Source organism: Populus euphratica, unplaced genomic scaffold (genome assembly GCF_000495115.2).
Source record: "Populus euphratica unplaced genomic scaffold, PopEup_1.0 scaffold7.1, whole genome shotgun sequence".
NCBI lineage: Eukaryota > Viridiplantae > Streptophyta > Magnoliopsida > Malpighiales > Salicaceae > Populus > Populus euphratica.
In genome coordinates this window covers 1279217-1332117 of record NW_011499871.1, presented here as the reverse complement: position 1 = coordinate 1332117, position 52901 = coordinate 1279217, and the positions used below count along the sequence as shown (strand labels likewise).

General features: G+C 31.5%; 5 protein-coding genes across 7 annotated transcripts in view; 2 read left to right on the top strand and 3 right to left on the bottom strand.

Annotated features, from left to right (window-relative positions):
- Positions 1–13031: 13031 nt before the first annotated feature.
- On the top strand, positions 13032–17481 carry LOC105127340 (endoglucanase 6-like). The gene is made up of 9 exons (XM_011028600.1): positions 13032–13480; positions 13625–13837; positions 14352–14552; positions 15228–15317; positions 15403–15567; positions 15673–15957; positions 16053–16401; positions 16490–16552; positions 16728–17481. The coding sequence occupies exons 1-9, from the start codon at positions 13277–13279 to the stop codon at positions 17024–17026; spliced, it is 1869 nt and encodes a 622-aa protein (XP_011026902.1). The 5' UTR covers positions 13032–13276; the 3' UTR covers positions 17027–17481.
- A 462-nt stretch (positions 17482–17943) lies between these two features.
- LOC105127339 (probable protein phosphatase 2C 51) lies at positions 17944–20338 on the bottom strand. Its single transcript, XM_011028599.1, has 3 exons — positions 19421–20338; positions 18614–18719; positions 17944–18399 (listed from the first exon to the last, which is right to left on the bottom strand). The coding sequence occupies exons 1-3, from the start codon at positions 20291–20293 to the stop codon at positions 18104–18106; spliced, it is 1275 nt and encodes a 424-aa protein (XP_011026901.1). The 5' UTR covers positions 20294–20338; the 3' UTR covers positions 17944–18103.
- A 7022-nt stretch (positions 20339–27360) lies between these two features.
- LOC105127338 (Leucine-rich repeat (LRR) family protein) lies at positions 27361–30696 on the top strand. Of its 2 annotated transcripts, XM_011028598.1 has the most exons (7): positions 27361–27650; positions 27907–28061; positions 28163–28380; positions 28727–29336; positions 29526–30029; positions 30131–30247; positions 30426–30696. In XM_011028598.1, exons 1-6 carry the CDS (start codon positions 27424–27426, stop codon positions 30241–30243), a joined length of 1827 nt encoding a protein of 608 aa, XP_011026900.1. In that variant the 5' UTR covers positions 27361–27423; the 3' UTR covers positions 30244–30247; positions 30426–30696. The 2 variants fall into 2 exon arrangements, with proteins under 2 accessions (XP_011026900.1, XP_011026899.1); XM_011028597.1 differs by having other exon boundaries at positions 30131–30493.
- Positions 30697–31178: 482 nt separating this feature from the next.
- Positions 31179–37736, bottom strand: LOC105127336 (long chain acyl-CoA synthetase 4-like). Of its 2 annotated transcripts, XM_011028595.1 has the most exons (19): positions 37357–37736; positions 37008–37071; positions 36840–36929; positions 36685–36741; positions 35896–35944; positions 35695–35771; positions 35476–35515; positions 35297–35391; positions 34627–34794; positions 34375–34485; positions 34113–34200; positions 33665–33731; positions 33389–33464; positions 33167–33284; positions 32787–33032; positions 32554–32693; positions 31972–32154; positions 31742–31861; positions 31179–31409 (listed from the first exon to the last, which is right to left on the bottom strand). In XM_011028595.1, the coding sequence occupies exons 1-19, from the start codon at positions 37515–37517 to the stop codon at positions 31362–31364; spliced, it is 1998 nt and encodes a 665-aa protein (XP_011026897.1). In that variant the 5' UTR covers positions 37518–37736; the 3' UTR covers positions 31179–31361. The 2 variants fall into 2 exon arrangements, with proteins under 2 accessions (XP_011026897.1, XP_011026898.1); XM_011028596.1 differs by lacking the exons at positions 31179–31409; positions 31742–31861; positions 31972–32154 and adding an exon at positions 32361–32405.
- Positions 37737–49927: 12191 nt separating this feature from the next.
- The window catches only part of OXA1 (inner membrane OXA1-like protein), a 5753-nt gene continuing 2779 nt past the window's right edge, over positions 49928–52901 (bottom strand). Inside the window, exons 5-10 of the mRNA XM_011028594.1 lie at positions 52422–52480; positions 52122–52197; positions 51889–52020; positions 51633–51740; positions 50693–50747; positions 49928–50535 (exon numbers count right to left, since the gene is read on the bottom strand). Of these exons, the coding sequence (XP_011026896.1) occupies positions 50270–50535; positions 50693–50747; positions 51633–51740; positions 51889–52020; positions 52122–52197; positions 52422–52480 (696 nt within the window). The 3' untranslated portion in view covers positions 49928–50269. The remainder of the gene's footprint in view (positions 50536–50692; positions 50748–51632; positions 51741–51888; positions 52021–52121; positions 52198–52421; positions 52481–52901) is intronic.

Genomic DNA, 52901 nt, shown 5'->3' with positions numbered 1-52901 from the left:
AATCACAAAAGCCCATCATCTCGACCGAAGGCATTCCATTCTATGATCATTGCGACAAAACTCAGCAGTAAGTACAATTTTAAATTTCATGGACAATCAGATCAGATGATCTTGAAGCAAACCTCCAAGCTGCCATTTTAAATTGAAGATGTTCTTTCATAGACAGTTGGAAAAGACCAAAATTGCATGCAATCCGACCAACCTGCACATGATCAGATAAATATTCGGACCCAAAAATTGATTACGATTAGTGGGGGACCGATGGAAGCTCGGATTTTAGTGTAGGATACAGAAGTGTATGCAATTGTAATATTGGTGGTTATTTAAAGTTTTTTTTAATGTATTAATATATATTTTTTATTTTTTAATAAAATTGGCATTAACAATTTAAAATAATTCAAAAAAATCAAATTTTATTGAAACTCTATACAAATACGGTCAATCCAAATTTCATTTTCAATGTACAACTCACCTTTTATTTTATTTCTAAAATTTTAAAATAGTGAAGATAACAAGTACAATATATCATATCATATTTTTGAGTGAAAATCTTTCGCAATCTACCTTCAGTTCCCAGTCTCCAACAAAGATTCCCAAAAACAAGAAATTGGGGACACTGCGCTCATTGTTGTGGGGCTCCATGACCTCAGCCCCCGAAATGCTGAAATAGTATGTGATAAAAAAAAATTACGTGAAATAGGATAGTTTAAAAATATAAATATCACGGTTCAATAACATCACAGTTTAAAAACATAATTTTTAATACATGATATATTTTAGAATTATAACAATTGATAGCATCTTCATAACGTAACATTAATAAAATATTATGTTTTTAAATTATATTTTATTTTAAAAAATAATTAAATATTTAATAAAATAGTAAAATTATAGGCAAAACTACCAGATTATTTTAGCTACTATAAAGTTTTGGGTTGTTTATATTTTAAGCTTAAATTTTTTTTATAAAATTATAATTTGTATTAATATAAAGTTTTATTTTCTTTATGATTTTAAAGACTTAAAATATTTATAAATTTATTCTGAATATAAATTTTTTATATAAAAACTATACCTAAAATTTTAACACTTTAAAAAAACCTTGTAAAAAAATTCAATAACACAATCAATAAATTTTAATTTTAATGAACTCAACAATTCTCACATTTGACAATCACAAATTATCATAGGAATACAAAAAAAAGAGCATATATATATATATATATACATGCAAAATAAATATAAAATAATACAATATTCAAATAATTTCAAAATATATAAATATAATTCATCTATTTATCTATATCTTAAATTATTTATTGAATAGTTCAAGTTTATCAATAACATGATTGAATCCATTTAGTTAATATTGTGCTTTAAAAAGACAATAATATCAAATTATATCTATGTTAATTTACCAAAGTATATATATATATAGACATACCATGCTCATTTGGAAGGGAAAAAAACCCTCTTTTAAGTGAAAGTAACAAGATACATGTGCCCTTTTACTTCTTGTTAGTTTTATTTATTTATTTATTGTAGACAGCATTTATTGAAGTTATAAAAAAAATCAAATGCTTTCGAAAAACCCTTTGATAGTTTTTTTTTTTTACAATTGTAATAAATACTACATATAATAAAGACCGGGAATAAAAAAATAAATAACGAGACCGATGAGGTCAAATAACACGTGTCACTTAGTTATATAATTCAATTAACATAGTTAGCAAAATCGTTAACCAAGATCTCGCCATAAATAAATTGATTCAAGGCAAGTACTCAATTATTGTTTAAGTTGGTAGGTATAAAAAACTAATTAATCAATTGCTTACAGCACATTAATACGGATTCGGCAACATATCAACATAAAACAGTGTATTGAGTTAGTTCTCTGCCATTAATATATTTTTTTTCAATCAAGATTTGTGGCATATTTAGAGATTTTTCCCAGTAATCTTCGATTCAAACTTTAAAATGGAAACCTAGAAATTAATTTTTTTTAAAAAAAAATAATTAGCAAAAAAAACCAATATAGAGAGGTGGCACCTAGTCTCTTTCGATGGTTCTCTTCTCCCATATAACATCTTTTTACTTATAAACTACAAGAAGTTGGGATCTTTGAACTTGATTAAAGACTGCATGCGTGTAAAATGAAAGCACCAAATCAAACTCATACGAGGTCATGAGGAATCTTCGTGCATGTGTTGGGTGGGTCCATCAATGGCGCATACAATATTTTGAATATCCACGCAATAAGGAGACCACAAAGTGCCATGAAAACGACGCAAATAAGTTTTCAGCCAGGCTAGTTTGGGGTATATTTCCTAATCATTATGTTTTTTTTTTTGTTGTTAAAACAACTTTTTTTTTATTGGGGTACTAGGATTTTTATTTTATAATCTTCCAAAAGAAAATGTGCACACGGAAACAATAATGAATGCTATGATTGTGCCTGCTGCTATGCAATGTTTACAAGGGGTAAAAGGATTTCAAATGTCACAAGGAAGAAAGAAATACCCAGAGATTAAAGCAAGTTGTCGGGTGTCATCAAGAGCTTAACTTTCAGTAATTTACTCTAAGTTGTTTAAGTAATTGGAACATGGTTTTCTTAATATGTTTCTTAATGAGAGGACAGCCTTGCAGCTGCACGATTAACGACCTTTTGCTGTTATTAATGTAGTTTCGAGGAAGGAGGGGGGGCTTCTTCCGGTAGTTATTGGTAATAAATAATGCTAATTATTCCGCATCCGAAATTATTTTTACAAAAACATCTTTTTGATAGATTTTTGTGGTAAAAGGATCTAATTGCCCTGCCATTTCTGTTTTGTTCTCAAATCTAATCAGTTTTGAAGTTTTTTCTCAGTGAATGTTTCAGTTCTTTCTTCTTCTTTTTTACTAAATGCTAATTGTTATAAGCTTTTATTTTAAAATATTTGTTTAGTTAATAAGTGGATTTTTTTCTTTGTGTTATTGAATCATACTTTCAGATATAGAAAAAACCATAAAAAATAATTTTTTTATTAATACACCTCTGGATAGAGATGACTTATTTAAGTTAAGATTAGAGACAAACTTAGTTTCTATACATAAAAATTGACTCAAGAGCAGTCTAACTGTTAAAATAAATAAATAAAATTAATTATATCAATCTAATATTCCTAAAGTTAAATAACGATTGGTGTTTTTTTTTTTACTTTATCAAATTAATTTCTGCTCTCTAAGAATAGGTTAATAGAATTTTTAAAAATATTTATAATTAGGCAGCATATAACAAAGCTTAGAAATTTAAGGTCAAAGAGTGTTTTCATTTTTTCATAATAGTTTTTTTTTAATTAGAAATTTAAATCAAGGTTATTTTTTATAGTTAACTAAAAAAAATAAAAATGCACATATAAAAAATTTAGAAGCACATAAGAGGTGTTTGAGCTCTTCAAGTGACACATGCAATACTTTTTAACCTTAAAAAATAATCTTTTATTGTTTCTTTGAAATCATTGTTGTATATTCTCAATGTTGGTGTGATGTGTATATTCAATGCATATCTAATTTGTTGTCATTAGAACTTTTTTTTTTATTATTTTAAAAATTACAGCTTGATCCTCTTGATTTTTTGTATTTCAACTTTAGTTTTTATATAGAAATTTTATTTTTTTTCAATTTCATCATTGAATTTCAATTTACAATATATTATATTCTTAAATTTGATTCTTATTCCTTAGATTTTTAATTTTTTTCTACCTTGACTCATTTATAAAGTTTTGATTGGTTTTTAATTTTATCATTTAATTTGAATAGATTGTATTATTTTTTTCAATTTAGTTCTCATAGTTCTAATTTCTAATTTTTTTTTGATCCTTTTCTAAAAGTTATTATTTGTTTATTTTCACCCTTTAATTATAATATTGTTTTTATTTTTCATGTTAATTTTGAGTCTCATTTCTTTTAATTTTTTGTCCCTTTACTATATTGATTTTTTTTTAGCTTCACCCTTTAATTAAATACAAAATTGATTTTGTATTTTAATTTTGATCATTATGCTTGTAATTTCTATTTTGTAAAATCCATTTGTATAATTGAATTTTTTTTCAATTTTATCCTTCAATATACGATTGATTAAGAATTGTCTTCATGATTTTTTTTAAATTAGGTATTTCAAGTCTAATGACTTGGGTTTAGAAAAAAAAAACTTATAACTCTTTCTTTTATTATGTTATTCCAATTACATATGATCTAGATTGCAGATTTAACAAGATATTTCTAATTGATATAGTCTTAATTAGCATGGTTATAAATTTGTTATACTTAGTTTTTTATGTCCTTTTTAACTCATAACAAAAACTAAAATATTATTTTTTACTCAAAAAAATAATATGACGTAACAACAAAGCGCTCATAATAAATAATTAAATCGAGAAAATCAGGAAAAAATAAATATAGCAAAAGGATTAAAAAACTGAAAAACCGATTAACCGAGAAAACCAGAAAAAATAATTAAAAAAAACAAATCATGAAAAAGTCAATTAAACTGATTAAAATTTTGAAAAAACCGATCAATTCGGTTCGGTTTTGATTTTATAAACCTAAAACTGAAAAAACCAAACTAAACTAAACCTAAACTAAAAAAAAAACTAGAAAAAATCGAGTCAAATTGGATTCGGAGTCAAACCAAAAAAATTGTGTCAAACTAAAAAAACCTAACTAAAATCGAGTCAAACTGAAAAAACAGAGCTAAATCAGTTTAAATTGGTTTTTGTTATTAAAAATCAAACTAAAATCGATCAGTTCAAACCAAGTTTAGTTTTTTTAAAAAAAATAATTTAATTTTTTTTAATTAAAACCAAATAAAACCTAAAATAATGGCTCCAAGCTCACACCTCTACCAGTATGAAGTAATTAATTCTCGAAGTTTTCATTACAGTCTCCTAAAAACTTGAATTTTCAATTTTTGTTAAAAGGGGGGGGGGGGGGATGATTCATAACTGTAACTATAAAAAATCTTATATATATAAAAACAAATCAAATATATCTTTGTAATTGTGCTCCCGTAATGTCCCTGGAAGGGAATCCTGCTTTAGGAGGGGACCCTTTGCTCTTCCACCATAAAAGCGTTCGCCTTCTGTCATTCTCAACAGAAGACGTGCGCGTATCATACGAGATCAACTTAGGCCCATGTGTCGCTGCGAAGGGTTCGTATGCATGTGTAAATGGGGATCCAAAGGTTCTACCAGCGTCAAGCGTGCGACTGCCTTTTGCTCTTGATGCTGTTAACTGCAGTGTTAAAGGTAACGGAGCCCCCCCCTCCGGTTGCATGCGGATTAGACGAGCAGGGATCCTATGGTTGTTCATGGCGAAGTCGCAATTATTATCGCCACGAGGATGAGGCCTTCATGCCTCAAAAGCAGGAAATATCTTTTCGTAGCATGCTCTTGGTTTTTCTAGCCGGTAACGGCGATGAAAAACAGTTTGGGCACTCCGAAAGGAACCAGGGTTGAATTGAATTGTGATGTCACCAGAGGTTTTGATTTTTACCCTCCAAATGTCTCCTCGTTTTCACGCTTCATGGGAAAGAAAAGTAATTAAACCTCTATATCTTATCTACTATCGACATCAGATTCGCCACGTTTTTTTAGGTAAGAAATCCCTGTTATTTGTAATTTAAAATATAATTAAATAAAATATTATATATATATATATACAACCTGGAATTAAAAAAGATTGAGATCCATGGTTGATTGGATTCATTATTCACCATAATATTGTAATTATGATTTTACCTTTTTAATAAAAAATCAATAAACTTATTATTGAGGTAAAATGATCTCTCTTTTTTATGGTTTAGTAGAAAAGATAATTCAGCCTTTCTACCTTTTAAATATACAGTGTAATGACTATATTTTTTAAAAAGCTAAAATCTTTAAAACGTTGTACGGGACTATTGGTCTTTTTATGTTTTAAAAAATCTAGTATAAAGATTATATTATAAATAAAAATTGTTAAACATGCATACATGGACTTTTTCATCTTTTTTTTTAATAAATAAGCTAATAAGAGGCAATTTGATCTTTTAGTTAATATAAATATTATTTAAAAAATAGTTAATACATGTTGTTGGAAGCATTATTTTTGTAAAAAATAGTTGACCCGCGAAATAGAATTCTAAGAACCTATCTAGTACCATCTAAAAATCTTTCTCCATGCGCGTCTCTATTGATGTAAACGCACGAGTCTTCAATGGAGCAACCTCAAACGAAGCACTTGATGCTCCCAGGAACCTTTCTTCTTTGGAATAACCCATTGGATGTAAAGGGATTTTCTCAAAGAACCACATGCCTTTGGTTTCTATCCTTCAGAGATCCTGTGAACAAGAAGTTGAAAGAAAAATGGTAAAAGGTTCAATGGAAACATTAACTTTACCTTTTGAAACAATGAATATTGGGGAATGGGAAGGGTCCTTCCAGCTAGTGACGTGAGGATTTATGATCCTCCGGGAAGAGCAGATCTACACAGGATGCAAAGTGATTTTATTTTTATTTTTTACAATTTGGATGGTTGGATCAACTCACATAAAATCTTTGAAAAGCTGTCCTTATTTCATCCATGAACATATCAAATCGATGAATATGTATATCCTTTCTATTTTAGTTCATGTTTTCTTCCATTCAAAAATTCTCATACACGGATCTTTCCCTTGTAGCCAAACAAAATGCAATACTAAAAGCATTAATCAATTATAATATTATTTCATATAAACTAGGTCTCCATTAAAAAAATAAATTCTTAATGAATTTTTTTATTATTATTATAATCAAGTTAATTGGTTTTTTAAGTTTTTTGGATACGTGCTAATTAAATTGGATTTTGACATCTTGACGGGGACGTTCTACAAATTGCCGAATGAGATCCTAGTAGTTCAAAACTTCTAGCCAAATCAACATGTATATGTGATTCCTGATTAGATCACAATCCCCGGCTGCTAGTTCGCTGGCCTGTCATGTTGGTATTAGATTTTTCTTTCAAAAAAATAATAGGCTATTTCATTGTATTCATTTCGCATTTCAAAAATATTTTATAGTGTAGTAGGGTTGTTTTTTCAAATATTTTTTTAAAAAATATATTAAAATAATTTTTTTTATTTTTTAAAAATTATTTTTAATATCAGTATATCAAATTAAAATGATCTGAAAATATCAAGAAATTATTAATTTAAAATAAAATAAAATAATTTTTTTAAAAAATACTTTTAAAACATCAAAATATACACACCATGCTTATCTTAGCGCCAAGGAGTAGCATCTTCTTTCAAGATTTTTTTCAGTCAGATTGTCGGGCCTTGTTGAGGTGCAAGAAAGTGACCGTAGCCAAAAGATATGAAACACAAATTAATATCCCCATGTTGCCAATAATCCTCAATCCATACCATATGCTTCTGTTACCCCTCACTGCATGAGCTGTACTCTTATTGCCTCTCTCTATTGTCGGTGCTCCATGGTGTAATGTCCCTGGCAGTCAGTTCTGATTAACAAGTCCTGGTAACTTGACATGCAAACAATACTTGGCGTGATAACTAATAAATCTTCAGATTAGAAGAAAAACCACAAGTAGCAACACAACTGGACCTGTAGGAAAATAAACTATGCCGAAGCTGATTCAAGCATGCACTTGTTTTTTTTAACAATTAAAAAAAATTGTATAATACGTACAGAGATGTGGCTTTGTTCATTTGAGCTTTGATTCGTTGACTGAATTAAAAAAATAACCACTAACTAATTAACTCTCAAACTATGAAATTGAAGCTAAGTGGGAAAGCGTCAGGATTTCAAAATCCCACAAAAAGCCAGAACATTGCGCATTATTTTGGGGCGAATGGTCTCAATAAACAGTTGATTTCCACTCACGAAAGCAAGGAAGACTTTCGATTCCTAGCTAATTTTTTCTAATAATCAGCACAATCTTTAACAAAAACGTTACCTTTGGCCATGGTAGCATTCACATTTCACTTTTATAGCCGTGCTGCATTATGGTACCATTTTTGCCCTAAAAACTACTATGACCATCTTTGATTTGCAAGATCTGTCCCCTTCCACGTCTAGATGGGACCCATTTCCTAGGAATTAGTGCTTTTTGCAGGCGGGTACGATCTAAGATTTTTGGCGAGTCACCGGCTACGCAGTTTTTAGAGTAAGATTGGTTTTTTATTTTAAAAGTGTTTTTAAAATTTTTGATTTTTTAATTTTAAATTAATATTATTTTAATGTTTTAGATTATTTTAATATATTTTTAAATAAAAATATTTTAAAAAATAATTATTACCGTACAACCAGACACCCTATTACCCTGAGAAGTCCTATTTCGGGACCACCGACAGCCGGTTACCACAAGCGTGTGGGAACTGGACAGTGCTGCCGTGGCCGTGACAGAGCCGGAGCCGACCGGTGATTGCGGAGGCCTGTTTCTTTGACTTTATGGTAAGTTAAGTTTTTAACTGTTCCCTTTGTTTTTTCTCTCGGGATTAAAGATTTCACTTTCATTAAAAAAGGAAAAAAGAGTAAAGAGCAATAATAAATTAAGATTTTTTCTCTTTTTCGGCGGAGACCGTTGATTGCGGTTGGAATACCACATTCTGACAATGGGATGCTCTTTTTGACCGCATCTCCTATCGTTGTTTTTTTATTTTATGGCAGCAAGAAAGGGTGCCTTGGTCAATTTCTTATATTTATATAAAATGTACTAAAAATTATTGGTAGTCATTAATTTTTTAGTCAATTACTAATAAATAATGATATAAGTCATTAATCACCTCAAGTATCTATGCCACCTTCCTAATTTATTTTCCAACAAGTAAAACAACAAAGAAATAAAAATGAAATCAAGTGAAAGTCACCACAAAATTTATTTTTTAAAAAATAATTATTAATAATTGCCTGCATTATCAGAGAGGGGTGGTTGCGGTGGGGGGGAGGAAGGAAGCAATTAGGGCTTATGAGAAAAAGGCTGTTTTTATAGTGGGGTTAGGTTTCCAGCTTTCTAAAATTAACTGCCTTAGAAATTCATTTGGGATCCTACATGCGATATAGTGCTATTAATTTTATATTAAAAATTTATTTTGATATATTAATTTTAAAAAATAAAAAATATTATTTTAATGTTAAAAAAAATTAAAAATAATTACTGATAAATTCTCAATCACCAGGGGAAAAAAAAAAAAGATGAGGGGCAAGTGTTGTGTCACGTTGTCGGGTTTTCAAATCTTAGACTGTGGTTATAGGACAATCTTCTGCGAAACTGTGTCAGGCTAGATACACGTGTAAGTGCAGGAGCATTCCCACGTTTTCATGTCCTTTATGCCTCAACAAATATACTCAGAGGATAATAATTACAGTTTAAGGGTTATTTGGAATAATATTAACTGTTATTTTTTGAAATATAATTTTTTAAAAATATATTAAATAATATATATTTTCTAATTTTTGAAAATTAATATTTAATATCATTAAGTTAAAATTTAAAAATTAAATAAAAAATTTAAAGATTTTATATAGCATTGTTGGCTGAACAAGCTCTAAATTAATTGTTGTTTCTTATAATAAATCATGTTTTTAGTGGTTGGTTAATGTTTGATAATATGATGCAAACCTGTAGTTTTTTAAAATAAAAAATATTTTTATAGTTTTTGAGCGTTTTGATATATAAATATTAAATATAATTTTTTTTAAAATTTTTTTTAATATATTTTTAAATAAAAAAACTTTAAAACGACGTAGCTAAATTGTCTTATTATTGGTCACGTTATAGTTCTACTCTCCAAGGTGCATTCTAACGTATTATTTTTAGATAATAGGCTGTTTCGTTTGGGCAATAAAATCACGTAAATACAGTCTTGATTGATGGTTATATAAAGTCTCAACTAATTCTTCTTTCGCTACAGCACTTAGGGTTTCTACCCAATTTTTGGTGTCCGAAACTAGAAGCTGGAGTGCATTGAGACATGCTTGTGTGTTGTGTCTATCAAGGTACGTATAACAAACATTAAATATGTATATATTGTGTTTTTTCGTTAAGATTTTCTAGTTTTTAAAGATTTGGAGAAGAGTTCAAAATGCATTATGAGTTTGTATCAAGCTGAAGATTTAATGGAAGATTTTCAAAGTAATGTTTTCTATAAGATTAAAATTTTATAATAATTAAAGATTGAAAATATCTGTAAATAAAGGCTGGAAGTTACATGATTGTCTTTGTATTTTGTTTCTTTTTTAAAAAAATTGATATACCCTTTCCTCTCACTCTAGGCATGATGAAATTAATTACTTCACCCGAAAATTCACGGACTTCATGATGATTAGATGGTGAGAAGGTGTGAAACATGAATGTTATTCTAGGCAGGCACGAGTATCAAACTGTAATAAAGCGGTGCTGCTGTGACCTGCGAGAGAACTTAATGGGATGTTTCCTTTTCTCAATTGAAACAGTTTCTTCCTTAAAGTATAACGGTCTCCGTGGCCCATTTTGCTGACGATGCACATCTCCTCATTCTATGATGCTCAATTTAACAGGTCCAAATTCTCTTAAACTTAATTAGCATATTAATTTTCTGTGTAAACAGAACAAATTATAGAAATCTTGCCTTGATTTTTGCATGATGATGTATACGCTGCTGGATATTTTGCTGGCCAGACAGCTTCTCTACCTCCCCCTCAAGCTCCACCACCTTCTTCTTATGATTTACGTTCGCCATCTGAACAGAAATGTGAAGGAAATAAAAGAAACCAAGACAAAAAATAGAGGGGGGAAGCAGCTCAACTGACCTACTGAAAAGGAAAAGTGCAAGGCATTTCTTTCTCCATTTTCAGTAACTGATGAAGCTTTTCCAATGCTACTTGTGCAGCAACCAGCTCAGCATGTTTACGATCAATATCCTCTGGCCAGCTAGAAAACAAAATGTGAAAGAAAACATAGCTAAAGATTTAAGTGGACAGAGTGCCGACCAATATTGGCAGATTTTTGCTTTCAAACGAAGGATGCCCGCCCTCGCTTTTTAAGCTTGATAATTTCCTGGTCCTGTATGGAAAGAGGAAATGATTAAGAGAAAACATGTGGGTTTCCAAGTTCAAATACCAAAGCAAAGAATATCTTTACATGAGGCACGAAGGTACCAAATTGATCTTTTTCTGCAATACTCTAGTAAATCTTTAATTCTCTGAATCATGGTTTATTGATTTATATTAAAACCACGATTGAGCATAAAGTTCAAATTGTGTTGTTTTTCTATTTTTTTATACTGTCATTAAAAAAATAAAAACACTTTCAATATCTTATTTCAAAGGAAAGCACGGCAATGTTTATGACTGACCTCTTCAATTAACCCAATTATTTTTCTACAACATCTAATCTTATCAGTCCACATTCTTTTTTATCCTAGATTTCACCTTGAAATAAAAATTTTAATCAATTTCATCCCTGCCATATAAGACATTTCTCTATTGGACCCTTCCATTTAAGATCGTGATAGATTTTAATGGACAACATCAGGTTTCTCTTCAAAACATTTACTTATAATAACAAAAACTATTTATTTAGAGCCCTAAAAAATAACTTAACTGATTAGATTTTGGATTTGTTTCCCAATAATTAGGAGCTTAAATTCTCTCAAGACCATTGTAAGTTTACATAGTTATTAATTTGAGAACCCGTGAAATTAGTTAAAATGCACTCAGGTTGATCGAAACACCTATATTAATAATAATAATAATAATAAAAATATTCACTTACATGGACACAATTTAGGAATGCCTTGTACTGCATGGATCAAATTGAAGATCGATGACTTATCTGAAGTTTTCCCTAAACATTCCTAGGTCCGTACGTGTGTGGCCTTTCATTCTTTTGCTCCCTGCACTGCTTTTATTGTTATTATTATTATTATTATTAGCACTTCTTGGGAAAAAATGGATTAGCCGGAAGGAAAAGGAGGAAGAAACAGAGCTTTTATGGGTCAAATTAGGAAGTCGTGATTTTCGTCGTGCTTCAAGTGATAAAACAAAGGCCATTACGGATGAATATTTGTTAAATAGATTTAGTCTCATATCTCATTTACATGGAATATATAGATGTAAAATGTAAATGGTTAACCAGGCAAAGGAAACACAGTATTTTAAACTAAATGGTTAAGGGCATTCTAGAGAATCCATATCGGGGGACATGCCAGGGACAATTTCCTGATTTCTTTTTGACTCCTCTGCACTGCAAGTCACTTTCCTGATTCTTAACCTGTTAGGTATCTCAAGATTCTCTTTTATTTCTATGTTTTAATTTTTTTATTGAAATAATTTTTTATTTTAAATTATTTCTTTTTATTTTAAATCATTTTAATATATTGATATTAAAAATAAATTTTAAAAAATATTATTTTAATTTATTTTTAAATAAAATAACTGTTAAAACAATACCATACAGGCTTCAAGTATTTGCTTAATATTATGATATATTTCATAGTTATAGTTTTTTTTTAAATATGTTTTTGATTTTTAAATATAAAATAAATAAAAATCAGTCCTTTAATAAATTATTTTTACAATATGAAGTTTGAAAAACAATTAATTGTATATGAGATCAGATAAAAAATAAAAAAACATCAAATATTTTTTTTCATGTAGTTGGGGAAAAAAAACAGTAGTCATCAGACACGCCCTAAACTTGCCATGTTTTTTTTTTTTTTAATAACCTTAATACATATAATTAAATAATCAACACCAAGAGAAAACCTCACCTTTTCTGTCTCTGTTTTCTTGAAGTCTTTCAGAGGCAATGGTAAATTTTAATTCCAAAAACTACATTTAATCCGCACCGACTCTTCCAGTGAAGGCCCAAAGTACACCCACATGACTTTGTTCTTTTCTCAACTGTTTTTGTGTCCTTCCCAAAGAGAAATAATTTTTAAAATAAACCAAACAAATAATAAAATAAATTTCATTAATTGAGCCCTGCCAATTCTTAGGCTCTTGGTGCCTTCCTTTCCCTCCTCAATATATACATGGTTTAGCACCTCCATATCCTCCCACTCCCTCCTCTATCTTTTCCCCTTCTCTACTCTTTCCTCTTTCTTAAGAGTATTTGGTGGTTTATCAGAAGTTGTAACTGATAAATCACTCCCAACATTTGGCATTGCCATTTCCATTTTTTCTACTCGTGGCAAGAAAAGATCCCCGTTTTGTCATTACTGCAGAAAGAGATCCGTCCCTCTTTGTGTTTTTGTTTATACATCGACACAGCTGTTAACATGGAGAAGTTTGTGAGGCTCATTTCAATGGCTCCTTTCTTTCTGCTCCTTTGCTTGCCCTTTGCACTTGCTGGTCATGACTATGGTCAAGCTTTAAGTAAGAGTATTCTCTTCTTTGAAGCCCAAAGATCTGGTTACCTTCCCCGTAACCAGAGAGTCACTTGGAGATCTAACTCTGGTTTGAACGACGGCAAGGCTAGTGGGGTAAGCTTGAAACCCCACTGGGTTTCTTTCTTCTTCTTTTTTTCTTTCAATCTTTGTCTACATTTTCTAATTGGGATTTATTTGTTACCTTACAAATCTACAAGTAAGTCTTGATGGTTAAAAACTGTGTTTTTGTAAGGGCAGGTGGATCTGGTAGGAGGGTACTACGATGCAGGGGACAATGTGAAATTTGGCTTGCCAATGGCGTTCACAATCACAATGATGTCATGGAGCATAATTGAATATGGGAAGCAATTGGGTTCAAGTGGTGAACTTGGCCATGCCATGAATGCTGTTAAGTGGGGAACTGACTACCTTATTAAAGCTCACCCTCAGCCCAATGTTCTATATGGAGAGGTAGCTTTTACTCATTTTCCAACTTCCTCATTTTTTTTTTATTATTCTATCGGCACCTCGCTTTTTCAAGCCCACTTGGATGGCCAAAAAAAAGTGCTCTAGAATTTGATTAAATTGACTTCATTTGCAATTTCAACTAGAACCCATTTTTTATAGTGTATGATAGCATAGTTTCGTAAAAGAGCTCCATGTTTAATCTTTTTATTCATTTTTAAATTCTTCATTGGCGTTACCTTTTTCATTTTGTCCTTTTCAAGAAGATTGTATCTTGCTTTGACGGAGGTTTATACCCTATTAGAGCATAATAAGTTAACAAAAACACAAATTAAATAACTGACACCACCAATAATTAATTTAACACAATTTCTGTTAACGATTTTTGTTGTTGTTTTTTTTTTTTGATTTTTATGAGCAACCAAGGACTCGAACCTGAGACCACAGAGGGAGCAAACCCCTTGATCCCAAGTCCTTACCACTTGACCACCACCTAGATTTTTGTTGTTTTCTTGATTAGGTTGGCGATGGCAACACTGACCACTACTGTTGGCAAAGACCAGAGGATATGACCACTGACCGTAGGGCATACAAGATTGACCCAAGTAATCCCGGGTCGGATCTCGCTGGTGAAACAGCAGCCGCAATGGCCGCCGCTTCCATCGTTTTCCGCCGCTCTAACCCTTCCTATGCCACTGAGCTCCTCACCCATGCACGCCAGGTAAAGTTTTTATGGCAAGCGTATTTCAGTGAAGCGGTTTTGGATGCGTATTATTATTGGCATTAATTATGCGTGGTAAAAATAGGCGATTACTTTTCCTAGCTTTTTGTCAGGCTGGTCGTTCAAACTTTGCAGCGAAAGTGTGGGCACGCATTTATTATCATAATAATTAAGGAGTTATTTGATAGCATAGCCGTATTAACAATTATTAGTCCCATTTATTCTTTTTCATTCAAAAGAAAATCTTGGTAATAGCCCATTTAGCTTAGCAGAGTCAAGATATAAATGTAAGTCTGACGAGAAGGTTTAAATTTTCTATTGTTTTTTTAAAATATTTTTTTATCTAGAAATATATTAAAATAATATTTTTTAAAATTTATTTCTAAACACATTAAAAATTAATTTTATAGGCAAAAAATGAAATTTTTAACCAGCAGTGTTTGGAACCCGTTTACCATAATTTGAGAACTCATAGCGCCTCACAGCTTACTACTCGTAATGACTCTACTATTACTCGTAACCCTTAACCATTGATCCAAACAAGGACGTATAAAAAATGACTAGAAAAAACGTGGGTCATTGTTAATCATTGCAAGAACACAAACTTATTCAGAGATAACACAATTAATTTTTTTTTTTCATTTCGTGTTTTTCTTTTTCTTTTTTGGTTTTCAGCTATTTGATTTTGCAGACAAGTACAGAGGTAAATACGACAGCAGCATTACAGTGGCCCAAAAATATTACCGCTCTGTCAGTGGCTATAATGTAAGTACAAAATTAATTAATTTCTCTACCCTTTTCTTAGAATTATTTTGATTTTTTATTTAATTTTTAATTTTGGCACGTGCAGGATGAGTTGCTATGGGCAGCTGCATGGTTATACCAAGCAACAAACAATCAGTATTACCTGAACTACCTTGGAAACAATGGTGACTCTATGGGAGGAACTGGGTGGGGTATGACTGAATTTGGTTGGGATGTTAAGTATGCTGGGGTCCAAACTCTTGTTGCCAAGGTAAAATTGTCTCCAAGGCGGAATTCAATGTCGATTACCCATTAACAAAAGCTTAATGATAAAATTCTTGTTACCGAACTTCTTAGTATATTTTATGTGCTGCAGTTCTTGATGCAAGGCAAAGCTGGCCGCCATGCACCAGTCTTTAAGAAGTACCAACAGAAGGCTGAGTACTTCATGTGCTCATGCCTTGGAAAGGGTAGTCGCAACGTTCAGAAAACTCCTGGTGGTCTAATTTTCCGCCAGAGATGGAACAATATGCAGTTTGTGACCAGTGCTTCATTCTTGACCACTGTCTACTCCGACTATCTTGCTTCTGCTGGAAGGAACTTGAATTGTGCTGCTGGCAATGTGGCACCATCCCAGCTTCTAGCTTTCGCAAAATCTCAGGTATAATGTAATCACAGGAAATTCAGAGGTTAATGATGTTTAAAGTATGCATATACATGAAGCAGCGCTTACGAAACGATGTTCAAATCTGGCAGGTGGATTACATTCTTGGAGACAACCCAAGAGCTACAAGTTACATGGTTGGTTATGGAAACAACTATCCACGACAGGTTCACCACAGGGGTTCTTCAATTGTTTCCTATAAGGTTGACCCTACATTTGTTACCTGCCGTGGAGGCTATGCTACGTGGTTTAGCAGGAAAGGAAGTGATCCCAATCTCCTCACTGGTGCCATTGTTGGTGGTCCTGATGCCTACGACAACTTTGCTGATGAAAGAGACAATTATGAGCAAACAGAACCCGCTACCTACAACAATGCCCCTCTTCTTGGTTTATTGGCTAGGCTAAGTGCTGGTCATGGAGGGTATAACCAGCTCCTTCCAGGTATATATATGATATTTGCCGATTGATTTCATTTTCTTGTGAATGTAGAGTAACTCAATGTAATAATTATTGCTCGCCTATCTTACAGTGGTGGTTCCAGCTCCTATTGAAAAGAAACCAGCACCACAATCCAAAATAACTCCAGCACCAGGTATATTTTGCTCTCTCACAGTCACGCTTGTATGGACCATAAATATCCCATTTGGGACAAACTGTTAATGCATATATCTGTATGGAAAACGATTACCTGATTGATTTATGGATAATTGGATGTTTCCTTTTGTAATAGTGTTGCAAAGTTCTAACTACGGGAGTTTGTTTTTCAGCTTCAACTTCTGCTCCTATAGCCATTGTACAAAAGACAACAGCAACATGGATTGCCAAGGGAAAAACTTACTACAGGTATTCTACTATTGTGACCAACAAATCTGCTAAAGAACTAAAGGATATCAAGCTTTCAATATCAAAGCTCTATGGTCCTCTGTGGGGTCTGACAAAATCCGGAAATTTTTATGCTTTTCCATCATGGATCACCTCTTTATCCGCGGGAAAAAGTCTTGAGTTTGTCTACGTTCATTCTGCCTCTGCTGCCGATGTCTCTGTTTCAAGCTACTCTTTGGCCTGAAAAAATAAGGAATTCAATTACAGAAAGAGAGGTTTCATAGTTTCTGGGTTTGTAATGTAAGAATTGTGCAGTTATACAAAATATGCAGTCCAGAAAAGGTCTTTTTTTTCCTTTTGGGGATTTTCAACTTGGCGATTCAGTATCTGTTTAGGGTTTCAGTCATATCAGGTCAAATAAGGTCGAAGGTTGGAGGATGAAAGGAGTGAAGAGACAAATTATAAAGGAGTGCTCATCCTCTCTCTCCTCCATCCACATCAATAGTTATATAGATTGAGAGACAATTAGAGTGAGAGTTGGGAAGTCAAAAAGGTGACTTCTCAATAGAATGCAAGGAGCGCTTTCTTTCTCTGCACTTCAAGCAGCTTTGAATGTCATTTTTTTTTTTTTAATGGTGATGTAAACTTTGCAGCACTTAAATTTCTCGTATGAAAATATTTTCTTGGTTTGACATTAAATTCTTTTTTCTGCCTTCTAATTGAAAAATTGTGCACTATATAGAGATCACTAAACTTTACGCTTTATTTTGTCTCTGGGCTTGCAAAACTATCTACTTGTACATTTGATTTTGGACCTGATCACATACCAAACATAACAAGCATTACCGTAACATAACACCTGCCATTTAGATCACTCGACAAATTTAGGCTCAGCATGTGATACGATGGCCCTTCAAGCAGAGGCGAAAGCGTTTAACTTGAGATCTTAAAAGGAGAGTTTGACCCTATTCTTGGCATTGAACAAACGCCATACATAACAAACCAACACACACAGATTCAGACACCTAATTCAACAAGAATGAGGAACTACAATTGAGGCAACAAGAAAACAAAACTGCCCGACAAAACCATTGAGGTAGACCAGTGCTTGTTCGGAAAACGTTAAGGCAATAGTTCAAGAAGTATTAGTCAATCATAACAAAATTTAAAGATAGACTGTTACAGAAACTCTTAGATGGGGACAGGCGATGAAATCAAACATTTCCACATGACATTTCATTCATTCAAAAACTCCATACAGCAAACCTCTGAAAAACATAAAGAAAATGGCAAGACTACAAACGTTTAGTAAAACCTGCTATCAGCCTTTTTTCAGCTGAACTACTATGACACTGATATTGTCTCTGCTCCCTCGAGCCATTGCCAATTTGGCTAGCTTTGCTGCTGCCTCTGCAGAACAATTTCCACTAAATTCATCTGGAAGCCTCCTCTTTAGTTGGCCATCAAAGAGCCTTTTGACAACCTTGCAGGCAGTCTCATTTGTAACCACATCCCATAAGCCATCAGTTGCTATGACAACGAATTCGTCCGACTCAGTTCGTTCGCTAACAGTAACCTCGGGTTCGGAGATCACAAATGGCTTCAAATAGTGATCTCCTGAAAAAGAAACACTTCCTTAATGTTCTTTTTCCGTAGAATTACAAGATCATCCAACAATCAGTTGCTGAAAATAATGAAATAAGCCATGGAATTGCTAGGCCAGGGCCAAGAGTTTTGCAGAGTGGACCAAAATGCTACATATTATAATCTAAACAGTAGCAAGCTCCTATCCTACAATAATGCGTGCTGTAAAATAGTGAATCCAACATACCTATTGATCTTGAAGTGGCGAGGACTCCTTGGACGCGGCTACCGTTCCAGTTTATGATTCGTCCACCTGCTGCTTCCACTCTCTCTCTTTCATCAGGCCTGTCAGGCTGTGCAAGGGAACCAAGGCCTCATGTAAAACCCATGCAATCAGGATCACATCTCCACGTGTAAGAGGAGCAGCCATAAACCCAACTTCTAAACTTATGTTATTAAAGAAAAAATCCCAGATAACAAAATCAAGCTTGGACCCAATTTGATTCAGAAGCTTCAAGAATTCATTTGCAAAACAGTCAAGAGGTGACGCCAACATGACCTAAAAGATGTTATATTATTTTACAAACCTTATAAGGGAGACAAAAATAATTTACCAAACAGTTTTCTGGAATATTTTGCTTTCTAGCCCTCCCTACTTCCATTACTAAAAAATCATTAATCACAGAACATGCGCTTGCAATTAGAGTGTTTAAGGTGTTGATTGATGAATTAATAACAATAATAATTTCTCTTAGGGTTTCTTATCTTAAGGTATTTGATCAAAATGTTACCCTTACCATGCATCATAATAATCTGAAGCTACATGCAACAAAGTTCTTAGCCGACATCAATTTAGAGTTTAAATTTATTAATTTAATGAAACATTTATATTAGAAGTGGAATTTATTAAGTATTCAAGTTCAACATTTTAAATTATGTGCTGCAGCCATAATTCAAAGTTTGGAATTAGTGACTGTGGTTTAACCTAAATGGAAAGCTCGTTACATAAAGTTAGTCTGCTTAATAGTTTCTACAGGATGGCAATAACAGTCACCTTATGATCACGAGACAAAGGCACAACCAAGCCACCGCGACACATAACCGCCCTTGAATCCCCACAATTCGCCGCCACCACCTCCTCCTTCCCTACCATCACCACCACCGCTGTCGAACCCATATTATTTATTGACAACGCTTCCTTCCCTATCTCCACCTCTCCTCCACCACCCTCATTATGGATCACCAGCTCTTCATCCATCTTCTCAAAACACACCCCCATCAACTTCTTCCAGTACTCCAATCCCTTGCCGCCGCCAACCCTTTCCCCTTTCTCCACTTCCTTCGCCACCAGCTGGTGCATCCTATATCTACACGCGTTCGCCACCCTGGCGCCTCCGTGCCCATCATAAACTGCAAAAAAGTCATAACTACCAGATTCACCAACAGCAACTCCCAGGACCATTGTAACAGCATCCTCCATCACACTTCGCTGTCCGATCACCGACACCATCCCGTGCGATGTGCACGTTAGAGTCTTATTGTCATCTTCCTCTCCATCGATGCCAGCCTCTATGATTCCAAGTGGTGTCACCACCTGTTTTCCGTTATCTGAACAAGAAGATATTGATGATGGTAATAATGAAGAGTCCTCTGAATTTTGGTGCTTGAAATCTTGATCATAAATCTTGGATTCTTTCACCGGTGTTACAGGTTTTGTTGTTTCACACGGTGTTACTTCTTTGATGTTTCTGTTCTTGTTTTTTCCCTCATCAAGAAAACAGGTATTGGTTGAATACGTAGCAGCAGAAGCCATCATTTTAATGTCCAAGCTTCTCCTGCGACAGTTTCTTAATGTCCTGACGTGTATTTTGCTGCTAACTTCGCTTGAAGCAGTAGAGTGCCATCGTTTTAACAGAATCCCACTCATAATTATTAGTAGAGTCTTTCTTAATTTATTTTTACTTTTTCATGATCTTTTTTTTTTATGAGACAGACACAAGGGAAAGGGTTAAACATTTCTTTTCCTTAGAGGTGCAGGAGTTTCCGTCTGCAAGTGACGTCTGTCCTGTCTATAAGCGTAGGGTAGGGCAGGCGAGTCGGATCTTCCAAAAAAAAAAAGAACGACGTGGGCGGCTGAGATTGAGAAGAGATCACCTGGCATCCATCCATTAAAGGTAGCTGTTGGGTTTTTGGCTGGAGTGTTATGTTTGGAAAGAGGAAACGAAGAACGTGGGGCTCACTAGTTAAGTAGCTAAAAGATCATGGATTGGGGGCTCAACTCTATTTATTACGTGTTCTTTCTCGAGAATTTCGAATTGTTTGCCTTCTTGGCCCCTCCTCGCTATTCTTATACACCTGACTACTAAACTTAAATTTAATGCTAAAAAAAAAAACATTTCAAGTTTTAAAAACTCCTTTCTTAAGCAATTTGTTGAAGAGAAAAATTCTTCTGGGTTCAGTCTTTTTTTAAAAAAAAAAACTCAGTTTTGAAAGAGAATCTAATATCATTAGCTTAGTTTAAGATAAAAGTTTAGTTTTTATAACTCAGTCCTCGTATGCTTAACCTTGAGTAAAAATCTAATGCTATGAGCTTAATTTTTATAGATTCTGTTACATTTTAAATTATATTCTTTTTATGTTTTTAAATGTCTAAATTTTTTTAAAAAGATCTACTATATTTTTATCTACATTAAGAGATAATATATAAAAATTCTCTAAAAATATATTATATTTCCACTAATATTAATGTTATATAAAAGATGATATATAAAAATCTCTTAAGAACCTATCATATTTTTATCTCATTAATATTTGTGTAAGAGATATTTTTCTTCATTAAAACTATCAGGGTAAAATTACATTTTAACCTTTTATTTTCCTAAAAAAATAAGATTCATAAGATATAAATACACAATGAATCTTTCAAACTCCAGGTTCATAATCATTTCATTATCAAATTTTTTAACATATAAATCTTAAAAGTCCATCTCTCTAAAATATCATTGAATTTTTTAAAAAAAAATACTTAATTATTTGAGAGTTCTTTTTAAAATATCATTGTATTTTTTTTAAAAAAATACTTAATTATTTGAGAGTTCTTAAATATATAAAATAAAATCTTTTACAGGTACCAATAACCAGCCATCTTGAGTTAGTAGGTATTAGATACAGGCTGCTAGTTATCTTAACTAGAGAGAATGAATTAGATTATTAGAACCAAAAAATTAATTAATCACCCAACATATAAGCCTTACTACTAAACTACTTAGGTGTTTTAGAAACTCATCATTGACGTTGTCTGTGAAAACTAATTAAAAAGCCATTGATTGTTCTTTTAGAACTACTTTATTAACATTTCTAATCACAATCAAAGATAAATAATTAAGACATTCATGAAATGAGATGTGTCATGAACCTCTTCATAGTTGTTGGTGCATCTGCTTCATTAAAATTTCAACAACTCTTTAAATAAAGAGTTGAAAATGTTATATAATAATCTTATCACTCCAAGTCAGAGAATAAATTTCTTCCACTTGTCCATAAACTTAATGAGATGATTAAATTTAGGTTATGTATTTGCTAATTTCACAAACGTAGTTGGAGTCTCAATACTATAAAAAGCCTTCAATGAGTACAAGTAGAATGTTGGTTTAAATTATAAAGCATAAGAAGTATTTTTTGCAACAATCCAAGAGAAAAGAAAGAATCTCCTACACGCCTGACACTTTCATCAAATAAAGATTTATCATAATCACTGAAAATAAAAATGTAAGTTTAGTGTATATAAATGATTTATTCAAAATAAATTTTTATTTTCTCCAAGTAATGCTTAAGAGTCTTTCATTAACTCTTTAAAGATAGACAATAACCTCAAAAACTTCTAGAGATGGGATGGACTCAATCTCCCTAATACGATTACATAATTTACCCTAAAATGGATCAAGTCTCCCAATGTGATTGAAAATCTACCTTGAAAGAGATTGATGTGATCTTCCTAATGCGATTGCATATTTCTTCAAATATGAGATAGACATTGCCTCAGCAACAAGGATGAACATGTTCTCCCCAAGATAATAGTCTCACGACATTTCAAGGATGGGATTGACTTAATCTTTTTAGTGTAATTTCACAATTTATATTGAAATGAATCTCCATGATCACTCTAGTGTTATTGCAAAATCTATCTTGGAAGGGATCAACACTATTTTCCAGTGCAATTTTACAACTTTTTAATGATGGGATAAATATGCCAACTCTCCTTGAAAGAGAAGGATTTAAAATCTCTCTAGTGGAATAGCACAACTCTTATTTGAAGGGATAAATCTAAAGCCTCCCTAGTATAATAACATAACTTCTTCTTTTTTAAGGGATGGATTTGAAGTTTTCCTGGTGTGATATCACACTCTCTTTATATTTATTCCTTCCACTTTTTATAAATTTTTTAAGTATAACTGTCAACATAAGTTCATCCCCTCTACCACTTAGAAATTGTTTAAGGTATGGATGTCAACATGGATATATCTCTTATAACTCTTAAAACTTTTTCTAAGTATGAGCTTCTTTTTTATGGATTTCTCTATCTATTAGAAAACTTTTCTTAAAATGGATTCCTTCATGATTCCTCTTTGCATGTGTAATAACCCTAACTTTATATGGATTCCAAAATAATAAGAAGAAACAAAACAAGAATTTTTTATATATATATATCAAAAATCTGACAACTTTTTGGTTTCATGAGTGGATATATAATACTATCAATAACATTTAGTTTTTCATTAATAGTTTAATAAATTAACAGTTCAACATCTTAGACTTAAGCAATCATCATTTAACCAATGATTTTTCATACTTTCATTTAATCAAATCTAAGAAAAATACATGCAATGCAATTAATTATTCATAACAATTGAAATTCACATATCATATAATTTAGATAACAAACATAAATTTGTTGCATAAAAATTTAATAAAATAAATTATTATATTAACTTAAACATATAGGTAAATTGATGTTAATTACAATCTAAAAAGGAATTTCTCCATTAACTTATTCAACTAAGTAGATGTACAAATGAGACATCAACACTTCAACTAGGAGATATAATACTGAGATGAATATGCATATTAATTTATAAAAGTACTATAAAATTAATTAAAAAATTTAAGAATTTATACAACACTTTATCAATTTCTTTGAAATAACTCGCTTTTAAGGCTCTAATTCTAATTAATCTGATAATAAAATTTTATAATTTCTAATTTAACAGAGCATCAATTCCAAACCAAGAACTTAGTTCTATTAATCACCCGTTTCCAAAACTTTAATCCTATCATTAAAAAATTAGTTCAACCAATAACTCATTTACAAGGCACTAACTAAATTATTGGGAAAACAATCCAATCAATAGTCTATTCACAAGACACTAATAAACTAGTTTAATCAATAGCCTAACAAATGACTCAAGTGTCCTTATATATATATATATCAAATTCATTTTTATATCTTTAATTTAACCCGTTTTGTCTTTAAATATACTTAATTGATAATCCAGTGATTTAAGTTATCTTTGTATATCTAATTCAACCCATTTTATTTTTAAATATACTAAGTTTCTAATTTATGATCTTGACAAGATTTTAACAAAAAATCTACACGTTTTTTAATTAAAAATCTACACGTGACTATTTTTTATTATATAATACTATAGTGAGCCCATTAACATGACTGTTATGCATAAATTTAAATGGTGTGGGAAATCATTGTCTCTTTACATCCAAATTCATTGTCATTCCTCTGTTCTTCTTTTTTCATGTCACATTCATTGTGGATTACATCATTCCTCTGTTCTTCTTTTTTCATGTCTTTTTTCACTTTGTTTTTCCAATTTTTTTTCATTTATTTCTTTTTTCCAGAATTACTTTCATTTTTTTCCAACTTCCCTCTTTTTTTTTCATTTATTTTTTTATTTTTTTCCATAATTATCTTTATTGATTTTAGTTTTTAAATATTGAGCTTGTTAAAAATTTCACTTTATAATTTTTTTCTTTTAAAATATTGTGGATTGTTACAATGTTTTCTTACATAGTTTTTCTATTTTATTTTTTTGTTTTTCAAAATTATATTTATTGATTTTTTAACATAAAATTAAAGGATATAGGGAAATCACTGTTCCCCCACAAACCAATGCATTGTGGATCCTACAGTGCATTCCTCTCCTTTTTTTTGTGTTTTTTAATTTTTTTCCCAGCTTTTTCATTTTTTTTCTTTTTTTCTTTATTTTTTTCCCAAAATTAGTTTCCTTTTTTTTTAATTTCCTCCTTTTTCTCTTTTTTTTTTATTTTTTTTTTTTCAAAATTATCTTTATTAATTTTACTTTTTAAATATTGAGCTAGTTAAAAAAATTTCTTTGTAATTTTTTCTTTATAATATTATGGATTGCTACGGTGTTTTCCCACGTATTTTTTCTATTTTATTTTTTTATTTTTTAATGTAATGTTTTCTTTATGATATTATGGATTGCTAAGGTGTTTTCCCACGTAGTTTTTCTATTTTATTTTTTTATTTTTTAAAATTATATTTGTCACTTTTATTTTTTTATATTGAGCTACTTGAGATTTAGGTTTGTAATTTTTTCTTTAAAACATTGTTGATTGCTATAGGATTTCTCCGCATGATTTTATTTTTTATAATTTTCTTTATAATTTTCTTTTTTTATTTTATTTTTTAATATTGAGCTGATTAAAAATTACAGTTATAATATGTGAGAAAAATATTGTAACTTTGCTCACAAATTACTATGGATTGCTATAGTGTTTTTTCCCACACTGTTTTTTATGTTTTTCTCTAAAATTATTTTTGTTAATTTTATTTTTTAAATATTAAGCTAGTTAAGAATTGCAATTACAAGTAGATACAAGTTTTTCCTCACAAAACACTATGGATTGATACAGTTTTTCTTCACATAGTTTTTTTGCAGTTTTTTTATGTTTTTTTTATATTTTTTTCTAAAATTATCTTCATCGATTTTTTTTTATATTGAGTTTGTGGAAATTTAATTTTGTAATAAAGTTTAATTATATGAGGAAAATACTGTAGCTTTCCTCACAAAACATTGTTGAGAATTATAATTACAAGTCATTACAAATAAGACTAAATCATGCAGGGAAACACTGTAGCTTTTATCACAAAACATTTTGAATTGCTACATTGTTTTTAATATGATTTCTTTTCCTTTTTTTTGTTATTTTTTTCTACAATTGTCACTTTGAATTGCTACATTGTTTCTAATATGATTTCTTTTCCCTTTTTTTGGTGTTTTTTTGTTATTTTTTTCTACAATTGTCTTTGTCAATTTGGTTTTTTTAATATTAAGTTGATTAAAAATTTAACTTTGTAATTTTTTCTTTAAAACACTGTGAATTGTTGCATTGTTTTCTCATATGGTTTTTTTTCAAAATTATCTTTTTTGATTTTTTTTAATATTAAGTTGGTTAAGAATTATAATTACAATAAAACTAAATCATATGGAGAAAATATTATAGTTTTTCTCATACAACATTATGGATTGCTACAATATTTTTCTAAATGGTTTTTTATTTTATTTTACTGAGAAAAACACTACAGTTTTCCTCATAAAACATTGTCAATTACTACAATGTTTTTTATCATAGGTTTTTTTCCTACTAAAATTATCTTTGTTAGTTTTTTTTAATATCAAGTTAGTAGAGAATTTAACTTTGTAATTTTTTTTACTTTTTATTAATAGAAAAACTAAATCAGTATTATATTTTTTTTTCAAAACACTATGAATTACTACAAATCATTTTATTTAGTTTCTAAATTTCTTATCACTAACACAATTTTTTTTTCTTATTATAAAATATTAGTTTTATTATATATTTAGTTTCTATTATTTATCTAATAGTAATTTATAATTATAATATTATTAAATATATTTGTTTTATAAATCCATGTAACTCAGGCACATGCATCTCGTTTTTTATTATATAAAGATAGATTGAGCCCATTAACAATTTTTTTAATGCACAAATCAAGACGTGGTGATGAATTAAGAATTGATCAGAGAAGAAATTATTAAATATATTATGAGTCGTCATTTTTCCTAAAAATATGAGACCCATCATAAGAATGATCGGTGGATGTATAATTTCTTGAACAATTCCTTGATGCAAAGGCTCTCTTTAACTAGTGAAAGTTGGGGTATGTTTTCAATACAACACAAATTAAAAATAGTACAATTTGATTAAAGAAAGTGTTTACAAATACGTTATTGTTTTTTAAAATATTTTTTTGTTAAAATATATATATATATATATATATTTATTTAAAAAATTATTTTTAATATCAATATATTAAAATAAAATAAAAATTAATTTTAAATAAAAAACAAAATTTTAAAAAAATCATAAAATACATATTGTATTTCAACCCTAGATAATCTCTCTTCAGAAATTAGGAAGGTGAAAGTATGTTGGGAATCAACGACCTTGTTAAAGTTATTATTTTAATTTTTTTATTTTTAAATCATTTTAATATATTAACATAAAAAATATTTTTTTAAAATAAAATATTATTTTATTATTTTTTTTTATTTTATTATTATTTTTAAAAAAATACTTTAAAAAATATTGTATTTTCAAACATCCTCTAAATATTATTGAAAAATATATATTTAAGATTTATTTGAAGTTAATTTAAAGTTACGATAGTTTAGGGTTTATTTAAAGGTAATTTATAGTTTGAGTTAAAATGTGTATGTGAACCATGATTTTAACAAATTATACTAATTTTTTAAATATTAAATATTTATTCAATTCATGCTAATTTACCAAATTTTGTTAAAACTCTTTTAGTTTTCAAAAAAATTCGTGAATGTTGGGTCCAAGATATCCTTTCATTTAAACTTAAAAAAGAAGAAAAGGAAAAGGAAAAGGAGAAAAAAAAAAGGAAATCTTTATTATAATTTTTTAATTTCCCCATCAAACCTGGCAATATATTAATCAATCCATCGCCGTCCCTCCGATAAGGGGGAGAAAATGGAGAAGCAGAAAATCGGGGAGAGAGAGAGAGAGAGCAAGGGAATGGAGATAGAGGCAGAGTCTCGATTGGTTCGCTTATGCATAGAAGCAGCGTGTGAAAGCAGAGAAAGCGTTGAAAAATGGAGGAAACAGCGACGGACTCTCAATTCTATGCCTTCTCCTCTTGCCGACGCACTTCTCCGCCGCCTCTTCCTCCGCCGCCTCCTCTTCCCTTCTCTTCTGGAGTAAATCACTAAACTTTTGTTTTAGAACATAAATCTAGTTTGCTTGCTTGCTAATAGGAAGTTTAGGTTTAGAGATTGAATAATTAAGATTTTTTAAAACAATTTACGGTTTTGATTATCATAATCGAGTTTGTGAATATGGAATTCTCTTGCAATTGTTTATCGAGGTTTTTAATGATTTAATGGAGCTTGAATGGCTACAGTTGACAGATGAAAATTGAGATTTCTGTTAAACTAGATTTTTGTGGTTTTGTAGAGCTTTCAAACTTAGAGTGGAGGTGGTTGATCTTAAAGGTGAAAACAATGTGGATGCGGAGTGGATGGCGTACCTAGGAGCATTTTGTTACTTGCGCTCCTTGAATCTTGCTGATTGCCATAGAATCAATAATTCTGCCCTTTGGTCTCTAGTTGGTATGTTGTCTTCTTCATAGCAGTGATGAAACGATGTCTAATTTTTGTCAACTGTTGTTGTTGTTGAGAATTTTAATGTATATCCTGTATTTATTGGCTAGGGATGACTAGTTTAAAGGAGGTGGATATTTCAAGATGTGCCAAGGTTACTGATGCTGGTATTAGGCATCTTGTATCAATTTCAACTCTGCAAACACTACGGATTTCAGAAACAGGTGTAACTGCTGTTGGTATTAAACTTCTCTCCTCACTTACAAACATGTTTGTTTTGGATTTGGGTGGTTTGCCTGTCACTGATACAGCTTTGAGTTCTCTCCAGGTACTCATATTTTCATAACTTGAGTTTATGTTTTGAATCCTTTACTTAATTGTATTTGAATGTTCCTGTTATTGATTTCCTATGACTCGTTCATTTATGCCTGTTCCTTCAATATTTTTGGACAGTTATAAAATGCATAGCTAAAGTATTGGATCTGAATGCTCAAAACATTTGCTCTCATATTGTTATTGTTGAGAGATCTGAAGTCCATGCATCAAGGTTTCTTTGTCATTCTAGGGTTCAAATTGTATAAATTTTGGAAGTTTCTATTTAAGGTATTATTTGCCAGCTATCCTGTGCTATGTGAGTTTGCAAGTTATTGACTTTCATGCTATTGTTCTTTTAGGCGTTGACAAAGCTAGAGTATCTTGACCTTTGGGGGAGTAACATATCTAACAAAGGGGCTCCTGTTCTTCAAAAATTTCCCAAGTTGAAGTTTCTGGGTCTAGCCTGGACCAATGTTACAATTTTGCCAAATTTGTCATCTCTTGAATGCTTAAACTTGAGTAACTGCACCATTAATTCTGTACTTCAAGGTAATGGGAATAAAGCTCATTTGACTAAGCTGATATGCTCTGGAGCTACATTCACCAACGAGGCTGAAGCATTCTTGTATTTCGATACATGCTTCCTATCTTTTCTGGATGTATCCAATTCATCTCTCAATGGATTCTACTTCTTAAATCATTTGAAAGCAATGGAATATTTGGATCTCAGCAGTAGCATGATAGGAGATGATTCAATTGAAGCAGTTGCAAGTATAGGAGCAATTTTGAGAAATTTAAATCTCGGCAAAACAAGAGTCACCTCTGCTGGGGTGGCAATATTAGTTGGTCATGTTCCAAAGCTTGAGAATTTATCATTATCTCGCACTCTAGTGGATGATTTGGCCATGTCATATATTGGCATGATGCCTTCACTGAAGCTTGTTGATTTAAACAATACAATCATCAATGGTATGAATTCTTTCACACAGACAAAGTTATTATCTTTAAAAAAAATATTTATCTAATAACAGCAAATGAATTCAGAATTTGGGGCAGGCTGAATCATTTAATAAATGGCTTATTATCATCTGACAATGTCTGTCTAAAATCACATGGGTTTAGTACTTGTTTGTCACTTCTAATGTTTCCTATTTTCAGGTTTCATTCACCAGGATGGTGCTGAGCCAAATTTGATTTCGTCACTGACAGCACTACATAGCCTTAAAGGTTTGGAAAGTTTGAATCTGGAATGCGCCACCATCAAGGATGCAGCTGTAGACCCCTTATCAAGCTTTCAAGAATTGAGGCTTTTATCTCTCAAAAGTCCTTCCCTTACAGACATCTCCCTTTACCACTTGTCATCTCTACCAAAGATACGAAATCTAGGCATTCGCAATGCCGTGCTGACTGACTCTGGGCTATTTTCATTCAGACCACCAGCAACTCTTGAAATGCTGGACCTCAGGGGTTGTTGGCTCTTAACTGAGGATGCTATCTTGTCATTTCGTAAAAGACATCCTCTAATTGAATTAAGGCATGAGCATGTTGTCTCTACATCAGATCAAACTGCCCACCACCGTCTGACTCCACCACGAACATTTCTAAGACCTCCACAAGTAAACCAGAAACGGGAAAAGTTGATTGTGTCTCAGTATTTTATAGGTTGAGATGCTTACTGCAACAATTTCTGCTTATATGGCTTAAATCTATTTTTTCCTCATTCTCTGTTTTTTTTTTTTTTTTTTTTGTTCCCTTGGAAGTAGATCAGAGACTGAAGTATACCAGAGAGGAGCTTCTTGCATTACAGTTTCAATCCTCATCTCTCGGCTCTCCTTTTGACAAAAGCCATGCCAAACCCCAGATGCAGTCGGATTGAAAAGGTGACTTAAAGGTCAAATGCCATGTGTAATATTTTGTTGTTGTGACAACTACTGTACTGTATCATGCCAGAGCATAGGTGTTTTAGTTTTAAGTCTTCTAATGAGGCCAGTGTATTGATTTTTGTAAACTGTAGTTGGCCGAACTGTTTTGGGGAATGTAGTGAATTATTTAATTTAGGTGAGCAAGAGTGGCGTCCAGTGCAGGGCTGCACAGGCGAGTTTATTGGCAACTATCTTCCTGGAAAATTCCGTGCTTCGATTTGACTCCAGCCAAAATTCTGGAACTTGAACGTGCCAAATTTGGTCTACCAATTAGAATGCCTTAAACTCCAAGCAAGAGAAAACAAGTCCACTGAGAGGCTTGTTCCGTCCTGGAACTTAAATAATGCAGTTATGTTCTCATCATCATTGTAATATGATGCTGGTGATTGATAAAATCTTTTTTTCTTTTGTTGTAGATTTGTAATTTAAATTCGAAAGAAAATATCAGGACCATTTACTAATTGTCTGTTAGCTGAATATAATTTTTTCTTTTTCTCATTTTGAAGATAACTCTCGTCCTTTCGTAGAACGAACCAGTTGAGGAATTAATAATAAGGATGGGAGGCTGGGGAAGGTAGTGAATTGAGTTAAACCGACTGGGAATTGCTCAAGAATAATACTGAGCCTGCAACTAAAGGCATTTCTGATCGTGCAAATGAGTGGCTGTTTCATGGATTTGTGGCTAAAGCCTCACTTAGGTTGGTAGTCCTCTTAAAGCTCAAATGCTAGATGTTGCCTTCCTTTGTCTCAACCCTCAAGGTGGCATGGCTCGTGGACACAGGAAGGAATTTTTGAGATGTGATTGGAGCGACCATTGAGCATCCGATAATTCCAAATTAGGTCAAGACATTTATGAAGTTTTATATCCACCCACATTCATTCACCGGGAAAGGGAAAAGAAGAGTCATTGCCATTGTCACCCAAAGCAAAGATGCTACTCTTTGATACAAATTCAACGTTTATAAATAGAAATAACTTTACAGAAAAAAAAACAAAAAAACAAAAACAAAATGTAAATACTATCAACGGTCCTGCTAAACAAAATGGCTATCAAGATCCATGAAGTTATTTCTTAGGCGCTGGGCTTGCTTGCACTCTTGTACATGTTGTCGATAACATTCTGTGCAAAGAATTTTGGGTTAGTAATTTTCCACTCAAAAATTTCCTCTTGACCAACACAAGAACATTATAGTGTAACTTAACAATTCCTTCAAGATTCAATGCATGTCCTATGGCCTAAACTAAACGGGATGGTAAGAACCGAGCTCTAGAACTAGCTGACATGGCCATGAAATCGGTTAACCATGTTTCTTATATTGCATTAGTAAAGAAGGGGAAAATCAATAATGATTCAAGTCATTGTCAGTCCAAATTTCTGTTACTGAACTGAAGCAGTTAGTGCCAAATACAAACCGGTGTAATCAAATCCCCTAAAATAAAAAGAAGAGATACCTGGTAATATTTGAGAAGCTGGGGCCTCTTTTTCTTGTATGTTGGAGTGATGAGATTGCGCTCCATGTCAAATGGCTCGGGATCAAGGTGGACATCTTTTACAAGTTCAAAGCCCTTCAACTGCCAAAAGTAGTATTTCGGATCACAAAAATGTTCAGTTAGCTCTTGAAGATCTAACTATCTCTTTCAATAGGTTAACAAGATATGCTAAAAGCAAATTAAGTAGGAACCTTCTTTTCTTTCCCAATCTTGGTGAGCTCTCCAAGTATGAATTTTTTTGCCTCTGGATTTTCGCAAAGGGATTTAAAGTTCCCACTTATACCATGCTCTTGGGCCCAATGTTCCAGTGCTTGCTGATTGGGGTTGGCAACAGCAACAAGGAATGATTCAAAGCTGTTCCCATAAACCCATATCTGAAATTGAAAAGCAGAATGATTGCATAAGCAAGCAATGCAAGTCCTAGGAGGAATTGACAAAAGAAGCAAACAGATAAGACTCTCTAGCCAGTAATAGATTAAACCTATCACATAATTTATGAATCGTTAAGAAATTAGTAACTACTTAGTTCCAATATGGAATAAAAAGCAGTTCCTGCCATCTAGAAACTACTGCCATACTTATGAAAGGGGCGGAATCATAAAAAAAAATTATGATATTTGCTAGTCTACAGAAGAAAAACACATATCAGTGTCTAAATAGAAAGCTAAAGAAAGACATAGTTATCAACAGCCAAGATGCTCATAACAAATATTAAATGCATGGACATACTCAGAAAAAAAAAATATATCAAATAGTATCAGAAAGAAATATACTGAATCAATATCAGAAACAAGACTATAAATGTTCTCCAAGTTTTCAACGGCAACATATTCTCCTTGAGAGAGTTTGAATATATTCTTCTTGCGGTCAATAATTTTCATGCTTCCATCGGGTTGCCATTCACCAATATCCCCTGATGCAAAGATCATCATGAAAATGGTAAGATTAAGAAAATAAAATTAAATATCAGAGCCAAAGAATCATCACAGGAATAGTCTAGGAAAACCTGTATGGAACCACCCATCTATCAGGACCTCTTTAGTAAGGTCTTCACGTTTGTAGTAACCTGCAAACAGGGTCTTCCCCCTAATACAAATTTCTCCACGTGGTGTGCTTGAAAGAGCATCATACCCCACCTCAGGTACAGATTCTAGAAAAACATCCACATTTGGTACAGGAGGGCCCACTGTTCCAAGCATTGGCAATTCATTAGGTAGCGAGACAAAGGTCCCAGCGCAGGTTTCTGTCAGACCTGAAACAATTCAATTGCAAATATTTCAAGTCCTGGAGGCAGTAAATTATAACCACAAATTTTCCAACACTAAAGAGGAAATTGAAGAATTAGAACACTAGTATAGCTTGCATCAAATAATATGGAAAACATACCATATCCTTGCAGAACATGAGCACATGACACCACTCGCAGGAAAGCTTCTACATGATTAGAAAGAGGTGCTGCTCCAGATAAAATAAGCCGCACATTTCCTCCCAACGCTTGCCTCACCTAAGTAAGACACAGAGCCAAAGAGAGTTGAGTAAGCATAATTTTATTACAATCACTATTATGAGTTTTGGATCTCGAGGCAATCAGGATAGAAGAATAATTGCCTTATTAAAGACAATTTTGTCACAGATTGGAGATGCTTCATCATGTGCAAACCCCTTCTTCATAGAACTGAATTTGCTGCAGTAAATAATAAAAACAAATATTTAAATTTTGGCAATCATGTAATCCTAACAAGATGGCTAGCCAAATGTACCAACAACAAGCATAAGGGAACAATTATCTGTCTCTCTGAAGTTAAAAATGAGTGAAACTCAACAGGAAAGTCTTATCATGAATTGTTGTCCAAAAAAAGTACTAGAGTGTGGAACAGAACTTACTGTGAGTATGCTATATTGAATAATGTCTTTGTAAGAAAGCCACCTGTAGAAACTTTCTGTTGCAAACCTAAAAACGTGCACAGCAGTTACGATAGTTCTACTGTGGGAGATACACAATAACTATGCTTTCAATTTGTGGTATAAACATTGAATAAGAAAAATTTCCAAGAATTAACTCAATTCATTCCTCAGTTGAACAAGATGAAGATATTTAACAATTATGGAGCTCTAATTATTTATTCATTGAGTATGCTAGGGAAACATCATAGTGATAGCATTCTAAATAAACCCAATCCGAGTTGGCTTAAGGTGCCTAGAACACCAATCATTAACAAAGCATAAGGGTGTTAATTTATCCACACTGGAATGCCTCCATAATTAAATTATGCTCTTATATGGAAGTTGAAATAGCTGAATTTCAAGAACACATGGTTAGAAGAGAGTTTACCAGAATAAACTCTGTCTAAGACGCGGGGCACAGCACAGAAAATAGATGGTTTCAGCTCCCCGATGTCCTCGAGCAATAATTTTACATCCTACAGATTTGTGAGAAATAAACATTTCATGATTCTTAATTAGTGAGGCTGAATGGTTTTACCATCCCAATCACCTCTGCAATTTGGGACACCCATTGCATCCTTGGCAGTGGCATCATTCTCATGAAATCAATGAGAAGAAAAATGAAAATAAAAAAATCAAATAGGGCTTACCCCTCGCCAAAACCCTATAGAGGCACCATGTTGAATAAATAACTCCTCAATCACCCGGTCAAATATATGAGCAAGAGGAAGGTATGAAAGATATACATCCTTTGAAGTCAACTGCAAAATTTATACGAAACAAATATAAGTCATGTGAATATATTGGGTAGAAAAAAGGACAAAAAAAATTATGCTTCACGCGTCATATAATTGATGTCATATCTTCATCTATGACATGCACAGAATATAAGAGAAAATTACCGCTTCATTCACACTTTCTAGTAGCCGTTTCACCCCAGCTAGAAGAGTGACAATACTGTCATTTGAAATCATCACTCCCTTGGGATCACCAGTTGTTCCGCTAGTGTACATAATTGTACAGATATCCTCTTTCTTCTTCACTGGGAGTTCATATTGTTTGTTCTCCCCCTGCAAGGGACATATGAAAAGACCATTACTCGTTGGTCTCATTTAAGCTTAAATAAGAATCAGTAACTAAAAACAAACTTTAGAATCTAAGAAGAAAAGGCATCTTATTGTGGTTAATGAATGTAAATGCACATTAAATAAATATATTAATAAATAATAAAATTGAACCAAAACTCCATCCATGTTTCATCGCTGGCTTTCTATGAAACACAATTGGTGAGATACTAGAATTGTTTCTTGAAATTGGCAAAACAAGGAGATGGCACCCATCCATTAAATATGATAATAGATTATGAGCTCAAGTTTGCTAGCTAAAGGTTGAGATACAATACAGTACTGGTCATGAAGCATGCTTGCTACCAAAAATATTCCAAAAACACAGTTGGCATACAATATCATTCACAGAGTAACTTATCTGTGCATACATTTTCTAGCTCAAATTTTTACTAATATTGATGCAATTGTTGGATAGGAAAAGAGTGATTGAGAAAGACTAGGCTACCAGTTTTAAAAACTCATCCCAAGAGTATACTGCCAAACCAAATTTCTCAATCTCTTCTTTCTCTTTGGAAGCAACCTTGCCAAAGCTCACAATTGCTGCATAAGGAAATAAATAACAAAATGATTTCTTGGTAACATGGGTAAAAACCAAACAAAAAGAATCTGTGAATATTAACTTACTTTTCATGTACTGTGTGGAGTTGGGAAATGTTTTCAACAGCTGAGAGAACAGAGGAAACCACGGGTCAGTTAGAATGATATCAGCATGTAAGATTAAAATTCCTAAAGAGCTTGTATACCAGCTAATAGTGAACCTCTTGAATATTAAATTCAAGAAGACATGATGAAAAGCAGTGTTGTCAGTAATGGATTTTGGATGCATGGACATAAAACATATACCTCAGTGATCTTTTTCTCTTCTACAAAAGCAATTGAGACCTCTGAATGGCATATAATGAACTCCACTGCATCGGCACCTGGAATGTAATTTGAGAGAGGTAAGCACTAATTGGCCTTGATGTAGAAGAGATATGCATGAAAATTGCAGGTTAGTCAATGATCGTTACATGCCAAATTCATCTATGAGGAAGAAGCCCATACCTAATGTGTCATACAAAGGAACACAGTAGAGCCCATGAGCATTGCAGGCCTGCATCAGTTTTAGCGGTATAAATCAGAAACTTCACGAAGAAGGGAAACCATACTAATACAGAAAGAATAAATTAAAAAAACCAGCAAGTGATGAGGTAGCCTGCCACGGTAATCAAACAAAACCTTTTATCCAAAAAATAAACAAAAAAAAAGTAAATAAATTGACAATCAAGCTTTAAAGATGATTAGAGTATGATTAGATGGGCTATAGTCTATTTTTGAGTTAAGCATTGAAAACCAATGAGAATGCATAGTTCCCTCACTCTACAATTAAAAAGTATGTTGAACCACATATTTCAGAAGGAATATTTTGAAGGAATTCTCCAACATTATATGAAATCCAATCCCATAGAAGGTAAAAAAAAACAAAAAAAGCCTACAAATTAATGGTGCAGAGACTTAGAAGAAAAATCAAAATGGAATGTGATTGGTATAGGGTGGAAACTGAAGAAGACAGCTTCCTAAAAAAACAATATATGACCAGCAAACCTATAAATTAAATGGTGCAGAAACTTTGAAGAAGAATCAAAATGGAGCGTGATTGGTATAGAGCGGAAAATGCAGAAGACTTCCTTAAAAAAACAAATATTTGACCAGCAAACTACGATAATCAAAGAGCATATACTCAAAAAAACAGTGGCAAAACTCGTTATTCATCCTTCAAGTGCTTTATGAATTAACAGGTTGTAATAACATTTTCTCTTATCAGGGAATCGATCACAAAGAAGGAGAAACTACCTCCATGCTCACAACCCATTCTGCACAATTAGCACCGTAAATACCACATTTGGCGCCCTACAAATAACCAACACAGAGTTAGACACAAGTACAAACGCAATTTTGATTACAAAGATCGAGACTTCGTTTCAAAAAAAGTAGCTCCAATGCTTAACCGGTTCAACACCGCAGCTTCGAATTGAGTTTCCAACTTGGACCACCGTGTCATAAACTTGTTTGTAAGTTTGCCACACATAATTACCGGCCTACAAAAACAACAAACCCACGGTTACTTTAAAAAACCCACAAAAAGACATGGCAAGAAACAACAAAGCTATAGCTACCTTGCCATTCACAATCTCACGACGACCAAGCATTGGGTTATTTGGATATTTCTCTACAGACATCCTGCAACCAACTCCAATGAATATTAGTCACACAACTAAATGACTTAATAAAAAAAAATACCAAGGATTAAATATTAACCAAAAAAAGAAAAGGAATCTATTTTCTCTCGAACGAATCACGGCATATACTTTGGACGAATCACAAACAAGCATTAAAAATAGAGCCTTTTTACTAAATCTCAAACAGATTACAAGTACCAAAGTAAATCTAAACGAATCACGGCATATACTTTAACCCCTTGTTTAACAAGATTTTATGAGGAACCAAACAGAAAGATTTTCTCACCGAAAAATATCCCAGCAACTTTCAAGTCCAGGAACCGGAGGAGGAAACCCATCTTTAGCAAAAAGACTACGATACACAGGACCCGTCGATGGCCTTCCATCTATAGCTTCCTTTGCTTTCTCTACTTCAACCAAGTACTTCCTCTGCTCCATTCGATCCATCACGGTTTCTGCTCTCTAAACGTATTTTCTATGCACTTGTTAAAGTATATGAACGAGTAAATGGAGTGGGGTTGAGGATTTAGAGAGAGATTTTATAGTGAGTTTGAAAGGGAGGTGGGTGGCTGTGGGTGACCAAAGAGGAGAAATTAAAAGAATTGAATAATTAAATAAATAATTTTCTTCGTCTTTCGAATTAGAATCAAAGATTTTTCTTTTCCTTTCTTTTTTTCTTTTTGGGTGAGGACGAGAGACTTGGAAAAAAATAACTTAAAAGAAACGACAGGACAAGGACTAGTTTGTTTTTGTTGTTCAGTTGTTATTATATACATAGAGGTAGAGGAGAGAGAGTGTTAAAAGTGTCCAATCTAATCTTAACTAGGTTTTGGTCTTGGTTTTGATTCCGGTTTTAGATTTAAAATCTTGCAGACATTAGTTTTACAATTTTGTAAGATTGAATTTTCAACCTTGCCCATTACAATAAATCATACATTAAGTTTTCTATATTTTATAGGAGGAGAACATGGTTATTTTTCTTTATTAAAAATAAAAACACTACCCTTGTAATTTTCTTTAAATAGGAGTTTACAGAAGTGAGGCAGCAGCTAATAATGTGTTTGTTTACAAATGCAACCTCCTCCATCTCCTCCTCCTTTTCTAGAAATAAAATTATCCTATATAGTTTAATCTCTATTTTTAAAATAATTTATTTTTAACATTACATTTTACATCATAGATTAAAGGGGATTTTGAAATTTAACAAAATAACCATAATGCCCCCATGTATTGAATAAAAAATCTCATCATTACTACTAGGCTTGTTTATGGTTCGGTTCGATTCGATTTAAATCATAAAAACTAACCGAACCGGTAACTCAAATTTTTAAAAATCCAAACCAAACAAATTTCTATTCAGACCGAATCGGTTAAGTTCGGTTAAATTCTGTTTTTTGGCTTTAAAACCAAGAAACCTAATCACCTAAAATCCTAAAATCCATAATGTTAAACATAAAAACTATACAATAGATTTGCTTCACAAAATGATATTTTGCATCACATGATCTCTAATAGCTCCATTTCAATTCTTAATATATAATAATAAACAAAAAACCAAACCTAAGGAAATCCCAGCACTAAGCAACATGAACATAATTAATAAAAAAATCAATTCTCCAATGAAATTCTAGTAGAAGAAGAAAGTTCAACAAAATCAATCAGTCAAAATCAAACAAATCTAATAATATGATCAAAATGAAAAGGAGAAAGATGGCGAATGAACTTTATACTGAGAATTGAGCTCTTCTTTAAGTTAAGAGATTTCATCATTCTTGGTTGTTGAGAAATACTTTGAACTGTGACCACTTATGCCTGCCTACTTGTTTAGCTTTGCAAATGGCGAAAGACAGACATTCGAGGAAGAGATAGAACAGAGACCAAAATGTGAAGTAAATAAAGAAGCAAAGAGATAAAGCTGCGAGTTTTTGTTCTGTTAGAAAAGAGAAGACTAGTTTGGGCAGTGGTAATGTTATTAGGATTAGGTTAGTTGTAGGTTGTAGTATTTATAGGTACTTTATTTTATGGTCGATGACTTGGTTTGGTTTGGTTCACCGGTTTTTATTGTAAAACTGAACTGAATCGACAAGATTTTGTGATTTTAAAAATTAGTTTAATTAGTTTTTCATTTCGGTTCAGTTTTCTCAGTTAATTTTTTATCGGTTTTCTCAGTTAATTAGTTTTTTAAACACCCTTAATTACTGCACTGCTTATTACCTATCCTCGACCTCAACTTCTCTCCTCTAACATTCTCGATGTTGACTTCTTTGCCAAACATAAATCTATTATTTTAGATAAAATCAAATACAAATTTTCCTTCAGCACGTTCTTTGTTATTTTTCTCTTTTCATGTTTTGTGTTTAAATTGATTTTTCATCTAGAACACAACAATAAAGGTATGTTCAAATTTTTTTAGATTTTAAAATATATTGATAATGAATTTTGTTATTGTTAAATTATTAGAATATAGATTTCATTTCCTCAGTTTAACAAAAAAAAATAACAAATTTGTTGCTTAAAATCCCAAACATAAATCCCTAAGGTATGATGGCCCTAAAAAAATTGATTTTTTTAAAATAATAAATTTCATACTCTCAAAAAAATTTGGAGAGTGAAAAAACAGGTAATTGAGTTTTTATAAAACAATACCCTAAAATTAAAAAATTAGGGTTCTTATTCACATAAATCTAACTTTTAAATTACTATTCAATTTGCATGTAATTGTTGATTAAACCTTACAAAACCTTTTCAAATATTAGCAATAGCCTTCTAAATCTTAAGGTTCAATGTATTCAAGATCCAATGCTCGCATTTGTACTATGTTTGATGGTGTTATGGCCTGATCTGATTTGTATTTGTTTGATTGTATATGAAAATTATTAAACCTTATAGGTTTTTTTTTTTTCTTGAAACAACATGATTGGAACTTATCATCGTGTTATAATGGAAGGTCCACATGTGCCAGTCTATTCCATACCGTGTGTCTAGGTCTTGACTTATTTTCTTTTTTTTAGTTTATTATTTCTTATTTTTTTTTTTTAAAAAGGAAAAGCAACACATTGCAAGCTAATACCCAAATTCTGGTGGACAAAAGATACAGGCTTGGTTTTTTTTGGTTAAAAAAATTTATTTTTGAATTTGTTCTCACCTAAAAACTTAACAAACACCATAAAAATCTTTTTAAATTTTTTAACACTCTCAAATTACCTAAAAAACAAAAATCAGCGTAATTAAAAAAAAAACTTAATCTTATTTTTTTATGTATATTGATATAAAAAACTCACCATCATTAAATTTCTTTCGAAAAATTTATAACTTTCTCTCTTAAACTAGGAATAAAAATATGAACATAAAAAAATTATAAATCTAAAATAAGATTATAAAAAACTAAAGGGACCCAAAAGGTAATCAAAAGAAAATACGGTACAAAAATTATTTTTATGCAAATTTTAGAGTGCCTATGCGTGTTCTCCATGTTCTACACTTTATTCCTCTCTTTTTATTTTTTCTTCTTCATAGAATAAATTATATGAAATTGTTGATGAATTTGGCCACAAAAGAATCGAAGATAAAAAATGATATGAAAAAAAAAAAGAGCCAGAAAATGGCGTTGCGGATTGATGTAGTGTACTGGGAACAAACACGCAGTTTTTTTTATAGCAGGGGGACACTGCAATTGTACCATTAATCAGGCTCTTCCCCGCAGTTTTTTTTATAGCAGGGGGACAAGCCTGCAATTGTACCATTAATCAGGCTCTTCCCTAGGTAGGTGGCGGCTAGTTGATGGCCTTTCTTTCAATAATATATATATATATATATTAAAAATAAATTTCATTTATATAAAATAAAAAGAAAATATAGATTTATTAGGACAGTATATTAAAAAATTAAATACATACAATTTGTTTTTTGAAAAAATAAGTTAGACACATGTTATCAATAGATATAAACAACATATCATATGATATTTTATCTAATTTTCAATTAATATCGTGGCTAAAAAATTAAACTAGAAAGTTTTTTGATCTAAAAGTTCATTTTCAACCCAACATATCTAAAAAATATTTTAGATAATTTAATAAATTCATTCATTATCTAAAAATTTTTTAAAAAACCATTTTAAAATTTGAAATCAATCCAAAATAAAAAAAATCTTACTAAAGTCAAATATGTTTTTTCTAAACAATTTTAGGACAAGAAAATACCTAATGTGAATTTTCTTTATTAAATGGAATAATTTGACACTAATATTTTATTGTTTTTATAATCTATGCCTATATAATACTTTTTTTTTTACAATGTTGGATTTCTATGACTTTTTCTCATCTCTCTCGTATTAGGGATCAAATAATAAGGAGAAAGAAATTTGAAAACAAAATTAATTTTACCCTTAAATTTTAAAAATTAAAGGGACCTGATATTTATAGTTTGAAAATTTCAGGGACTCCAATATATATTTTTAGATTTACTTATTATAATTTTTATTCCGTGGTGATTTCCGTGAAGGTTTCTACAATATCACATCAAAAACTCCCGTTTGGCGGGCTGGCAATCAATGGATTCAGGCAGTATAGATCCTATGAAGGTTGTTTTGTTAATTAGGGGGCCGAGTCATTGTTTCATGCCAAACCAGTGGCTAAAAGATGCTTAAATGAAAGCACTCTCTTTGAAGAATCCAGCAAACCACATTTTCCAGCCCTAATTTTTACCGAGAGTGGTTTCTGCGAAGGTTTTACAAGATCACAACAAGAACTCAAGCACTTCAGATTCTCTGGTTGTTTTTTTAATTTGTGGGAAGAGTCGCTGTTTCATGACAAACCAATGACTAAAAGATGCCTAAAATGGCTGCCCTTTGGTGCATGACTCTACGGGTGATGCTGAGTAGCTGACACAGTTTTTAGCATAGATCACGCTTCATACCAGGATTTATTCCAGCATATGCGGAGCTCGAATCAGCTTCAAAAAAAAAATAAAATTAAAAAGTCCACGCTTGTACTTTAAATTGTTATCCATCCCATTCCTCAACGAATTTCTTTTCTTAAATTCTAGTGACAATAAATTTACCCTCAAACTTTTTCTTCTTCTTTTTTCCTTTTTACAGTGGAGAGGTCGAGAGTTTTAGAATGGTTATATTACGCATTTTCTTCTAATTATTGATTTCTTTTAGAATCTAAGTTTATTTATAATATTAACCTTGAAGTGAAATGGTTCTAATGTAATCCATTTCGTGGTGGCTCCTTTAATGGGCAGATTTGCTCTTCATATTATTTTTTTATTAATATAGATGTTTGAATTAATTTATATATATTTTAATTAATTTTATAAATTTTAAAATTAACAACTATACTAATTTTTAATAATTCTAAAATTTATAGGACTCGAATTTATAATTTTTAGAAAATAAACCTAACATTATCTTGGATTTTACGTTTTGAATTGTTATAGAATTTTTCTAAGATCTATTTGATAATAAAAACTTATCCAAGGATGGCTTGACAACTAAAAAAACATTAAATATAGATTATGGATATAAACTTTAAGTAAAACATTGATAAATGTTAAAAATTAATTTAAAACCATTATTGATTAAATGAATAACCCCTATGTTCTTTTTTCCCTCTCTTATAGATAAACAAACGTTTCCGATTAAAAAAAAAAAAAGCATTCAACTATAGCCCGATTCCCAACTATGGTTTTCAGATGCGTGAATTAAACGGATATTGATCATGATGCCCTACAAGAACAAATTACCGGTGATTTTCCTATATTCAAGTTTTTTTTTTAAAAAAATGATGTTTCTAACAAATTCCAAGATCAAGTCGTTTGGGGAGGAACACACATGCCATCCTGTCTCCTATAAAATAATGGAATAATAGAACGCAATAGCCACGAAGGAGGAAGACCATATACTGCGCCAAGATTTCAAACCATTTGCTGTTGTGAGCAAAAAAATATATTTATACCCACACTAATTAGCTGTTGGGCTGTTTGTAATTATAATAGTATCGTTGATTAAAGTATTTTTTACATAAAAATATATTAAAATAATATTTTTAATTTTAATTTTTTAAAAAATTAATATATCAAAACGATCTAAAATTATAAAAAAATAACTTTTAACAAAACAACAAGTCAAAATTTTAAAAAATAAAATTCATATCACATTTTTAGACATGCTCGTCAAATCAATATTTTTGTATTCTTAGTTATAAATTAACTAGATTGAATCTTAGCTTTCTATTAAAATTATTATTAAGTATAGAACTAAAACATGTAAGGTCTTTATTATAGCTAAATTATTGTTCATTTTCTTATGAATCATTTTAGATTGGAGCAATGATTTTGTTCAAGATTTTCAATTTAATTAACAAATCTTTTCTTTACATAATTGAGATATTTTTAGCTCAAATTAACACTTAAATATATATTTTTTGAAAATAGAATTTAATTGAAAATTAAAAGACTAAAGTGAAAAATACAAGTGAAATAGATGGCGGCTTTTAACTTTGTTTGAAAAATACATTTGAGTCTCTTATCTTTTTTAGTTGAATCCCTCTAATTCTAACAAAAAACATTTTGGTATCAAACTTCATATTTATTATTTTTTGGTCTTCTTGAGTGGAAGGATATCGGGTGTCATCTGATCCAAGTTTAGAAGAAAAATGTTGTAATTGCGATGATTCCAGGCACCAAAATGATATATTTTTATTCCAAGCAGTTCTAAAAGATAAGAAATGCTTAAATTATATGTTTTTTTACCTTGAAAGTACATAAAAAAAAAATCTAAACTCTAAAGGATTTTTTTTTCCAGGTTGATTTTGAATTTTAAAAAAGCTTTTTGTGCTTTTAAAAGTTATAAATTAATTTACCAAAATTCCTAAGGTTGAATTAAAAATAATTTTTTTAAAACAAAAAAACTCACCCTAATTTCCTAGCAGTGGGCATAGCATAGGGATTCAAGACAACGGGTCGTCTATATTTTTTCAAGTTGAATTAGGATGAAAAAAATATCTTCCGCGCCATTAACTCACACAAAAAAAAAAATACCCATACACGTGGGTGTAACCATTTATTCATGGGTAAGGTACTCGGCCTAGCCTTATATATATATATATATATATAGTTTTAATTTTTATTAATTTAAATATTTTTTATGTGTTTTTTTAATAACTTTTAAGTTTGTATTTCACTTCTATTTGATTTTTTTTTTACTTATTTAGACTTTTTTAAATAGAAATTAATTTTTAATTATGTTAGATGTGTTTAATCTTTGAAAAGGTTAATATGATTCATTTGTATTTTTTATATTTTATACATATTAAATTTATTTTTAGAGATAAAAAATTATTTTTTATAATATTTTTATTATGTGCAGCCTTGCATAATATGTTTTTTTGTCTTTTTATTTCATCTAATAAATTTTATGTACGTGTTAATTTTTATTACAAATCAATTTTAATAAAAAAAATCATTAAACACAACCAGAAAATAACCAGTATTACAATATTAAATATCTTGATCCATATTTACCTCTTAATTTTTTTAATTTATTTATTTATCATTAATGACTTTTTCTTTTAACTTCTTTACACAATGGATATTGATTTATTTAACTATATGCCTGCATAAATCTTTCAATCTATATTTAGGATTTTTTTATATACAAAAACACGTTGAAAAATTCTACAAGTTTGATTTTTTTTTTATCATGCATTGATGTTTTCAACTTGATTTTTATTGATTAGATTTCTGATTTTTTTAACCATTTGTATTTTTTTATTTATATTTTTGACCTTATTCTTTTCATTTTTGTTATTCTTTTGATTTTTTTATCCTTTTCAATTTAACTCTTAAATTGAAAATTAGTCATTGCCCTTTAATTTAATTTTAATTTTAATTTTAACACTTGTTCTTTTAATTTCTATTTTTTTTATTTTTATTTTCAATTTGATTCTTTAATATCATATTTTTTAGGGATCAGACTTCATGATTTTTTCATGTATAATGTTTATAATTTAATGATCTAGGTCATATATTTGAAAAGTTACAGGGGCTGATATTTTTGTTTTATTTTCTTTTCCAAAACTTTACCTAAAGCAATTTTTAAAATTTTTTTTTGCTACTGCCTCATTTTTTATTATATTATTACATTAACCAGACTTGTTTGTTTGCTATAGTAACTCAGGCTGCCTCGATTTACGGGTTTGACGGAGTTTTTTTTCTAAGTGAACTTGATTTTTTTTTTTATCATTTGTTTTTTTAATAGTAAAAAAAATAGTTTTAAAGAAAAACTATGTTATTAAACTTTATAAAGTCCATAAATATGTGTACAAGTTTGATTGGTTGACCTAGTTTGTAGGTCTGACAAGTTTAGCTTTTTTTTTTAATTATTTTTTTAATATCTCGGTATTAGACTAGTGTTTGATTTTACAATTTTCTATTTTTGTTATCATATATTTAAATAAAAAATATTTAAAAAAAAAATTATAATCCCACTAAAGTCCTTAACTCGATTCATAGGTTTAGCGTGGTAGCCTGGGTTACTCAGTTCACAGGTTTGATGATTTTACTGACTAACCAAGTATTTTTTTTTAGTCTATTAATTGTTTTTAATATTTTTCTTGATTTTATTTTTTAATATTGAATTTATTAGGAAATAAAATGCATTTTTTTTTATTTTCTATAAATTTATCCTTATCTCAAATAAATATCTATTTTTCAGTTGGTGCTCATTTTTAAGAGTATGTATTTTTATCATATAAAAAATAAAAAAAATATAAAAAAATTATTAAACTAAGTAGAATCACAAGTTGCAGGGGATTGTGATGGATCCAATTTATCATTATTTTAATTTTTTTAAAATATCATCTTAATTTTTTTTTAAAAATTAAACTATATTTTTACTGGTTATCAACATTATATTTAGACCTATAAAAGCAATCAATTTAATATAAGTTAATTTTCATATAATTTAATTAAAAGCTCGAGTTCAATAAAAAGTTAAGTAAAAAGTTTTTAAAATTAACCTATTTGGTTATGTTTACTAATATTATTAAAATATTTTTTAAATTCTTAATATCTTTTTATATTTAAAAAAAAATTATTTAACCCGTAATTAAAAAAAAGTGCATGACCAAAACGCATCTTCCTGAACAAGCAAAGAGCTAAACGCAGGAAACATTGTATATTAATTCAACAGTTTACTTTTTAGAAAAATCTAGTCGACACCCCATTTTCCTTAACAAGATGCACATTTGTCAAGGTGAACAGATGCCTTGCCGTCAATTGAAAGAAATTTCTATGGCATTAGTTAGCTCAACTCAAACGTTTTGGAGAAGGGCAAGAAAGGATGGATGGAGGTGACCCATACAGGACTTGTGGCATTCATACCTCCTAAATTGGTTTCATTAACGATATATTTAATCCTCCAGCATGTTATCCACATTGATTCATTCTCTCCAGGGATATGGTACAACACAGCGCAATCCTAGTTTTATAAAAGCACTAGTTAGAAGGAAAGGGAAGAATTTAGGGGGAAAAAAAGCAAATCACAAGAATTTCAACACTATCTTCTAGGCGTGCAAGAGTATGACAGAAACAGCAGAAATTATCGCATCTTATTTCAAGTCTCAGCCTTGCTTAAACATGAGAGGTAATCAAATCATCTGATAATCAGAGGAATTTGATTAAATAACCTTCCATTTGCCACTTTAAGAAGATAAGCACATAAAATTAGTGGAGGTGGAAATGCTTCGCCAACTTTGACCATTGAAGAAGCCTCTCAACTCCCCTTTCGGATGACCACTTCTCGAGCAAGTTGGTAATTGATCCAAATGTGGATTAGCCACCTATTTTAATCACCGGTCATTTTCAAGAAATTTATTTGAACCAACCCCGCTCAGCATTCATGCGGAGTAAAGGAGATCAAACCATTAGGATGACACTTCAGTATTTTGTGACTAAATTGCTGACGGAAATTTTTAGTCACCGTATTTCATCGACAATTTTAAAAGATCTACAACCGACAGTTCTTCTTCTTACCAAAAAGACAACAGTCCAACCTGAGAAATCTGGTCACCTAACCCACTAGTGTCAACCTACATACATGAGTAGTGTCAACATATCGCTCTTTTGATTTAACTTTTTATGAAACCTCACCGTATCAAGTAAGCAAGCCTATTTTTTTCTCTTGCAACCCATTAATAGTTTATGTTAATTTATTGTAATTGTTTTGTAGTGTTTGTAGTTTACTTGTATAGTTAAGTATTTTACAGCTTTTCACTGGATAAATTTATAGTATTAATATATAATTTGTATATTAAGTTTTTAGAATACGAGGAAAATTGAATTTATTTATCATGTGATGAAATTAAGTTTGGTTTTATAATAATAATATCAAATCGACATACCAATCATTTCTAAGTAAACAATTAAGCAAGAGTTAGATGGTTTCATGAGTTTTGCTCAGGCTAAAATCATTCGGATACCGTTACTTCCTCACCTATCTTAAATTTTAAGATATGTACTATTAAAGTAATGCATGATAATAAGGATGCGTGCTAAAGTAATAAATGTAAGAAAACAACCAAATAAGCATGACAAACAAGATAATAATAACAAAACAAAAGGCAAAGCTTAGCCAAAAGTTCTCGGTGTAACCATCATTTTGTCGCACCCGACATCGCAATGACCTTTTAGTTTCTAAGAAAAAGAACAAATATCTAGCATCTTGTTCTTAGAGAGAGAAAAAGTCTGGTTTAAGGAGTTGTCATCTAGTATTATAATCATTAGGAACCTTAACTAGTAAAAATAAATAAATCTATGGTACGATATTGATTATACAAAAGAAAAGATATTATTAACTCTTAAACATCTTACCTAAGGTAGATTATATTGCTGGTTTTGTTTTAAAATTGCTAAGAATTTGTTGTATTTTATTTTTAATAGCCTGTCTATAATATTACTAACTTTGATGTCATTTGAATATTCAACTACAAATACTTCCAACTCTGGTTTTGGTAAATATTATGTTAAAAAATATGGTATTCTTGATTTTAGCACTAATAAATATTGGGGTTCAAAATAATTTTCAATTCTAATGTCCGATTCATAATTCTGCTATTAGTGAACATCAATGGTATTTCTAATTTTGACATTAATGAATACAAATATTCCTGACTCTAATATCAATGATTAAACAAATAAATTTTTTAATTGGAAACAAAACATATTTTTTGTATTTTTACAGTGAGGGAGCCTTCCTTCTTTTTTTTTTTAGAGAAAAAGAAAAGAAAAGACATATATATATTTTATACCAGATTTGTATTTTACAATATAAGTCTACAATCCAATACCAAGTAACATCCCAGGAGTCTTGTTAAACCAATTTATAGTCTTCAAAAACATAAAAACCCACCCTAAAATCAAAATCAAACCAAAACAAAAAATCTTCCTCAACTCAAATATATTTTTCTAGTTATTTTCAAGGTAAAAAAAAAAGAACACCTAATCTTAATCACTCTCATCATATTAAATCATTTGATATAAAAATTGACTATTTTAATGGTCGAAGTCCTCATCAACGACAACTCTCTCTATCTCTCTAAGTTAGAATTCGGTAACCCTCTCTCTCTTCCAACAAAAATAAAGACTAAAAATAATGGAAATGAAGTTTAGTAGCAATTTATTTTTAAAAATTATAGGCACCGATCACCTAAGATCTAAAAAAATAGAGGAAGAAAATAAACTTTTTAAACAAATTTCGAAGCCGCTACCTATATTACCAATGTTTTTCACTTTAATCCCTTTTCTTTCAATTCAATAATTTCTTAAAAAAAGTCATGGAATTGGGTTCAAATCTTAGATTAGAATGGCTCAATCATGCCAAAATTTTTTTTAAAAAAATAGTTTGAGAACCAAAATAAAAATTGAAAAGAAAAAACTATTACCATCCATTATAAATTGGGAAGGATGAACAGTAAAACTGCTACAATACTTTAGTTTTTGTTAACAAGGAAATATCTCAATAAATTAAATCTGAACTTAGTTCATTGTTTTGCAAACCTACGTGCGCCCAAGGCAACAGAAAATAATTGCCGTTTGTGGGCAGCAACTTTCGAAGTTCACATTTAAATATTCGTAGTGTATATAGAATATAACAAAATTAAATCGTATCATTGATGTCTTATGAAAGCGTTTATGCTTAGGCCACATTCGGTCCTCCTTGTCGCCTACCCCTCCATTGAGGCTAGAGGTTAGCCATGGCCACAAGCGTGGCTTAAAATCTACTTCAACTCGAAATTAAAGCTTGTATTAAATTCTTATGAAAGAGAGCGGCCCCTGCAAAAAAGATGGAAGGAGGAGCATTTACTCTTTTGGTCTTTTAATGACGTGGAGAGAAATTAATATAGTCCCCTAGCTGGCATTGCTGGGTCTGGCCATGACTATTACGATACGTTGGCTCACCCTCCTATATAGGTAGACATAAACCTGTCAATTGTAGGTTCCAAGAGTTTCAAGCTCTCGAATCCTCCCAAAGATTATGTAAGGAATCGAATAATTTATGAGCCGCCATTCATTCACTCACCAGAAAACAACGATCCATGGCTGAGAAGAGGGAGGAAGGGAGGATGCGTGCGTGGAAGAGATCTGCCTATCAAGTGAAGAGGCTCGGTGGAAATAAATAAATAAATATATATAAAAAAAAGACCTTGCAAGTAGTAGCGGCAAATTATTCAGAACACTCTCGAAGAGAACCAGGTGGCTGAACCAAATAACAAACCTGTTTAAATCCGTCCAGTATTAGCATGAAATTACGAATACCTAATTCAAGCATGTCACACTTAACAAATTCAAACAGCTCAACCAAACATGGTTTTAACTATAATAACCAATAATCTGTATTGTAGCATGATTCACTTTTCAAGCATACAAAAAGCTTCATCCAAAAGGAGCTATTCTGACTTTTCTCTTCGTTACAGTCTATGAAACCCAGTACTAAGACATTTATTACATGTGCCGGAACCCCAACTTCACATACCAATATTCTGAACTCGACAAGGAAAAAAATACTAGCAGTCAAAAATTGCACTCTTCTTTTGCCTGTTAAATAATTCGCGCGCCTCCATTCATTCAGTGTTACAGAGTACGGTCGTTATAATAGCAATAGCCGTGATGGTTTGGCTACTAAATTGAATGAACTCTCACCTCTTGTTGTTTTTCTTCCTTCCCTTTACTTGTTTCTCTAGACTTCTAAGCCTCTGGCTAAGAACTGAAGCCGGTGATATTCTATGGACACTAGGCTTTGATGATGGTTCAACAGGTAATGGGGAGGCAGGTTCCTGTCTTGCTGCCACCTGTTGTTTGAGTGCCTCAAGCAGATCGAAGGAAGAGGGTGGAGTAGTACTTGCAGGTGCCACAGGTATTTCAGGAAGACCTAAGAACTTCTTTACCCCAGGAGCTTTAAGCGCTGAAAATAGAAACAAAACAGTTATTTTGAAAGGAAAAAAAAAAACCATAATGTAAGGACTTTGTTGGTTCATGAGATAACAGAAATCCAGCAACTGTTGGACATTAAAGCTCCTGAGATTACCTGCCAAATAAAAAAAGGAACTTGAAGGACTCACCTAAGCCGTAAAAGAGTGAGAATAAGTTGGATGTGACCCAATAACAAAATATGGCCTGCAAAAATAAATGGAAGTGAACATCATTTGTGTTACTTTTTAGCAAGCAGAATTCCATGTCGTTTTTTTACTATCTAATGATGCCAAAATAAACAAGACACAAAATGAAAAGGAGGGAGGGGTTGAGGGGGAAGGGAAAGACAAACTGAAAATCACAATCCCATGACAATCTGTAGAACCTGCCAGTGAAATATTAAGTTGGCTCAAAAACTATTTCACATTTGGCAGTCCATTCTCCATGGTGAAAGTTCCCAACATACAGTAAGAGGAGTGATGCGGACAACAAAGGAAGCAAAACTAGGGTATTTCTGTAATTTATGGAAAACCTAGAAATTTGTTTGTGTCTAGATTTTATTTTCTATATAGTATTTTATTAGTCCTAAGGAGTAATTAGCTTTATTAGGTTTTTCCTATTCTACAGACTTAATATGTTATTATTTATGAATTTATGTCCGAATTGGACTACTAGAACTCTGTAAATATGCGGTCTTTCTATATTATGCATAGAAGTTTATGAATAAAATTCAAGCAATTTGCTATTGATTGTGTGACTCAATATCCCTTAGGCGTGACTCCTAAGAACCCTAGGTGTGGCTCCTAGAACTCCATCCCATTTTCTTTCTCATATTCCAGCAGAAATCGACTTCAATACAACCCTCAACAGCCTTTGAAACTCAGATTCAGAACAGCCCCTAAGCTGTCCTGCATCAAGGATGCTATTAGCCTAACATGCCTACAGAACTGTAGCATCGTACAATGCAACAAACTAAATATAACTTCATAGTACATCCATATTGCCCATTGCATGAGGATACACAGCAAGCTCAGATAACAGATGTAAAATACAAGATATCATGCAATAAAAAAGCGATGGCAAGATTACATTAGGGAAACCCATAGTCAGTGGAACTGAAGCAACCGCAAAGACCCGTGAAACTTTTTTCATGGTGCCAGCAATGGGATTTCCTTCCAGACCTTCTTGCATGTTGCACTGACAAAGGATCAAAAGTGGGATAATTAGAAGCTGATAAGAACATAAAGCAATACCAAGTAAAGCAAGATGGAAACTCAATTAATTCCAAGAAAACAAGAAATACAAGGAAGTGCTCCTTGCTCAACGTTACTAAAAGAGGACCTACCTCCACTGTTATCCAGAAGGTCAAACCCGTCAGAATCGGCAAGATGTATAAACTATCTGGAGTCGTCAGATCAAGAAACCAGTATGCACCACCACTTTTAAAAGATGGTACTTTCTCTGTCATGTTTGAGATCTGCGAACATATATATATCAAAGACATATTCAGATATAAAGATCGATCTAAAATGAACACCCAACTCTATAGGATGTTTTGAGTATAGAAAAGCATTTTACCGCAAGGAAAAAACTGACGAAGATAGGACCTTGAATAAAAAGCCCCTTCAATGGAGTAAGAGGACTCACACCATATCTGCAATTTGAAAATCACAATGATCTGAGATACATGAAAAAAAAAAAAGATCCTCAGAGAGAAATGTGCCATGATAAAAAATGGAGTTCTAACAATAATTAGAGTTGGCATAAATATATATACAATATCCATAAGCATTTTTTCATTATGGCAATCTCAAACTGGAGAAACCATGCATGGAAATTATATTTGCTACATGTTTAAATACATGGAGAGTTGCTTACTCTTTGAAAAGCTTCTTCATTTGTTTTTGGCCTTCAGCTAAAGCCATGGGGTCCATAGCCTGAGAGAGAGAGAGCGGGGGGGAGTTAATATGCGTCAAGGAAGCATTTCCCCAACATATTTTTAAAGCATGTATTGTTTGCATTCACATGAACAAGTCCAAAGTGAATAAAGGTCCATCGCACTGTTAAAACTATTATATAAACTGCAACCCTTCATTCAAATAAAAAGACCAGGCATTACATGTCATAGATCTTTCAAGCTTAACCTAGCAAATCGGAGGTTAGGTGAAGTAGAATCAAAATACCAGGAGGTGTGATTTAATGATAACATTACAAGTTTACCATCCAAAAGATGCCAATAGAGATGCTAAATAAATAAAGGTTTATAAACATGCAGCCAAATGACAAGGAGAGATTTCTCAGTACATCAAATTTTTGTGTGATGGGGGGGGGGGGGGGGGTTCACAGTAAAAAAAGAAA

Coding starts and splice junctions, on each gene's coding strand:
- LOC105127340 (XM_011028600.1), top strand. CDS start 13,277: ATGGAGAAGTTTGTGAGGCTCATTTCAATGGCTCCTTTCTTTCTGCTC. Junction 13,838..14,351: donor CCAATGTTCTATATGGAGAG/GTAGCTTTTACT, acceptor TTTCTTGATTAG/GTTGGCGATGGCAACACTGA. Junction 15,318..15,402: donor GCTCTGTCAGTGGCTATAAT/GTAAGTACAAAA, acceptor TGGCACGTGCAG/GATGAGTTGCTATGGGCAGC.
- LOC105127339 (XM_011028599.1), bottom strand. CDS start 20,293: ATGAGTGGGATTCTGTTAAAACGATGGCACTCTACTGCTTCAAGCGAA. Junction 18,720..19,420: donor CTTTGTCTCGTGATCATAAG/GTGACTGTTATT, acceptor TCCCTTGCACAG/CCTGACAGGCCTGATGAAAG. Junction 18,400..18,613: donor CGCCACTTCAAGATCAATAG/GTATGTTGGATT, acceptor TTTCTTTTTCAG/GAGATCACTATTTGAAGCCA.
- LOC105127338 (XM_011028598.1), top strand. CDS start 27,424: ATGGAGAAGCAGAAAATCGGGGAGAGAGAGAGAGAGAGCAAGGGAATG. Junction 27,651..27,906: donor CTCTTCCCTTCTCTTCTGGA/GTAAATCACTAA, acceptor GTGGTTTTGTAG/AGCTTTCAAACTTAGAGTGG. Junction 29,337..29,525: donor AAACAATACAATCATCAATG/GTATGAATTCTT, acceptor TCCTATTTTCAG/GTTTCATTCACCAGGATGGT.
- LOC105127336 (XM_011028595.1), bottom strand. CDS start 37,517: ATGGATCGAATGGAGCAGAGGAAGTACTTGGTTGAAGTAGAGAAAGCA. Junction 32,155..32,553: donor TTGTTTCTGATATTGATTCA/GTATATTTCTTT, acceptor TTTCAATTTCAG/ATATGGGTTTATGGGAACAG. Junction 31,862..31,971: donor AGATTGGGAAAGAAAAGAAG/GTTCCTACTTAA, acceptor TACTTTTGGCAG/TTGAAGGGCTTTGAACTTGT.